Source organism: Pinus tabuliformis, chromosome 3_1, assembly GCF_031772625.1.
Source record: "Pinus tabuliformis cultivar Carrire ecotype Pingquan chromosome 3_1, CPIR1, whole genome shotgun sequence".
Classification (NCBI taxonomy): Eukaryota; Viridiplantae; Streptophyta; class Pinopsida; order Pinales; family Pinaceae; genus Pinus; species Pinus tabuliformis.
In genome coordinates, this window is record NC_142301.1 from 460,682,883 (window position 1) to 460,754,971 (window position 72,089).

Here is a 72,089-nt window from a genome sequence, read left to right on the forward strand (position 1 = left end):
CTCTATACTCTCAATCAACTTAGAAAAGTGAGTAAATGTTAAATAGATTGACATTAATTCTTATTGATAATACTCTTTATACTCTTGAACAATGGAGGAAAGTGAGTAAATATCAAATATGTTGACATGAATTCTTCTTGATAATATTTTCTATACTCTTTACTAAATGAGGAAAGTGAGTAAATTTTAAATGATTAGATTAACTTTAGAAATATACATATACACTACATTGATCATCTACAAATTGTGTCACTCTAATAGAAATTAAAGAAGATAGATTGACATTGATCCTTCTTCATAATACTCTCTTTACTTTCAATCAATTAAGGAAAGTGAGTAACTTTCAAATTATTAGATTAATATTAGACATATACATATAGATAATGTTGATCTTCTTTTCATGATCTCTGAATCTGGCTGTAGCTTTTGCAAAAGCGATTTTTTTTGACTTTCTAGGGAGCTTTAATGCCTTTTCAGGGTGGGATAATTATGTAGTGTGAGCTATAATTCATATTTGGAGAGCTGGTAGAATCTTAGTATGGCAGATGGCCTTCTACGTCCAACTCCACAGGTTTATTTATTTGAAAATCTCTTTGTAAATCTTGTCAAATATTAATAGAATATATGGATTTTTCTTCTTGTAAAAAAATGTTGATCATTTGTTTTGGAAAAAAAAGATAATGTTGATAATTTAGAAATTGTGTCACTATTACAAAAATTGAAGAATATAGATTGACATTGATCCTTCTCAATAATACTTTCTATACTTTCAACCAATTGAGGAAAGTGAGGAGATTTAATCACACACACACACCCACACACACATTTTGTATGACCATCCATAACCAAAACTAGCCTAGATCCATCTTAAATCTAGATCCATTAAGCACTGATATGAATCAAATCCCTCGAGGTACAAACCTTTTCTCAAATTTTGTAATCAAATAGAAGTTTGTTCTTTGAGAGATTTGATCCCTCTTGGTGCTTAACAGATCCAATGCTAAGATGGATCTAGGTTGGTTATGTATAGTTGTGAAGTCTAGGATTGTAATATCTTAAACAAGACTCAAAGAAAATCAAGCAAATATAGAAGCATTTTATAATAAACAATCTTAGAATTACAAGCAATAGGGTAATATACCCTACAATATCCCCCCTTTTAGAAGTTACTCTCTTAGTAGTGGAGAATGAGATTATGATAAAGATACTTATCATACATATATAAGTCGGTTCACATGAAGAAAGAAAAAAAACTTCTTATCACATCTACGAGCATTAATAAAATTACTCAAGGCTAAAGAGAGACTAGGTAATAGAACACATGCCCTTTAAAATATTAATACCATTAATAACATTTTTGTAAAAACGTATTAATTTTAAATAAATTTTATGATGTTATAATGAAATTAAGAATAAGAAAAAAGTCTAAATAAACTTTATGATGTTATAATGAAATTGAGAATAAGAAAAAAATGTGTTGAGATTAAAAATATCATAATTCCTAAATTAAAAAATTAAAATTACTTCAATATATAAGTTAGAAAATTATCAACATAATAGTTATATATATAGTTGAGAGTATTTTTTTGGAGTAAATTGTGTGCATTGATTTGAAACACTCTACTTATTATAAGGACAAAGAAAACTAAATGTTTGAAATGAGTCAGTGGAGAAAGAAATATATAGAAAAAGAGAAAGGGATAAGGGCTTAATGATTAAAGAGTTTCAATGATTAAAGGGATTCAATGTGAATTAACCATGAATAGTTGAAGAGGGTTCATTGACTTGTTGAAAGGGTTAACCATAAACCATTGAAGGGGTTTACCATTAACTCCTTGTCCCATTCTTTTTTTCTACATGTTCCTTTTTTCCCTCACTAATTTCATACATTACAACATTTTTTGTCTTTAATGATGAATAAATAATGGATATTTTAAATTAGGGCACAAAATTTATTTCAAAAAATTCAACAATATAACTAATTGTGAAAAATTTCATTTTTAAAACTTTCTTATGTTAAAATAAAAAAATTGGCATTGTTTAACAAGGTGACAATTTTTCCTCACAACAAATTTCTCATCGAAATCTAATAATTTTTTTTCAAGAAATCCAATCATGAGAATGTTTGAATGGACACCCCAAATTCTAAAACTAACCCCCATTAAACTCGATAGCTATAGCCCAGATTTCCAAAATTTTCTGCTATGTCAAAATCATACCATATTTTCCATTCTTTTTTCAACAAAAACATCACCACCTTAAACTACACAAAAACATTTAATAACATTAATTTTATTAATTAAAATATAAATATTTATTTGAAATTAAAATTCCACACTCTTATATAATTAATAATTATTATATAATTTTTAATTAACGAAATTCATAATTGCAAACATAACCTTATACTAATTAAGAAGAATAATACTTTCCGTTTAACGATCTTATACCATGACCATCCGTTTACGTTGATTTGATTTCTTAAGCGTTCATAATGATTTTCATTTCTTACTTTAAAAGGTAAATCTTCAGGCAACAAATTAGGCGATGTGTAAATCCTGATTTTTGTGCCTAGTCTTCACATGGTCAAGATAAACAATGAATACCCACCCCTGTTTTGTGTCTAGTCTCCACATGGTCAAGATAAACAATGGAATCCCAACATCTCTCTGATCATTCAAAACAGATTAAGCACGTTAAACCGACTAAATAACAACGGACATTCCACAGGCGGCATCTCGCAGCAAAACCCAAGCACAGAAGATTTGCAGATATGTGCAATTTATATCCCAGCTGCTAAATTCAGCCTCACATTCCGTGGGTTGCTTAGGATGCACAGAATCACAGACATCAGCAATACCCAGACGGTCCAAATGCAATAAGGTATTGTAATCTGAGATGTCTTCCAGTGGTGGTGGAGGAGTAGGAGGAGGAGCTGCGGCATTTGTGAGACAGCGCTACAATGCATCTGGGTATTCGTCCAGCGGTGGAGAGGACTTGGAGGATGATGCATCGGGGCCTTCAGTGGATTATCGACCCCAATCCTCGAGGCTTAATGGGTGGTGCCAGCGACTTGAAACTCTCGTCTGGCTTGCTTCTGCTGTCTTCATCATTTACTGTGGAGATCTTCATTCCAATTTCTTCACACTGTTGCTCCGAGACGAACGAATCAAGAGGTCTGTATTCATATATATTCTGTTCTCTGGCAATGTGTCGGGGAATGTTATGTCAGTAGTCGTTTTGGGTTATGCTTTATCAGCCCTTCTTGATCTAATTGTTCATAACTATCCAGCACAGAGCATTCATATATATGTCACATATGTTGTTTTTAATGTCTCGTGTTCTGGGTAAGGCCATGGAATTGGGAAATGACTTTCCCTTAGGTGGAACTTATGTTTCATTTTTAGTTCTTTTAGACCAGACTTTCATCTTAGGTGCCAGGTCTGAGGTGTAGTTGTTCCATCCAAATTCACATGGGACTTGAATAATCTTAGGAGAATACCTGGTGCACAATCAGGAGTCAGAGCTAACCCTAGTTTATCCGGGGAATCTAGCTTAGCTAGCTAAATAAGAAAAGCATGCATTAAAACAAAGCTCGCACAGATAGAGACACAAGATGTCCTGGAACAATGCATTTCATTAACAGAATGAGTGTCCAGGGTTCTGCCTGAAAAATGTGCACATTATTTCTTTTGAAAGATGCTGATAGGAGAAGCCTCCTAGAAGGATCTAAACCTTTCTTGCCATCTTGGCACTGCTCATGTGGGAAGATTTGATCTCCGTCAGATGACGCATCGTAGAGCATGTTCTAAATGTGTTGCCACGTGCTTCGCATATTATCTGCAGATGAGAATGTGCAGGATCTTGCTGCCGGTACTGGTGCAGTTACTCCTTGGTGTGTCACACAGCGACATTTCACGTAATTGGCTCTGGGTGTGCCATGCTTCTCCTCTTGTGCCACCACAAGAATGGAATTTCCGTTGCACTACTTAGTACTCCATCACCCTTGACAGTGAACTAAAACCCCATAGGCATGCCGCTGAATTTTACCCAGAAGGATTTTTTAATTGATCTTGTTTTTGTTTTTCTTTTGGTACTGTGTGGGGGTCATCCATCTTCATTTAAGTTTCTTTATCATTCTCAAAGGTTATTTTCCAGCTTTATGTATGATTTTTTTCTTAATTTAGTGAGAAATTAGGTTCCTACATTCTTTTGGCACGGATACCTGGAGAGTTCTTCACCTAACATATGGACAAATTTTGGAATATTTAAGGGCCGTTTCTCACTTCTTATCAACTATGAATATAAGTTTAATTTGCCTTACTAGCCTTTTCACAAAGAATTCTGCTAAGCAATTGTGTTAGGATAAGATTAACATGGACCAATACCTCTGCCTTTTTCCCTATTACTAAATAATGCAATGAGGTGCTTACAAATGATCAGTCCAATTAATGTGCTAGACAGTATCCAAGGCATTTTATTTAAAGATGTATGGACTGTGTTAAACCTCCCCAAAGTGTTTTACTTTTATGAGCAGAGGAGATTTGCCATTTGAGCCTCACCACTTGTCCATCTAACAGGATTCGTGAGAATGGACATGGTTTGAGAAGGAATTAGATCAAGGGTCTGGGCATAAAGATTATATATGAGGTTTTAGAAGGGTACATACTTGGATCTGAATGAGGCACCACTTGCACGGACTTTTTAAAAAGTTCTAAACCATTGCTACTAAAGACTTTGGACTGGTTCTCTGTATACTGAACCAATGCTAATCCCCTTGATACAACTTATGCTTGATCCCTGTTCTCAATCGTTGCAGTACGAGAGCAAACTCTATTATCAACTATGAATTAGATTCGTGATACATTACTTAATGCTCAAAATCATATATTAACAAAACCATATAAAAAGTGTGAATAAAACATCAATAGCTTGGTATCCAATTCTCCATCAGCTCTACCAATAACAATAACAGGCCATTATCCAATTCTCTTTTGGCTCTACTCATAACATATTACAGGTTGCTTTATTTTAAAGGCATCTACTTGTCTAAATGCAGAACTAGAAGCACACAATGGGTGTTATATATTTCAATTTTCAAGTAGATCAAGATTCAAGACCCTGCTCCTGTCTGACCAAAATTCATAAAATAATTATATGCCACTATCCAATTCTCTCTTCACATACACTTTGTATTATTCAGCACCAAAAATATTTCTTTTCAACTTCTACTTTATAGATTGCTGGGCTGATTGAGACTTGAATCAGTATTGGAAATTACCTGTGTTTGTGTCAAGATAGGTTGTCAAAAAATGTTTCTAGAATGCATATATAGTAGATTCTCAGTCAAATATCACATATAATATGTTGGTGTAATGGTGGTTAAGCTCAACTTTGTGGTCCTTTAGTAGTCATTAAAGTCATTTACGATTCCTGATTCTTTAGTGTGCGTTATGGTGTTATGACCCCATGGGGGGCATATATTGGGTCAAACCATCTACATTTAATCCAATATATGCCCGCTTTGAGGTATGTTATGACTCCAAGGGGGGCATATATTGGGTGAAATGTATATCTTATGACCCCCCCTTTGACCCCAATGACGGGTCATAACATATACATTTAACCAAATATATCCCCCCTTTGGGGTCGTAACGTATAGCTTACATTGGTGGTTTGTAGTTGGGCTTTGTGGTCCCATATTTTTATGGGTTTTGGGCAGCTAATTTAAACCCCACTCCTATATATTTGAGGCTTTGCCTCATTTGTAATCACTATGTGATCCATTGATTTATTTGGGTATTGAGGATACCCACCATGTCTTGTGTTCTGTATTATTGATGTGTTGTTTGTCGTGTGTTCTGGATTATTCATGTGTTCTTTGTGTGGAGACTCTACTTTTCATGTGGAATTTTAATTTTAACTTCAATAAATATAAATATGAAAACTCTATATATAAATGAAATATATTGTAAAAAGGCTTAAGAAACTGAGAAACTGTAAGCACAATTTTCTTTTTAAACTGCCAGTGCTTGTATAATGTGAGAAATGTGTTAGTGAACAAGGAAATCCGTTGTTGCATCTTGCAGTTATCAACAGTACTGTACAGCATCCATGCAGTTGCTCACATTTTTTATTCATATCTAGCATGCAACATTGTGTAAATATATTACCTCTTATGATTTGTTGAACTTTTGGATGGTAAAAGGATTCGTGATCATGCCTACCCTGATCATGAACTTGGTGAACACTGTGAGCTTGATGTTTGTAAACATTGCAAGACAAAAGACAGAATACTTTAAAGACTTAGTACTCATAGACCATCTGGTGGGAATAAGTGGGAAAAGTAGGTAATTGGACAAAATTTAGTCGAAATCTGACATAGCATCAAATATAAATAGTATAAATCGAATTATCACGAAGGCAGAGTACAAAGAATGCCAGACCATAGTTTTTTTGTTTGTTTGACCATGGTGGTTTAGTAACTCATTGGTGTGATCTGGGCTAGGCCCAGGATGAAACCTTCCGGCTGCCACTATACCACCAAGAGTATATCCGATCTGCGTGTGAGATGAATATAACAGGAATATATGACTTAGCAAGAACTGAGACTACCCATATTGACCACGAAAGTTACTATCATCCATGGCCTATACCAGAGGGCAAATCAAATGTTTATTGAGTATTCCAGGTGGCTGTACTAGGTGAAGCATGCAGCAGATGGAAGCATAGATAAATACAAGGCTCTGTTCGTAATGACAGGATTTTCCTAGAGAGAGGGAGTTGACTATGGTGAGACCGTTGCTCCATTTACTAGTTATAATTCTATCGTGCCTATTACATTTTTAGTGTTAGCTTTTGATTAGCAGTCATATCAAATGGATGTAAAGACGTTGTGATTAAGGAAGAAGTATACAATAATCAACTGAAAGGGTTTGAGGTGCATGGGCAGGAGACCCATGTGTGCAAGTTGAAGAAAGCCCTTTCGAGGGTGAAGTAGGCACTGCATTCTTGGTACTTCAGGGTTGATCAGTACTTGTTAGATTTGGCTTTGCAAGTTGATAACAGAGCTAAGAGGTGAGATGTTGGAGCTACTACTGTCTATGGTGACAATTAGAGTTGTTTCACTCTTTGAGAATCGAATATTCCATGACCACTCCAAGCACTTTCTTCAAGACATGGTTTAGAAGGAACCAATAGCTCTAGAGCATGTTCAAACAAATCAACAGGCTACAGATATCTTGACTAAGCTCCTAGCAAAGGCGAAGTCCAAGATGTTTAATGAGAGACTAGGTTTGGTGGAGAACACTTTCCTTGCTAAGAGGAGTGTTAAATTACTTATGGTAGATCAGGCAGTCTTCTACACAGTACCAGGGTGCACTCAACTGATCTTCTTCAAAGTTAGCAGCTATAGCCGCTGATTTGTCAGTCAGTCTTCTACACAGTAACAGGGTGCACTCAACTGATCTTCTTCAAATTTAGCAGCTATAGCAGCTGATTTGTATAATAGATTGAGGGTACACTCATGACAGTGCATTCAATGCTTTGATAACTTGATGGCACAGCAGAGAGAGTGGAGGATTGTCATAGTTATGTAGGGATGAGTTAGGAGGGCATATGCATGTCTCCAACTTGCATGCACCGATGCTTAATTTAGTCTCTAGTTTAGGTGTAGTTTCTATGTTTAGAAAAGATTGGTTGCATAAAAGGTTTACCTATTTTGTGAGGGGCACAGACCCCAAGGATACCATATAGTAGTTGCTTTTTAGTTCTTGGGTTCCATTGCATGCATGCATAGACTTTGTCATCTTTAGTTGGGCACACTATCCTTGGTAGTAGTTTCCATGCATGAGGTTGCATAGCTCTAGAAGTTTTGGGTATGTTTTTTGATATTATGTTATAATGTGTGTCATTCATGACTAGATAATCACATCTTCTCTCTTCTTCCTATTGTATAAAGAAGATGCAAGGTGCATCACTATGCTAGTGAGCAAGTTTTTGTTTTCAGCTATTGCAGTTTATTTTCTTCTTTTCATATTCAATAGAAGATAGATGTGATTGCGAGTTGAGATCTATGTATTTGCTGTTCAAATTTTCAATGGCAGGGAATCACTCCTTATTAGATCACTGACCTATTCATCATTGTGATTCCTCTTCTACCAGGTCTCCTCCCATCGGTGAAAGTCTGTAAAGAGCAGGGAGCTTTCGCTGAGGTTATAGCGGGCTTGTGACGTACATAGGAGCTTGTACATTCGATCCCTCCTTTGGGATTTGATGGCGAGAGGTATTGAGCTGGTACTCGATGGCGCAGATTAGGCGGTTGGGTACATCCATGGCCGCGTTTCAGCAAAGGCCATGGATGGTACAAGGACCATATTGTTGCTGGGACCTAGGTGGGATTCCTCGCCACAACATGGGTTTGGTTAGTGATGGTATTAGCAGTGCGATGGATCCGGTGACTGAGCACCCACACACTTTCAGCTCTCCATCTGCACTATTGTCGGGTTGGATTGATTGTTAGTTTTTGTAGCATCAAAGGTATTCTAGTCTCGACACTTTGTGGAGAGGCTAAAATACATAAATTCTCCATAACCCATAAATTGTTTGTGGAAATTCCACCTAGAAGTGTCTCAATTAGATTATTAGCCTATTTTTGAATATTTCTTAGGTATAAACTTAGGGAAAGGGGTTAATTAATCAAAATTAATTGAGATAAGGTGTGAATCATCTAGAAACTCACACAGATCGACTGAGAAATAATCTGGGCCCTTGATTAAGTTTTAATCTTGGCCGTTGGAGGTCCAACAAAAGATTATAAGAAGAAGTTGATGGGTAGATGGAGAACACACTTGTGAGACACACATAGATCGATTTCCTTAGAGAGTTTAATTTTCCAGAGGCAGTAGCCAGAAGAGTTCGAGCTTTAGAAGGGAAGCAGAGATAAAGAGGGGCATGGACAATGATTTGGAGCAAGTTTTCCAGATCCTAAGAGGCAACACAAGAGGTCGAGTTATTCCTAGTGAGGCAGCGCAAAGGACTGCGTAGTTAGCTTCAAAGGGCAATTCGATTTAGCTATGGGAAAAATCGATTCAGCTTCCAGAGGCTTGGAAAGTCTTCTAGAAGGCCGGAGAATCATTTACCTCAGCAGATAACGACAAAACGACTTGATCAGAGCCAGTTCTGGGCTAGAGGTCCAAGGGTCTGCGCAAGCACAAAAAGAAGTCAGCGTGAGGGGTCTAGGAGGATGAGTTTCTGGAGCGAAGTTGTGTTGGGGTTGCTTGTGGAAGAAGGGGAATTCCCTTAGATAATTTTGGTTAGATTTTCATGCTATTTGGAATCTGGATAGCTAGTTTTCGGCGTCCAAATTGTACTCGGATTATTTCACTGTTGCTTAATAATATAAATCCCTCAGTTGCTGCACCGATTTCCTAAAGTTGGGTTTTTCTGGGGACTTTAGTCCAAAAATAAGTGTGTCAAATTTTATGTGTGTGTGCTAGCATATTTCTCAGTTTCCAACGCTATTGTTTTCCGTATTTTTATTTGTGAAGGTTGTAGTGTGATTTATTCGATATTTGCCGTAACAAATAAATTGTTAATTAATTAACAATTAGAAGAATTAATTCTAGTAGTTGCAATAGGATTTCAAACTTGAAAATTTTACATGGTATCAGAGCGTGATTGATTAGACGGGGAAGCTAAGAAACAGAAGTAGAAATTCCCTATTCAGAGGGAGCAACATGACAAATTTCTGGAGGCTGCAAAAGACTAAGCCAGGCAAATCAAATTGCTTGGGGAAGTTCGTTTTTTTCAGTGCAGGATTGGCAGGAAAATTTGGCTTGCCAGTTGAGTGATTCCGGTAGGCAGAGGGAGCAGCAACAACTAAGATTTTCGCTGAGCAGATTCCTTGTTTGGGTGCAGAAGGGTTTTGTAGCAGTTTGTAGTAGTAGAATTAGCGCTGAGTGGAAGAGAAATAACACACACAGAGGGAAAATTTCTCTCAGGGGATCTCAAGTTTTAGAGATCTAATTTTTCTAGTTGCAGATTGGTAGTAGCTGTGAGCATATTTCCTCACTCCAAAAGGGAGTGCATGTAGCAGATCCAGCAACCGAGTAGAGGGAAAGAGGGAGATTTTCGACCAGATCTAGAAATGGCCACAACTGGGCTTAGAGATCAGGATAGGTTGGAGGGAGCCTCCAACTATGTCATCTGGAAGGCTAGGATGTCCTTCCTTCTGGATGAATATGGCCTGAAAGTCTATGTGGAGAATGTGGTAGGAGTACCCTAGGATGTCGAACAGCTCAAGGAGTACAAAAAATAAATGGCAACAGGGTTTCAGACTTGAAATTTTCACATTGATAGGGGTGTAGGCAGACTCTGTGGGTTGTCCGGGGGTGTTGGGCATACATGGGATTGTAGGATGATCAACATACTCTGGCAAGGGCTAGCCGGAGGAGGTGGCATTAGCAGGCCATCAGACAAGGCATTTAATGGAGACAGTGCTCTCTTATTGGCATATTGTGTTGGTTTGGGGTAGCATCAGATGTGCTCTAGCCACTAAATTTGGTGGAGAGGTTGGGGCACATGAGATCTCCAATACCCAAAAAGGGTTTGGGCAGATTCTAAACAGTTTAGGAGATATTAAAATAATTAATATTTTTAATGGAGTCCCTAAGTTTAGTATTAATGTGGATTAATATAAAACTGTGTTAGAATGGTCCAATAGACATGGATCAAGCCAGATTTAATCTTAGTCGTTGATATGTCAACGAGAAAAGTATAAGAGGAGGCTTGAGGGTCACTTGGAGAGCACACCAGATGATCAATCATTCTATTATATAGAACGGGGTTTGCTAAGAGAGATAGAATCAGTGATTGGAGTTGCAACTGAGGGGCATTGAGTACAGAGAGACAGAGAGGCAGAGATAGTGCTGGGAGATCAACGCAGGAGCCAGAGAGAGTGACGTAGTAGCAGCCAGGGCTCACGCAGGGCCATGCAGAGGTAGCCAGGAGCTGCATAGTGCTTCAAAGAGGCCAGCGTTGCTGACGCAGAGGGCCAGAAGGCTGACGCAGGGCCTCTTGAGGTTGACGTAGACCGATTCAGGGTGACGCAGGGCTAGCGCTGGGCAGAGAGAGGCTGACACAGTCCAGAAAGGCAGATGCTGGGGTTTCTGGGGAAGATTGGCGCTGAGGAGTTGCGGGAAGGTTTATCCGGGGTTTCAGCTGGGAGATTTGTCTCAGATTGAGAGGTAAGTCGGATTTGGCACCCAGATTGTACTCTGAAATTGCTTAATAAGAAAACCCTCAGATAGCTGCACTGGTTTTCCCGCATTGGGTTTTTTGGGGGACATTGGTCCAAAAATAATGATGTCATGTGTGCTTGTTTCTGTTTCCTTCAGTTGATGATCTGTAATATGTTGAGCATGTACTAGTGTTTATTTTCAGTATCTACATTGTAAATAACTTGTTAAGTAACGGAACAAGTAGGTTGGAATAAATTAGTAAAGTGCATGGAGGGTTTCTAACTGGTAGACTTAGAAACTTCAATATGGTATCAGAGCGTGGTTTCGGATCATAGGAGAATTGAGGACATCAGCCGAGCGGAGCAATAGTAGTAGAAAACAACTGTCCCGAGTGACAAAAGTTGTTCCTAGCAGAGCAACAACAAGGGAAGGGTGACGAAGTGTTTGCGTCATCAACGGTGAGCCAGGAAGAGGCAGTGCAGAGGCCAAGGGAGGCAAAGGGAGGCTCACGCAGAGCCACGTAGAGGGCTAGAGGGCTGTGACACAGTTGGCTGAGGAGGCCGAGTTGCTGGTGCTGGGATTGCGCAGAGCCTAGGAGCTCTCACCTTCAAGTTGCTGGGGTTTAGGAGGCTGTGGGAAAGTTGCAAAGTGGCGCTGGGGGGGTATTGTAGTCAGAATAGTACCTGACAGGGCAAGGCCAAGGAGGAGGGAGTTGCTGCCAAGGCGGATTTCTAGCCAAGGAATTCGGATCAGTGTTGTTGTTACACAGACGATCGGAGAGGGGCAACTTGATGCTGGCAGAAGGATTTCCAGGAGGAAATTGAGACTCAGAGGGAGTCTAGAAGAGAACTTCTGAATGGGAAGTAGAGAGACTCAGCAGGAGTCGAACCGAGAACTTCCAAACGGGAAGTAGAGAGACTCAGCAAGAGTCGAACTGAGAACTTCCAGACGGGAAGTAGAGAGGCTCTGCAGGAGTCGAACCGAGAACTTCCAGACGGGAAGTAGAGAGACTCAACAAGAGTTGAACCGAGAACTTCCAGACGGGAAGTAGAGAGACTCAGTCGGAGTCAAACAGAGAACTTCCAGACGGGAAGTAGACTCAGCCGGAGTCAAATAGAGAACTTCCAGACGGGAAGTAGACTCAGCAGGAGTTGAACAGAGAACTTCTAGGTGGGAAGTAGACTCAGCAGGAGTCGAACAAAGAACTTCCAGGCGGGAAGTAGAGAGACTTGGAGGAGTCGATAAGAAGAGCAGAGAGATGGCTATGAATGGGCTGAGGGATCAGGATAGGTTGGATGAGGCATCCAACTTTGTCATCTAGAAGGCGAAGATCTTGTCTGTTCTATGTGCCATGAGTGCACACGCACCACTTGAGTGGAAGTGGGCAAACATCGAGCTGTAGTCAGGCGGACTACAGGCGATTGGGGCAGGATCCTCGAGGTACCCAGCCTCTTGGATTAGACCTTGCTACGGGAGCCCCAAAAAGGAGTAGCAGGACTGGTTGATGTGGGTAGAGTTGGATGCGGATGGAGCAGTAGAGAGAGCTACAATGTAGGAATCCTAGGACAATGCGAGGCTAGCAGGCTGCAACAGTGTCAGAGGCACGAGAGTGTTGCACTATGCAGGATGGCACAGAGAGGTGTGCAACGATGCGAGATGCAGGGAGTTGTTGCAGCAACGTAGAGGTCAGAGAGGGAGCACTTGTCACTGGCAAAGGGAGCTTCAACATCAGGAGGGTTTCTAGCCCAATAGAGAGGTCAGAGTTGGGAGATCAATTACTTACTTCTCAGTAACTGAGTTGCAGTGCAGCAGTGGGCAGCACGATGCAACATGATGAAAGGAGTTGCAGTGTGGATGCAATGTTGGGAGAAAGGACCAGCAACAGCACAAATGCAGAGGGAGTTGCAGTACGGATGTAACAGCGGTAGTGGCAGGGCCATGGGTAGTAGTACAAGATGTGGCAGTGCAAAGGATGTTGGGTAGCAGGCCTAGCATCAGCACAGGGATTGATGCTGGATGATCAGGGTGATACTTAGTGAGGAGTATTACTAGAGCACACTCCTCGCTAAGAGGGATTGTTGATTTGGGGTAACATCAAATGTGCTATAGCCACGAAATTTGGTGGAGAGGTTGGGGCACATGAGATCTCCAATACCCAGAAAGGGTTTGGGCAGATTCTAAACAGTTCAGGAGATATTAAAATAATTAATATTTTTAATGGAGTCCCTAAGTCTAAACTTAGGGAAATTAAAATATTAATGTGGATTAATATAAAACTGTGTTAGAATGGTCCAAAAGACATGGATCAAGCCAGATCTAATCTTAGCTGTTGATTAGGGACTTAATCTTGGCCGTTGATATGTCAACGAGAAAAGTATAAGAGGAGGCTTGAGGGTCACTTGGAGAGCACACCAGATGATTAGTCATTATATTCTCTAGAGCAGGGTTTGCTAAGAGAGATAGAATCAATGATTGGAGTTGCAGCTGAGGGGCATTGAGTACAAAGAGACAGAGAGGTAGAGCTAGTACCGGGAGATCAGCGCAGGAGCCAGAGAGAGTGACGCAGTAGCACCTCCTGAGGCTGACACGGACCCATTCAGGGTGAAGCAGGGCCAGCGCTGGGCAGAGAGAGGCAGACGCAGTCCAGAAAGGCAGACGCTGGGGTTTTTGGGGCAGATTGGAGTTGAGGAGCTGCCGGAAGGTTTATTCGGGGTTTCAGCCGGGACATTTGTCTCAGACTGAGAGGTACTACTGCCAAGGAAATTCTCTGTTGGGTAAGCCGGATTTGGCACCTAGATTGTACTTTGAAATTGCTTAATAAGAAAACCCTCAGATAGCTGCACCGGTTTTCTCGCATTGGGTTTTTCCAGGGACATTGGTCCAAAAATAACGGTGTCATGTGTGCTTATTTCTGTTTCCTTCAGTTGATGATCTGTAATATGTTGAGCATGCACTAGTGTTTATTTTCAATATTTACATTGTAAATAACTTGTTAAGTAACAGAACAAGTAGGTAGGAATAAATTAGTAAAGTGCATGGAGGGTTTCTAACTGGTAGACTTAGAAACTTCAACATATTGGACGCAAGAGCTACTAAGGCTAGGTGCAATAGTTCTGTTAGCATGTAGTGGATTCACTAGCAGAGTAGTGGATGCATGGACGCATGTGGGATGGCCGAGGATGCAGGGTGGTGCGACAGTTGGCGTAGGTGTTCAATGGTGCATAGAGTTGTGCCACAGAGTTCAGTGTTTTGCAGAGGAGCACAAAGGTGCATGGAGGAGTGCCGTGTTGTGCGGGCTTGCACTGTGGAGTAGGAGCAATTCACACCACCTCGAGGTTTTGCATGGAGTGACAACTACTTCGTCATAGGAGGGATACTAGATGATTCAGGTTGGTATGACGATTGGTAGTTGTGTCCAACAGTGCACAGAGGTGTGCAACTCGGTGCATTCATGTGCCAAGGGGCACACAAATACATGTTCTTATGCAGGGGAGCGTAGGGATGCTTGGCCATATGTAGTGATGTGTGATGGTTTCAATTGGGATTTTGGAGCATTACCACTAAGGAGGCCGCCTGATAGAGACAACAGGCATGCCGTTGGGTATTCTTCACCCAGGATTGATGAGAATGCAGATGAGCATCATTTGATGATTCCACGGGGACTCGTGTGCCACTCTCACTTCTACGTTGTTTGCAGGCGTAGAGGAGTTGGGTGTTGTCCCTTGATACCTTCATCATGAGCAACAAGACACAAGAGGTCTAGTTGAGACAGTTAGTTGGGACACAGAGTATCCAGGGAGAGGCTTCTCACTGGTGGCATTTGGTCAGGGCACAAGCTGATGAGTGCAAGCTTAGGGAGGTGACTGTGGGTGAGCTGCAGCGCGCACTATCGGAAAAACAACCCGAGTTGTTATGTGAGCACAAGGTACAGGGGATGGTAGTCCTCATTAGCAAGAGGATGCCTAGGCTCCAGGTAGTATCCAGGTTCATCATCAGGAGCTGGGAGAGTAGATTTCGCTGTGTGTTCTGGCAGGAGCAGAGCAATTGGTCATATGCAGGACAAATCCTTGATGTTAGGTGCCCATCCATTGGATACATACAAGGGTCAGGGATGAGGCACAGAGGGGTCCCAACAACCAACAACATGTCACAACAACAGGCAATGAGGATGGGGAGTTATGGAGCTCCAGTATGGGTATGGGATCCAGGGATCCAGTTGATCGGTGGGACACTCCATCATTTAGTGAGTACGGTTAAGATAGTAGGTGATCCAGTTCATTATCAGGTTGACATATGGGGGATCACCGAGGTCTTCATTATATGGCGAGGTAGGTGGTTATTCAGGATTGGGGCCAACCATGGAGTGACAGGCACGGGCATTGTTGGGTCACCTTGGTAGGTTGGGCATAGCCTTGATCATCACATATATTATGGCTAAGAGTTACAGGAGAGGAGGTTTTGGTATGAGCATATTAGGTGGTCAGTCATGACCAGAGTGTTGCGGGGTCGACAAGTCAGTTTCCTTCTGAGACTAGCATGGGTCTTGTTACCCACCACATGTGGGTAGTGTATATAGGAGAAATTTGTTACCCACCAGTAGCCAACAACCCTTTGCAGCCACTAGATAGCTCGATCATCTCTGCCACTTGAGCCAACCATGTCGTCCCTCGCCCACTTGTTATGATTGTATGTTTGAAGGTGGGCCTCTCGACCCCGAAGGTATGGCTTTTCATTGGTATAGTTGAGTAATTTTCCTTATTTGTCATGGGCACTTTTGGGCATGGATTGGTGGGGGGATTCGGTAGAAAGAGTGGGCTAGGTATGTACTCTTGTCTCCACTCCCCTATTTCATGGTTAACCTTGTACCTTAGTCCTGTGGGATCTCCTTCACTGAGCATTAGCTTTAGGGTTGGCACTACATGGGAAATCTTGATTTTGGTTGCATGGTCCCGCTTCTTGACGCCATATACATCACTCCCTTACGCTCATTCTAACCCCATTCATCTTTTTTCCCATTCGGGTCCACATGTGTCCACTGGGTCCACATAAGGTTAGCCTCCCCCTCCCGTTCTCCACACCTTGGTTCGGGCCTATAACAATGCCCTAGAGGTTGATGCAACTAAAAAGGAAAGAAAAAGCATAATTTGGCTACTCTCAACAGGAAATGTACCATAAAATGCAAAAGATGGCCAGGACATACAAATTTAGCACGTGGGCAAAAGCCAAACGTGAGCTCTACCCCTATTCATGGGCATCACCCTGGTTCCTATGGGCCCTTGATGAGCCCCCTCCACATTAAGGAACCCATGATTGTCCAACTCCTGTTGGGCAATGAAATGCCCCACCTTAAAAAGGGTCACCTACTGCTACATCCTACACATCATGCTCCCATCCCCTGGAGCCTCGAGCAATTATGAAGAAAAATCAATCAAAGGAAAAAGGCATATGATGAAGGGTGGAAAAACAAAGGGTGAGGTAACTCATGTACCACGCTTTGCTCCCTCCTATACACATACCCAAGTGTGGGCTTCCCTTATTATAGCTACCCTTTTGTCCCATGATCTGTGGCCTGGATCCTTCCCTTGATCCCACTTCGCTCCATTATTATATCATTTTCCACCTACCACTTGATGAATGGACCATGGATATGTCACCCCCTTTAAAGGTTGAAACCACCTAACAGGGTCCTTGATTAACCCCCTATTGAGTTTGGAGACACTTGTACATGCCACAATCCACCATGGAAGGACATGCCACCATGAGGTGCCACATTGATTCCTTGATTTGTAAGCTCTTTTACTTGACTATTTGAATGATTTGTTGTATTGGAGGGCAAGGGGACGTATTGGATCTTATGCAGGATTGTAGGTGGGTCTCCATTTGGGGCTTGGTCTCCCTATACGGGGTCCTAGCCCTCCAGAGGGCCACATTGGCACTTGTAGGGTGAGCGTTGAGAGCCATGGGCCTCCACCATAGCAGAGAGTACTTTATGGATCCCCAACACAACTCATTGATTGCTCGTGTTCCACCTTTTGGATGAGGATGATGCACCTGGTTCACCGTACCTAATCGACTCCACACTTGCACCATACACTTGGCAGATGTTCCAAGGTCCAGATGAGGACGTGTCTCACTGTAGGAGACAAAGGGAGGGATTATGTCATCATCCTAGCCCTTACAAGTGGTCTACAAGCATTTTTGATCCACTTGGAAACCCATGGGGATGTCCTTGTGCCCCCACACCCACTTGGGGGCACCACACGGATTTTCTTGGGCCAACCCCTTGTCCACTATCATGGCACACTCTGGACTTCATTAGGTCTCCTCAAAGGCCAAACGACTCATTTTGTTGATCATTCTATCCTCTTGAGAGGCTTATTCTTATGTTATTGAGCTATCTTGGTGGGCTTGTCACCAAGGGATGTTATTATTCCACATTATTTTATTATTTAGCTATCTAGGTGGGCTTGTCAACTAGGGATGTTATTATTGCACATTATTTTATTATTTAGCTATCTTGGTGGGCTTGTCACCAAGGGATTTTATTATTGCACATTATTTTATTATTGGGGACTCGATTAGGCCAAATTAGGCAAATCAAACTCATTAGAGATTGTATAAATAGATGAGAGGTGGTTCATTCTCTCATCATCACTTGGATTGGGTTTAGTAGCTCCTTGAGAATTTCTCATTCCTTTTGGAGGGCGAGTTTGGATTACATGGATGAATTTTGTTGTGTGGATTTTATCTTTTTAATCTTGGAGCTTCATTATTGGCATAATTTTATGAGTTGATGTACTCATTTGTACATGTAAGTAATCTTTTTCATGCTTATTCTTGTTATTTACTTTGTCACATGAAATGTTGCTGGGATTTTCGCTATACAAGTCTGAAATTTACTGCTTTGCTATACGAAATTGTGGAAATTTTGATATTTTGTAGCGTTGCATCATTGAATGGGCCATGTATGAATGGGTGAATGTTCCTAGAGATTATTGTTGTTAAATACATCTTGATAAGTCATCAATTATTGCATATCGAAGTATAAAGACCTTAAGTAGCTGCTCTCATGCCCTAATGCCATGCGAAGTTGCTTGAAGGCCTCCTTGATTGGGTAAATCCTTTCCAAAAATAAATTCTCTTTGACTCCATCTCTCCCAAAGGATAAGGCACTAATCCTTCCATAGGTGGTCACTTTTAAAGGATATTTTTCTCACCTCTCCTTCTCTTTATAGGCCTAGCCTGTATACGTTACCTAGGGCATCATTTTTCTCCCATTGTAGCCATAAAAAAAGTTTGATCTCTTGTCCATAATTGCACTAGGATTTTCTCTAGAGGCCCTCCAAATTTCAAGAAATTCTGACAGTGGGATCTTGAGATAAAGCAAGCCCTAGCTCAAGGATTGTTTCTTGCCCTAGGTTTCCCTTGGCTAGTGTCCTCATTTGGATCATTGCATTCAATTCTCCAAAGAAAATTTGTCCTTTGATCCTCTTCTCTTCCATAATTAGGTCAAGCCCCTCCTTGGTTGATCAACTCCAAATCCTTGACCTAATTCTAGGTCCACTTGGTCCCGTGTGGTCCCACAACCTTACAACTCTAATTCCACAAAGATCACATAAAGACCAATTCTCCATAAGGATCCTTAAGTCTAGGAAGCCCCTTGTCAAGGCATATCCTCTAAACCTAGGCTCAAGTGTCCTCTTAGCCCTTCCTAGAGAGCCTATCACCTTGCTTCTCAAGCAAGTAAGCTATTTAATTAAGTCTCTCTTGTGAATAGGCTTTAGGAATCACTCCTTATCCGATCATTGATCTATTCATCATTGTGATTCCTCTTCTATCGGGTCTCCTCCCATCGGTGAAAGTTCGTAAAGAGCAGGGAGCCTTAGCTGAGGTGACAGTGGGCTATCGCTCCATTGTTGCCCCTTTACCTAGTAGTTTCTCTATAGGATCCCCTCATATGACCCATGTTAGTTTGAGCAGTAACATTTTGGCACTGTTGCTGGTGAGGGAGCAGGTCTACCTCCCTAGTGAATTGTTGAGGAATTGCTTCATAGACGACATTTCAAATATTCCTCTGGTGACTCCATTCATTGTCCAAATCCCTAGATTGGTTGAAGGTGACAACATTCCTCCTATAACTAGGGTTGTTGCAAGAAGGGGATAACGAACTCCATCATTTGTTAGAACTACCCTTCTCCTTGAATTTGAAAAGGTTAAGAACACTACCCCGAAAATGGCATCGAATTCCAACATTGACCAACCTAAAATGACTAGAAGTGAGAGGCGTTTGGTTAGCATCTTTGCCCCTCTAAACTTGAGTGATGACTGTAAACCTTTACTCGAGAAATACAATAATTGGCTTCCCAAGTTCAAGGGTGATGCTACCATAAGTGCCCATGATCATGCGGATGAACTCTATTGGAACATTTCTCCTAGGATGATATTTGATGAAGATAGGATCATGATGCTTTTTGCTTTGTCTCTGGAAGGGCAAGCAAGGGAGTGGTACCTTAGTCTTCCCCCAGGGTGCATTGACAACTTTGACCAATTTGAGGACAAGTTCTTGAGAAGATGGTCATGTGATGCGCAAGGAACTTTCAACATTGTGAAATTTTATCAAATAACTAGGGGAAGGGAAGACATCAAAGAATTTATCCAAAAATTCGATAAGGTAGTTAGGGAAATTCTCGATCATTTGAAACCCCCTGATGCTAATATACTTGAAAAAGATTCATCAAAGTTGTGGGGGGTCATCTAACATATGCTCTAAGGGATAGGAAACCTAAGACTTTGGTATAGGCTAAAGAAATTGCCATGGAACTTGAACAAAACCTATGAATTTCCAAAATGGATGTAGATGAACACACTAAGGCTGAGGTTGAATTCAAGAAGGGAAAATCCAAAGGTCAACATGAAGAAACCCTTCTAGTGTTTCTTAAGAAGATAAAAAAACTCAATGAAGAAATGAATTCATGAGATAGGCTCTACATGAACAAGCTCATCTCCTTGGAAAGGGCCCAAAAGTCAAGTTATATCCCAAAAGGAAAACCTTTCCTTAGGATGCCTCTTATTCTTTTTCTTGTATATGGACTCTAGGAAAAGTTACGAGTTTTTTGAATTGTGCAAAGCCGCACATGATAGACGATGGTCATGGTTGTCCAAACTTCTGAATAAAGATAAGGATCTTCTATATAACACCCGTGTTATTACTCAGGAGTTTGATCCCCAACCAAACTGGACACTTCCAGATATTGATGTAGATAAGATTTATAATATGCCTGTGTTTAAGTTCAAAGCTGCCAATCTTTTCCATTTTACTTCTGTTAACATTCCAATCTCTCTATCGCAACAAGTCTACCAGGTTCCTTTAATCAATAGAGAAGATGTAGAATGGGGTCTTGAGAACGGTTTTCGGTATATCCATATCAACCTTATACAATTTGGTATTAATCCTTTGGTGCAACTAGGATTAAATACTTCCTGTTTGACTTGCGTCCTCGACTCCAGAGCCAATGAGTTTAATGATGCCTTGCTTGGTGGATTTCAAAGTCCTTTGAACAATGGTCCTGTTTGGTCCTTTGTAATCCCTAGGTATCAAGTATCATTGACAGACCCTTACATCAATGAGTTTTTGCAAGCCTTTATTCAATTCCATGGATTCAATTTTGCTCCTCAAACATAGATAGCCCAGCTACACTCTACAATGTGTATTCGTTTTGTTACATCTACTATGCCACCCATAAACCCAAAACTGCACAAGCGAGCACTCAAAGAAGGTGTTGTAATTGGCCCCGGTAACGCCACCCCACTCCAGATTGGGTTCAGTGAATTAACTCTTCCTGATGAATGGTCAAGTGCATATCAACTTTTGTCGCAAAAATATCCCCAATTGGCTAGCACCTCCCATCAATTGAGAGTTGTTCCCACAAATGATGGTAGAACTAGTCTGAAATTTCAATCTATGAATCCGTTGAGTCGTAGTCTATCGACCAGACTTGATAAAAGTCCTATTGCTCCCAAGTTGTCAGTTTCCTCTATTCCTACTACCAGTTTCCGTAGTCATGTACAGACACATAAGTTCTGTTCTTTGCACTCCTGTGTATATTGTCAGGATAATACAAAAAATCCAAAAAAGAAGTACCAGTATATTGATGTTCCATCCAGTTCTCAGTCACACCATGGCCAACACTCTGATTGTCCAGATTGTATTATGATTCCTGCTCCAGATATTAAGATGTATAGTCTGCCCTGCGAAAAATCCAACAATAAGCCTATACTCCCAGAAAGAACTCTAGAGCCTGGGAATAGTACTCCCGAGTTCCAAAATGGAACCATGCAGAGTGACCTACAATTTCTACACTATCGTACTACTGCTGATCCTGAACCAAGTGAGCAAACAAAAATGCTTAATTATGTCAATTATCAGTCTGTTTGCCTTGCACAAAACTTAGATGACTTGGCCTGAGATGTGATGGAGGTCAAGGAACATGTTAAGAAATTGCATCAGACATTTGACACTCTTTATGCTCACCAAGATGGTTAAACCGAAAAACTGCAGGTCATTACAGACCAACTAGGTGTGATTAGTAAAGCAGTTTCCAATTTTCAAAGTTCAATGCCAAGGCCACCATCCTCACCTCATTATGAAGATGTTGAACAAGAAGGAACAAAGTTTAGCTATCATAAAGCCACCAAAAGCTCCTCAAGTCTTGTTCTGAAGAATATCTCTGATTTAGATATTTTGGATAAACTTAATCAGGGAAGAAAATTGGCTTGTGAAAAGCTAAATCTTGTCAAACAGAAATTACAAGAATTTTCTATTTCTGAAATCAAAATGACAGGTTCAGAAGAAGTTGGAGAATCTTCTAATAAGCACAAACATACTGGAAATTTTAATTTCTCCAATAAAACTCCCAAGACTTCCAGATTAGACCTGGGATCTCAGCCACATAGTAGTCCTTTCTCCAAATGGACTAAACAAATGAGTGATATTGATGCCAAGGAAGAAAAACCGTCTGACTTTAGTAATCAGGGTAACGCATTATTTATTAATTTTTAGAACAAAGATCAGACATTGATTTGTTGCAAAAGATAAATGCACGGGGATTCCAAAAGAAAGCTGATTCTAAAGCATCGTCGAAGGATGTGGTCATCCAAAATTCAAATCACTTGGGCACTAAAGGTAATGCTAGATTATGGTGGGATAAGCTTTACCAGAGCAGAACAATTAGAAATCCTTGACCCTGATGACCCTCTACAAGCTATACTTGAAGCCCTCTCTCATGAATTTCTTGGGATCCCGATCATCCCAACTGATGCAGACCATTATGCTCAGTTATTCATGAGCCAAAGATTATGTAGTCTTGAATTGCTTGCAGACTACTACTGCACCATGACAGGAAAAATTCTTGAGTTAGTTCATCAGTTTCTCTTTGCTGAAGGAATTTCTATGGAAACACTTTCATTGGCTGCATTGCATCAACATATACTCACCACACTCAGAAATGAATGTGCTGCATATAAAACAAAGAAGAATGTGAAGAAGCAGTTGCATTTTAACCCCAATATTTGTGACTCCTTTATAGAGACTTATAGGTTTGGATTGCTAAACTCCAAGAAGGGTTCTCAGAAAAACCAGAACCATAAGTGTTATTGTTCTTCGAAAGGGTCTAGACAAAAGAAAGAATATTTCAAGAAAGATTCCCAGAAGTTTAAAACGTCTCCTAGATCCAGATATGTCTTCAGAAGAAGAGAAAAACTAACAAAAGGATCTACGTGTTTTATCTGTGGGAAAAGTGGACACTGGGCTAACAAGTGTCCTGATAAAAAGAAAGGAGTTCAAAACAAAATATGTGAGTTATTCACCACCACATATAATCCTGCTGATTGGGATCTGGTTTCACAATCAAATTCTGACTATGAATACTTTTCTGTATATAGTGACTGATTTTGATATAGAAAATAATTTCCAGAAAATGTCTATATCATGTTCTTCTAGCAGTGATGACTCTACATATATTTCAAATTGCCCTATGTTTTCTGTACAAAGTTCAAGAGAAATGCTTCAGTCTCTCCAAAAACAAAAAGATGCTCTTGCTCCAGGATTGGTAATTCCTCGACGAATACTCCAAGCAAGGATAAATAAATTAAAAGACTCTTTGGAGTTACAAAATAATGAAACAAAATTAGATCCTGAGGAGTGGTATAAACCCTCCTATGCTTCTGTCTTAGAACCACTCCCTTGCTCATGTTCCAAGGAAGAAAAGATTTTGGATGAAATCCGAAAGACAGAAGAAGATATAAAAAATAAACAAAAGAAGATGATGGAATTAGCAGATCAGATTCAACATCAAGTTTAGAGACTTGATGAAATGAATTCAAAGTTTACAGCTTTGGTCCTGGCTCGTGCAGATATACCAGCAGTTAAGGTAGAAGAAACATCTCCTAAACCTGTTCTTGATATCAGTTCCATAGGAGATCGGATGGTCATCCCCATTGGGATTAAAACTGATGGTTATAAACAGTATGAATTGGATGCACAGATCGACATAGGGGCTATGTGTAGCTGTTGCAAGTATAAAGTCATTCCCTCATACTTTTGGCTGCCTACCTAGTTGCATTCCAAAGCTGTTAACAAACAACTCATGAAGATTTGATATTTTGCCCCTGATTTTCCTATATTGCTTGCATCTACTCTTGTTTATGTCACCCTGTATAACTATGATACTGGTTGTGATATGCTATTGGGACAAGATTTTGTGAAAAAATATATGCCTATCATAGTTGACAAAGATGCTATTACATTCACTGTGCAGCAAGCCAAGATAGCAGTCCCAGTTAAAAGCAAATATGCAATCCAAATTAAGACAGATACTCTAGAGACTATTGAAGAATCTGTTCAGGACTTGGCAAAAATTCAAAAGATAATCAAGCATGCTAACCTACATGGCCAAGACTTGTTAAAAGATATTGTCTCCAAACTCCAGAAGGATTGCACTTCAGAACATCCTGATGCCTTTTGGTTTAGGGAAAAATATTTTGTAAATTTGCCTTTTAAAGATGCTCAGACCCATCGAGCACAAAAAGCATCTGCCAATCACATGAGTCCCTTTGAACAAGAACTTTGCAGGAATGAAATAAAACAGTTGCTTGAGAGAAAGCTCATTGAGCCCTGCAAAAGCCCATGGGCCTGTCCTGCATTCTATGTGAACAAACATTCAGAGCAAAAAAGGGGTAAGAAAAGGTTGGTAATCAATTATAAAGTTCTAAATGATGCATTACTCCCAATTAGATATCCCTTGCCAAACAAGGAGATCCTTCTCTCTAAGATTGCTAAAGCCAATATCTTCAGTAAGTTTGATCTAAAAAGTGGATTTTGGCAGATTGACATTGCTCCAGAAGACAGGTTTAAAACAACCTTTGTGGTACCAGGAGGGCAATATCAGTGGACAATGATGCCTTTTGGGTTGAAGAATGCCCCATCCAAATTCCAGAAAAGGATGGAAGATATTTTTCGGGATTTACCATTTGTCATTGTGTACATAGATGATTTGTTGATTTTTAGTAGAGATATTCAGCAACACAGACAACATTTAGAAATATTCTACCAGTTTGTATATAAGCATGGTTTAGTTTTGTCTCTCCTGATAAGTTCATTATTGGACAAACAAAGATTGATTATCTTGGTCTGGTAATCTCACAAGGTAAGATTGAACTCCAGCCTCACATATTGCTTGCTCTCTTAAATTTTCTTGACCAACTACCAGATGTCCAGACAGTGCAAAGATTCTTAGGCGCACTAAATTACATCAGATAGTTTTATGCCGAACAAGCTCGCGACACCAGAGTTCTACAACAATGTCTCAAATCAGGAGCTTCATGGACCTCTGCAATGACTACAATTGTCCAAATAATTAAGCAAAAAATACAGCAGTTGCCACCATTGTCTCTACCCCAACCAGATCTTCCATTTATCCTTGAGATAGATGCTTCTGACACATGTTGGGCTGCAATACTTCTACAAAAACATCCCAGAAAAGAGGAAGTTTGTGCTTATGCATCAGGTACATTTTCAGACCCTCAACTCAAATACCCTTCCTCACATAAAGAAATTCTTGCAGTAAAAAAGGGCATTAAACGTTTTAGACTCTTCCTTAAGAGTGTTCATTTCACTGTTAAGACTGATCTAAAACACATGAAAGGGATGTTGAGTAATAAAAGATTACTTGAACAAGGCAACTCTAGAATTCTCAGATGGGCATTATGGTTGGAAGGATTTGATTTTGACATTGTCTACAAGGCCGAAAAAGAAAATTATTTAGCAGACTTGCTCACCAGAGAAGGAGCAGCCTCCAGCAAGTATTTTGAGTTGAAGAAATTTGAGATTGGTGAAAGTTCTTCCTCTAGGAAAAAAGCTTCTATTGACTTGTGTCCCTGCTGTACATACACCTTTTGTTGGGATTGTTTTACTTCAAGGATAAAGGCCTTACCAGTTGAAATTCAAAGGATGATTTTGGAAAGATGGTTTAATTCATCAGAAGGCCGACACAGTTATGATATTAACTAGTGTCTTATACAAAATGATCATGTTTACTTTGGTTAGGCAAGAGCTCCATATTCCAGGATAATCTATATATTTGACCCAAATCTCAGTTGGATTGAATATTATGGTATTCACTAGTATGCCAGAGCCTTTGAAAGAATCTCTGTCATTATGTATTGTGAGGATATTATGTCTCCATTCTGACACTGGAGTAAATGGATGGATATACTAATGGTTTCATATGTCCCAAGAAAAGAAGATTTTGATTGCAGAAGTCCATATAGAACATTATCAACCTTACAGAAAGAAATGGAAGAAGGAGCTCTCAGATATGATATTTTTGAGTTCGATCTTCTGTATAGAGGCACAACAGTTGAAATCAACCATGATAACAGTTCTCCATTTGGCCATAACTTTACAATTAGTATTGAGTATTTTGGAGAAGTTGGAATCCCTCCAGATAAGTTGGATCCTCACATGTCATTTTCACCTTTCTTTGCCTGTTTTGGTCATGAACCTCCATGGTTAAATCAAATCATACCTGGCATCAATTTGGACTGGCAAGCCCCATATCATGATGAAAGTTTTAATGATTCAAATTATGATTCTGACAAGAGTCCTAAAGGATCTTATTGATTAAATCCTCAGGACAATAATTCAGAACTTTTCTCGGCTTTCGAGGGTTCTTCGTAAATGAACATCCTCTTTGTACAAAACTTTAAGTACAATTATGCATGCTTTTGTGGGTTCCTCTGGGTGGAATCTCCACTGTGTATTTACTTTTACTTTACTTTCATGAATAGTCTTTTACTTTAAGGACAAGAACATGTCGGTTTTGTGGGTTTCCCATGAAAACATCCACTGTGCAAAATATTCCTAGTACAAAATTTAGATATCAGATCTAGCTTTTGAGATCTGGTATTGATAGATGGAATCCAAAGTCTTTGGAACTTCTCTATATAAGGGAGAGGGGACTCTTCCTAAATCACTTGTAATTTTCTGAGAGTTTCTATAATAGAAAACTTGTCTTTGTGTGTTTATGATCTGAAAATTGAGTTCTTGTGATCATTGTAATCTATCTATTCTTGTGTACTCTGAAAATTCTGGTTACTTGGCATCTAATTGGTAATAAGCAAGAAGTTGACTCCATAAGGCACTGGTCTCACATTCAAAATCTGATCTAATCTTTAAGTCTTGCTAAAATCAACCAAGTAGCTAGGCCATTTAGTTATGTCTCCCAGACTTGTTGGTTGCCAATATGTCTTGCATTTTTATCTTCCATAGGGACTACCTCCCATAGCCTGTTGTTGGGAGACAACTAGAACAGAGAGGTCAAGGATCAGAGTCACAACCCTTGACCTGAGTCGTTGTCGCACTGTCCCTGTACAATCTGAGTGAAAACAGGTCCATTTCAAAGATGCAACTCACAAGGAGTGCAAAACAACCAAGTAATAACATGCAACCATGAACATGAAAGGGACATCCATGGCATCTCAATATGCCGAATCAACAATAGCAATATTTATAAATTAAACAATGATTACTGTAGGTTTTAATCCCATACAGAAATTACCTGCATACGAATTCAAAAAATAGAAAATAAACAATGGTGAGAGCATAAAACATAAAACAGATATACACAGAGACTTTCCCCTAGATCCCAAAACTGGGACTACCAGATTGATTTTTCATTATTTTCCTTTCAATGTTACAATACATATATATATATGCTGAAGCATCCATAAACCTCAATCCATTAAACCTGGATTAGAACATAACCGTAGCTCCCTTGACCGGATGTACAAAATACCATGGGCAGAAAACCATCATGCCCAAAACCACGCACAAAAGCATAGGTAGGTCCGCCCACTTAATATAGGGTCCAATTTTTTTTTCCCCGGGGCACTCCCTTGAACCCTGTAGAGGGGGGCTACCGCCCCCCGCCCCCCTCAAACCCCCCCTGTGACCCCCTTGCTGTGCCCCACGCAACGAACGAGGAGCACTCTTGCCCCCCCCCTGTGACCCCGCCGCACATGGGGCTAGTTGTGGAAAGAATATAACACACACACAACAATTACAACAAGAGATAGGGACGGTGAAACTGTTGAAATTTGGGGCAGCTTTGGGATAAATTACCCCAAGGGAAATCCAATTACCCCAAGGAAAAATCCATCTTGTCCCAAAAGAGAATTTGAATTTGACAAAAAGAAATTTCTATTTTGGCACTCCTCTCATTATTATGTGACGTGATAAATTTTTTCAGGCAAAGGCATTTATTAGCAATTTGAATTTATGTTTTTCCCTCTAAATGCACATGTTGGCCTCATAATGTTTCAAGTCTGCTTGCCCCAAAGGTCGTGATCTTTTGCATGTGGAAACAACTATAAATTGGCACCTATCCTTCATTTTGGGCATTCAATTCAGATTTCTGTGGCATATCTTCTGCGACCTATTGGAGGTATCATCTGTGCCCTATTGGAGGCTACATCTCCGCCCTATTGGTGGCTACATCTGCGGTCAATCTCTGAGATTAAATGTGGCCTATCTCTGTAACCAATGCGGCCTTCTCTGTGGAAGAAATGGACGAATGTTATGACACATATTTTCTGTTTGATTGGCCTAGCTTGTGCAATGTATAGGGCCAAGTTTGGAGACAGTCCTGGGCGTTTTTTTGAGCATGGATTGGTGGCTAATTCTCTGTGACAAGGGCCACTATATTTCTGTGTAATTGCAGGGAGGGCCGAGCCCTTGTTTCTGTGTAAACAATGGTCATATGATCTATTAAAAGGGACTGAGATACTTTGAAGCACAGTGCAGAGCTTCAAGACTTGAGAAACAAGGATAGTGTGGGTGTCACAAGAAGCCCTAATCAGAGGGCCGAAAATCTGAGGGCTTGAGCTGAAGTCAACTAGGTAAGTATTATGGTTAGTTTTCAGCGTGTGTGATTGATCGGTAATGTATGGTGGCTGGGCTATTGCGTGAGTATTGAATAGTAGTAAACGCGTGCCCTAGTAACTGTTTTGGAGAAATAAAATCACTGTGTTTGGGCTGCCATGTGTGCCCTAGGTAATGCGACTTCTGTGAGACAAAGCTCATTCAAGTGGGCTGCCTTGAAATCCCTGGATCTGTCTTCTTTGGAGGAGCCAAAGAGGGCTAGTTATCAAGCCGTTACTCATTAAGTTGCGGAAAGGTCATCATCTATGATTTGACAGTGATATATGGTTTGAATGACAGTAATATATATGTTAGTAATGTGATGTGTGACAATGATATATGGCCATGGTACAACAGTGTAGTATGGCAGTGATGTATGTCTAGTGTGACAGTGATATATGACAGAGATACTTATTCCTATATGGCATGATACTTGTAACTTGTTCCTTTATGACAGTAATGTATGCCGTGTCCTTATGAAAGGGATGTATGGCAGTATGGCAGTAAGGACAGCGATATGATCATGACAGAGATGTATCCTACCTACAGTGATTTGGAGAGAGCCCTATCAGAGATCTTGAGAATGCCTCTGTGACTGACATATGAGGATCATGTATGATCCCAGGTTGGTCCTATGAGGCCTAATGTGATTGATGATGAAAGACGTGTCTCATTATATTTGTACATTGTATCTCAGCTGAACATTTGATGAATATCTAAAGAAGAAGAAGAATTGATTTTTGGGTTTTCCCCCTTGTAGGGTTTTGCCCTGGTTTCCGACCAAAATCCTGGTGTCTCTATTGTGTATGCTTTTCTTTTGTTGATCCTTATTGTTGATGTTATTATTCTCTCTATATAATTGATTATGATGATATGGGGTGAATGTAACGTGTACATTGTTGAAGAAGTTTAAAAATGCGATTATCTACAACAGAGAACAATATAGCCCTAAAATTAACAGAAGCCTCTACCCAATGTCTTTTATTGGAGCAAAATTGCCCTTTTTTAAAGATTACATTGACAATTTGGAAGATTAATTTCCAGCTATCAAATCAACCCACGAAAAGTAGAAAAAAGATGAAAACTTCAATTTGAACTCATCCTTCCCCCAATCCTCCCAAATATTTTCAACTAAGTGCTTGGAGGAGAATTTCCTATATTCCAGTCATGCCTCTAGCAAATGAATCCTAATTTTATATCTTTCAAATAAAACCCTGATCCATAAAATAACATTGAAAAAGACCTAGAAACCCTAGAGTTAGGGAGATCTTAGAGTAGATTTTAGGTTTTTTTTTGATCATAAATTGACATGTGTCTACTTCACCTTGACATAGCTCTTCCAAACATGTGAACAACATGCCTCAAATAATGTGTAATGCCCTACAAAGACCCTTAGTATGCTTTATATGCCTTGTTGGAGGGGACATCCTCTTTGAGAGGGTAGATTCATGATCAAGCAACCAAAATATAATTTTTTTCGCCCTTGGAGTGGAACACTTCTCATCAAATGACACTTCTTTGACCATACAAATACTTTTAGCATTGCCTGACATCATTCCTAGCAAGATATTTCTCCTTTAGCTTCTTTCTTTGCCTGATTTCATGCTCTGGACCTCCTACAAGTTAGGGAGTTTTCTCCCTTGGGGCCTTGTTTGACCCTTACCTCACCATGAGTCATGCCTTCGACATTTGTGTGGTAGGGCATTCATCTTCTAAAGTTCTCTGCTTGCTCATATCCTTCATCCATGTGGTCCTGGGCCCTGGTTTCAACCTAGGAACAAAACTTTGCATTAATGACAACAAAATGTAATGTAAGCCATGCAACCATTCTTCAAAATACGTATTCATATGCCCAAATGGAGACATGATGAAATATGCCTCCAGAATAGTCTCCATCTAACCAACAACACCCTTCTATGCCTTTGTTCTTCCACTAGATGATGAGTGGTGCTGAGGCAAACTAAATGTGGCATACCCCCATGCACAGTGACCTTCGAAAATTTGTTTTTTGGCGAAATTCAAACTTTTGGTACAATTCTTATTATGTAAGAAATTCAAGAAAACATGCATCGGATACATAGGCTCATGCAAATGATTGAGAAACATTAAATACATGTAATGCAAATGGTCACAAGTATATTCAACATTAAAAGATAAATAACCCTTAAAATAAACACAACAAAAACATAATACAGAGAACATAGAAAGCGTTTATCTTTATTAACATTCATCAATTGACTGCAGACGTGGGATGTTCCAACTTCCACCCAATTATATGCTCTATTGCACATTCACTCTTTATAATAAGCCACCCTCGAGTTGAGGCTATGATTCCACAAGGATGGGTGCCTAGGCCAACTCTATCCTCACAGATAGTTAGCTCACAACCTTTCTCTGTTCACACAGTCACACAACATTCACGACTATTACAATTACTCAACCAGTCCTATGGCAATCTCAGTTTCCAACTCTCTTTTCCCTTCAGCCTGTACAACTAAAGCAAATGAATCCCTTTCTCTGCAATGCAGTCCCTTGGGCTATTCCATTGCTCTCTGGGGCTCCAATGCTATTGGTCAGGAAATCTCAATGTTAGAAGATCTAGAGACTCTTAGCCATGGGTAGATTCACCAGTAATGCTACTGCATACATGCACTCAAGCATCTTATTAGCTGGAACATAACAAGGATTCTCACACAACCACTAACAATGGCATTCCACATTAGAATTCTTCTTCTCTCCCAGAAGCAAGAACACCAACAATGGATGAGGAACCCTCAAACCACCAAAGGGGTAAGGTTTAATATTCATGCTTTCATAAAGCCACATGGCTTCCCCAAGAAGCTCAGATATCCACCTTTTCTCAACTAATTCAAATATGGTTATAATGAAATATGAATAAAAAGATTTAGCCTCTCTAGCCACCCTCCTCTCGCAGTATCAATGTCATAGTCTCCTATACTCTTGTCCTTGTTTTTATGCAGTCAATGATGATTTTATTATTAATATTCAAAACCATTGCATAGCTACGCTCTCCATTCTTTCATAATGTACAAATATACATTTTTAAACCAGGGTCAAAACTGGGGTATTATGCTAGAACAAGGAGCATGGTCTCCAGATTTCTCCCAGCAACATGTAACTGCCACTGAAATCCAAATATCTTTTGCTCCAAGTCACAGGGTTTTTCAAACCTGAACTTTCAGGTTTGGAATTTGACGAACCTAGGAAAAAATAATTTGAGGTCCTTTTATGTTCAATAGCAGGTTCGAGTTACGGTTGACTTTGATTAAAAGAATTATCTGCAGGTAGCCATCTCTTATTTTTGAGCTCGATCCTCTGTGGCGTGCATTATCTCTCTATCCTTTGTGTCTTGAACATCTCCTGTGGTTGCTTGGGCCTCTTTGTAGACTATTTGCAGACCCTTTGCTAGTGCTTGGGACTCACTGCCTCCCTCCTTGCTGGTTGTAACGTTCTGCTTAGGCCTTGCCACCTCATGCTCGAATCCCCACTGCCTATAAACAGTAAACTTCTTTGAGCTCACCAAGACATGGCTGCCTATAAACCTTCACTCAGGCCTTGCCACCTCCCTTGCCGAGTGACCATCTGCTGCACTTAAACATTTGCTTGGGCATCCCCTGCGAGCTGATGTCAACTGTTGCCTGTAGCTGAGCCCAGACCTATCATGAAGCCTGAGTCGTTACTTGTAAGCCTGAGCCATTGCTTGTAAGGCATATGCTAGCTCGACTAAGGTGAAAAGTTCAAACTTGTCATTTGGAGTTGAAGACCTCACTGACTGCTGATTTGAAGGTCCTGCATTGTTGATATTTCATTCTAATGTTTATATATATATATATATAGTCAAACCTAAAGCCAAACCTCATTATATATGTATATATATATATAGTCAAACCTAAAGCTGAATGTCATTCAAACCCGAACTGTGTGACTTAGCTTCTGCTATGCTTGGCGAGAGAGGGGTTGATATGCATTTTCAGGGGGTAACAAGACCTCTAGAATGTCTAATCAACAAATTCCCAATTTGAAATCTCGTAATGTGTTTGTGATCATGCATTTGGACTTGATGTTTGGGAACTGTAGTAAAAGTGAATCACAAGATATGTACTGAAATCTGAAATGCTATTGGGATTCTGTTGATTATGGAGTTTCTCATAAGATCCATATGGATTCCAAATAGAAGACTTGCAAGTACTCTCTGATTAATAAAATTTATACATGCAGATTCCATATGGCTGAAATACAAGCCTGTCTTTTTGAAGTGGTATTTAAAAAATTTCTTGTCTTTTTTGGTGCAGAACAGCATTGAATCTTGGGTTATTATGTGTAGCCTGCAACATTGGGATATTCTTATATCTATCCTTTTGGGTGAAGGATATGGCCAAAGTCGATGACAGATGGGACATATTGGCTCCTGCTGCCATTCCCACAGCAACTGTAATTGGCCTCCTAGCATTTTTTCTGTAAGTACTGTTTATCGTGTTTCTTTGTCTAGCATTTTATTTATGGTATATGTTTGCACTGTGCTTCCTAGTATATAATTTGGTTATTTGCATGGCCTGTTGAAATTCAACTGAATAATTATAGTATCTAAGATTTAAAGTCATGCATATGTAGAAATTGATTGGTAAGGTGCTATATTCTGCAGATTCTGCTTGGCATTGTGGCCAATATGGAGTTTTTTGACATTGCCTCTATTGGTAACATTTCTCTCTAACGTTTGAGCTTGATTTAGGAATAAAGAGGAACTATTTAGGTGATTTTATGAAAAGGTCATCCCAGACATTTCAGCTTTACTGCTTTGACATTACTTCTTGGAATATTTGTCAGGATTTCTTGCATCTTACTTTGATTATTTTATTTTGTGACAGTTCACATTGTTTATGGCTTTTGTGGTTATATCTCCATATATTCCGACATATGTAAAAATGAAACCAGATGCATACTCACTCCGCTTAGATTGATGGAAACTTTAAAGAGTATGGAAAGGAAAATCAGCTTGAGGATTATTTTGGCTGATGAGCACTTGAAGGGAATGATAAGATCAATCATGTCTGATGGATGACCCAAGGATTAATGTTGTCCGCTTTGACTTCGAACCTTTATTAATAGAGATTATAAACATGTGATCTTAGCTGCTAGTTGCAGTGGTTCATCTTTGTATCCGAGCAACAAGTTTTCTTCAGTAGATCTGATCCCAGTGTGCATGAGAAAGGATCATATTCTACAAAAGAAACTGGGAATATGTTGGCTTGATTTTCTGCAGTGTTTATCTTACATGTTTTTTTATCTAATTTGATGACCTGTTCTCAGTGAGAGACTTTTTTCTAGTAAGCATGAGTTCCCTATATTACCATTTACTTTGTTACACTTTTGTACCCTTCTCATATTATGTGATCCAGATTTACTTGGAAGACCGAAGGACTACTATATACATTATTTGGCATTGTATATACCTTTCCTTTCTTGAACTGTACATTGACGGATGTTTTGGTTCCATGGCCACCTTTTCAGTTGATTTTGGTTTTGCATGAAACAGTCAGCAATTGTTAGTGAGCATATGAAACATTAATGTGTGTTTGGTGCTTATTATTAAATGGAATATTTATTTCCTTTTGGATATGAAAATACAATTACAAATCGAATAACTTTCCTTAGTACCAGGGTTTGATATCCTCGTGTAGATCTGTAATAGACTTCAAAGGTCATTGCACCTTTGATAAAATTTGCCATCCATGTTCACAACGTGGCCCTTTACTGTGGCATTAGAAATCGTGCATAATACTTTCATTCTGGCCATGTGTAGGGCATATGGGGGCCTTAATTGCACCATGTGTGGATAATCTAGGCCTTAGAGCAAGGCCGTGTTGCAATAGAGACCATACAAAGAATGCCTTTTAAGACTCATATTATTTTTCTTTGAAACTAAGGAAATATATTCAACTTCCTAGAGTTTATTCAAAATTTCCTCAATGTATAGCACACGAAGGAATTGGAAGCATTCCATTTTCCAGTGCCAATGATTAGCTTGGTGGATGAACGGTTAAGCACTTCCTTAATGACTTTTTGAATAACACTCCTCTCTTTCATTATTATTATGATTTAGTTGGGCTTTAATACTTATTCTTCAAAACCACTTCTGCGTGGCTTGTTTCTGGAAATATGTTATACTGCAGGATAAACTCTGGGGGCTTGCCATTTTGGGCTAGCTTGGGTGATTCCCAAAGGGAGCTTAATAAAGTAGATACCCTTGGTTCTTAGCAATCCTAGATTTAAAAAAGTTTTAGATGCTGTTGATGTCCCCTGTATATGCTAGAAGATGTAGATTAGATTTGAATCCCTAGCTCTCTCTGGCCATTTTTATCTTGAGCTGCACTAGAAAGGATATTTCTCTTGATAAGGGACCGTCTAGATTTTTTCCCCTTGGGATACCCCAAGCGTCCGTTTAGCACATAAAGCTATGCAATATAATGCTTTTCTTTGTGTGAAAAATTGTAATTCACTTGACCTATGAAAGCTTTTTCTCATTCCCACACTACTTTTTGAGGAAGCTTGTATGGCTGCAATAACATTTTTGTACATAAAATTTGCATCGAAGCCAACATGAAGAGCAATAGATATTACAGGCGGTATGTATCCTTGTGAAAACTTGGTATTGTGTTGTGAGAGATATCGGCTAAGGACGAATAATTGTACATAAATTTGTAGGGAAGCCAACATGAAGAGCGATAAGATATGGCGGGTGGTGAGTATCTTTGTGAAAACTTGGTATTGTGTTGGGAGAGAGATCGGCTTAGGGACCCAATAATTTTGGTATTTTTTTCTTTCTATTCCATCTAGAGCATAGTGTTCACTGTTGGCTAAATGTTTTCCCTAAAAATTGAAGACCTTGATTTGCTTGATCCATGACCAACCATGACATTTGGAATTAGTTAAGTGCTTGAACATTGTTGTGTTCTTCCACTGTATATGGTATACAAAGGTTTTATTGAATGTCTATTTGTTGTATTACTTGTTTGATACATTCCTCATTTTAAAAATAGTAAACAGCGATATCAACAATGTTTACATCCATGAACTACCTTCCATGCTGAAAGGTGATAAATACGCCACTGACTTGATCTTGTGAAATGTCAAATTGTGTTTTCAGCATACTATAAGATAGCTTATTTAAAAACAAAATGAATATTTTTGAAGTCAGAAAATTAACATACATAAACTGTAGGTTGCTCTCTTAAATTAAATATAATAAACTAGTCTCCAAATTACTCATAGGCGAAGGCCGCTACCATTTTCATCATTGCAGCACATTTTATCACAAATACTTTACGTTTTCGTCATGAATATGATGGCCTTTTACTGCACCATTAGTCTTCGAAAACATTTCGTCTCCATGTGTAAAGAGCTAATTCAACGCAAGGAGACAAATACATTGTGTATACGAAAAATTCTAGGATGAAAATCTGAATTTTTCTTATAACCTAAATCTTATCCAAAACTATATGGATGTGCATCATCATGAGCTATGGTTTTGAGCTTACAAGTGGTGATAAAAAGTTTAATTTTGGTTTATCTCCATAATAAGCATGGTTTTCGGCTTACAATTGGTCATCACAAATTAATGTTAGCTTTATCTCCATGATAAAGCAGCGACAAAGATTGTTTTTTGGATTTATGGTTGACATGTATATTTTTTGAATCAAAGGCCTTACCCTTTTCTTGTTTTCTGCCTAGATGTGGAAGAGGTTTGTGGATGACACTTGTGTCATCTGGTCCCATGGTAAAGAAAAGTTGGAACTGTTTTTCCTCCATCTTAACAATCAATCTAGTTCTATAAAGTTCACCATGGAATTTGAATGTAATGGTAGTCTTCCCTTCCTTCACGTCCTCCTCTCAAGGAATGATGATGACTCTTTCTCTCATCAGGTATATCGTAAGAAAACTCATACGGAACAATATCTTCATGCTAATTCTCGTCATTTCCTAGCTCAAAAGCTTGGTGTTTTCAACACCTTAGCGTCTAGAGCTTCAAGAGTTTCTGATGAGAACCATCTCAAGTAAGAGAAAGCACATCTCCTAAGTGTTTTCTTTAATAATGGGTATAGTAGACACCAATGTACTAAGGCTTTCCTCAGAGCTGAAAAAGGTCCTAGTGCTAAGAAAGATACCAAGGATCGATTTTCTGGTGTTCATTTTCCTTTTATCTAAGGGACCACTGACAAGATTGCAAGGATCCTAAGGAAGCATAAGGTGGCTTCAACCTTTCGGCCTTTAAATACCATCCGGAGCTCTCTTAGATCTGTAAAAGACCTAGTGGACCCCAAGAATATGAAGGGTGTTTACGTTATCCCATGCTCTTGTGAGACTTCCTACATTGGTGAGATTGGTCGCTCGATTAATCAAAAGAATTCGTGAGTATGTCGCTGACAGCAAGCATGGCACGACCCGCTCTTTTGCTTTGGCGGAGCATGCAGATAAATCTAAGCATCACATCTGCATTGAGGAGGCCCAAGTCGTTGCTAAGGTTAGTCATTTCCATCATCGTAAATTGAGGGAGGCCCTAGAAATTGGAAAAAGACCCAATAATTTGAATAGAGATGATGGTTGGAATATTAGTGGAAGTTGGGTCCATGTCTTGTCTTCCTAGTTTTTTAGGCTTCTTTTTGAGATTTATTTTGTTTGTTTGTTTATCTATGTAGGTATTGGCATCCTTTTTATAGTATTTGTTGTTGATTTATTTTTCATGGGAGTTTATTTTCTTCATCCTTCGTGTTTTTTTATGTATTTTATCATCCTATTCGTTCTTAACTCCTTTTAGTATTTTTGTTATTTGTTTAATGGGTTTAAGTCCCATATTTTATTGTTGACCGTGTTTTATTTATTGATTATTTTTTCTTTGGATATATATGTGTGTGTGTGTGTGTGTTTCTGTTTTTATTTATTTATTTATATGTATATGTTTATTTGACTTGTGTATATTTTTGTTTTATTTTATTTATTTTTCCATTATTTATTTTTAATTTATTTTATTTTATTTCCATTAGTCATTTATTTATCAAATGATCTTGTCTCAATTAGGGTCTTAACCCGTTTTTATAATTTTTGACTCCCCTCCTTTAAAGTTTAACTTTGATTATTTATTTATTTATTTTAAATATTATTTCTCAAAAACTAGCTGTTTAATATGGCGGTTACTTATTAATATTCGTTTTTAATAAATTAATAAACTAATATCACAGTTTAAATATTATTTTAAAAAATAGTAATATTTGGTTTTAATAAATTAATTTAAATATTATTTTTCAAAAACTAACCGTTTAATATCGCTGTTACATATTAATATTTTAATAAATTAATAAACTAATATCATCTTTCTTTTTTTTGTTTGTTTATTGTTTATTGTTTTGTTTTGTTTCTGTAAGCTTAGGTAGGTCCTCCTTTTCTATTTATATAAAAACAAACTGAATCCACATATTGTCAATAGGTGGCCTCAACTTGCCCAATGGGAAACCAAGTCTGTTGGCCACCTATGCATATTATAAGCCATCCAAAATTGGAAAGTTAGCAGTCTATCTACCCACGCAAGATATACAGAACCATTCAAAAACCAGTGTTTAATCTTAGGTCCCATACGCATGCATTTAAAAGCAAACTAGCCGCTAAAAAAAAACAGTAACCTGAGATCCATGAACTCAGTGTATTCCTTGGGTTCTTCCTGTTCTGACTCGACGTTCGCTGGGTCTTTTGCTGAATCTCCATTCGTTGGGGTCATTTCGACGATGCATGGAATGTGTCTCTGAATTCTATCTAATCTTATATCTTGCTTGCATAGTTGGAATTGTATGGTTTGCAGGTCTCGTTTATAATCTGGCATGTCTCTAATTATCAAAGCCATCCCCATGGACACTTGTTCCATCGGTTTTCCAACCAGCGTCTTCATGAGCCAGTACAAATGTAATGTCTGTTTAAATTGAGAAAGTCTGCCTCTAGTATTTCCAGGATCGGGAATGAGGTCTTTCCATTCTTCCATTTCTTCCTCTGAGTCCTCTTCCATAATCCTTTCCTCCATTTCCTCAATAATTTTCCTTACCCCTTCATCTGTGCCTTTCTTGTAAGCCTTGGCTACTTCCTTTACTGTCTCATCCATGGGTTGTCTTCCCATCCTGTTTCCTGAGGTTCCCATATCCTAAGATCAAGGTCCGTTATTTCCCCGTCCTCTGTGACCTCGTCCTTTGGTTGCTCGCGCCATGTCTCCAGTCTCTGCGACCTGTTCACAATGGACACAGTTCAGAGTCAGGATAAAACGACCATTACCCGTCCAAATTCCAATTGTTTCATAGGGTTTCTGTCTGCCTGCGCTAGCTTCCCTATGTCTACATTCCTCTGCTCCCAGGTACTCCAAAGAGCCAGGGATGGTCTTCACCTTCTCCCTGCTCCCTCTGTCTTGCTTCTCTTTCAGACCCCTGGTTACTGTCTCTCCTCCTTTTTCACGTCCTCCCTCCTTGGGTTCCCTCGGCCTGACCCCCTCTCTAAGCATCCCCGGGATAGTGAACATGGGGAGCTTCCCACTAAGCTTCTCCTCTCCCTTCCTGCCTTGCTGACTGACACCACTCCCTCTCTTCGCAACATTACCCCCTTTGCAGGTCACCCCATTCTTTTTTAGCTTCTTGCCCGGCTTCCCCTCACAAGCTTGTTCCTCTCTGCTATCTGAGCTTACCTTACCTACCCATAATTTCTGCCTGAAGAAATTTTCAGGACTCTCAGACCTCCCTGCCACCCAGATACCATCCTTTCTAGCCTTTCTTACCTTAGCCCTGAGCACAATGCGCCCCTCCCTATTATCTTCCAAGCCCTCCATCCTTTCCAGCCTCGAAGCATAGCTACCGGGCCACTCCCTCTCGCTACTATTGCTCTGTTTACACAACATAACCTCTACGCGAGGTCTCTCCTTCCCTCCCTGACCCCAGTTCCTTTCCCCTCCCATCATACTGAATTTTCCTTTGCGAATTACAGAGAAAAGACAGTAAACATACATGAGGTTACTCTTCCTGCTTGTTGGATGCGTGTTTGGCTTGCTCGTTGCTCTCCTCTGTCTTCTCCCTCGCAATCTATCCATCCTTCTTTCCTTACCCCCACTTTCATACTCTGTCGCACCTGCCTGCCGTCCCATCCTCCTTATGTCGTTGTCCTTACCACCTCTCCTCTTCCCAACATTCCTCATGCCACTTCTCCCATTTGACATCCCTCTTGATCCACAATACCTCTCCACGTTCTGCACTATAATCATGTGAGCTGCGGTAAGCAGTGCTCGCGTCTCCTAGCCTTTGACATAGCCATTACTTTTGTTCACCCACTCCGTCACCCCGATTAGGGGAGCTTAAATATTATTTTTCAAAAACTAGTAATATTTGGTTTTAATAAATTAATTTAAATATTATTTTTCATAAACTAGTCGTTTAATATAGTCGTTACCTATTAATATTTTTAATAAATTAATGAAATAATATCATTATTTAAATATTTTTTTTCAAAAACTAGCTGTTTAATATAGCCATTACTTAATAATATTTGTTTTAATTGATTAATAAATTAATATTATAATTTAAACATTATTGTTCAAATATAGCCGTTACTTGAAATTATGTCTCTACATTGCTCTCTATTTAAGCCGTTGCCATGGTCCGCCTCTTCATCTGGTCCTGATGATGACCCACACTTGTTGGTTTGAAACGCGTCGGCCAAAAAGTTCTCTCATGTGATTTCTAGCGCGAGACTTTGTTTAATGTGTATTTTAATAAGCCATGATTTATGATTTTTTTTGAGTGGCATCAAATACTAGATTGTACATCTCAGGGTATGTTCGATAAGATGAGATAATTGATTATGCCCTAATCTTTATTTTTAGTGACAAAAACCAGTGATGATGAAAATAGAGTTTCACTTTCAGTTTTAGTTATAATTATAAAAACAAGTGATGATCGAAATAGATTTGGAGGAAACAAAGGTTAATAACTTAGGTCCATGTGTGTTTGTCACATGAGAATTGATGAATAACATAAATTATTCTATGTTTCAACCTTGTGGGAAATAAATGAATGTTATAAAGTAAGGGAGGATGTTATTAAATCAACCTAAAAACTTACACTCCAAGGTTAGAGTGACTTAAAATTTTTGGACTAACAAAGTGTTTTTTTTGGGTGCATATAGTATTTCATAATCACTTGTGTCTCGATGTGGTTTCCAATGGAACATTATCACGTACACACATATAAAAACACACAAACTCTCTATGCATTTTACTTTATTTTTTATGCGAAGTGGTCATATTATTGTTGAATGAAATCCTAATAAAGATTATGTTATTGTGATTTCAAAAGCTTGCATCTAAAAAGGCATTTCAAAGACAATCATAAGCAAAGGGAACAACAATGCATGTAGGGATGTCTAGAGAATGTTAGTAACAGGTGCAAAGTGAACTAACAATTTGGAAAAGTTTTTTCTACCCCCATGACTCATAATTGTTCCCCTTGCATTTAACCCATCAAAAAGATGGAAATCATAAACAAGTGGCTTCATAAAGGACATAAGAATCATAATTGAAAAATTAAGCCATTTGCATAATTATTTTTAGGTTTTGTCATATAGACATGAATTCCAAAAATACTTGGTATTACATTGTGATTTTTTGATGTGTAGGGTAGGACGTTATTAGAATGCCATGTTTCAACCTTGATAGTAACTACTAAGCAATATTAGGTTTAAATGATGCTTGAACTAGAGTTAACTACAATCAAGTTAGGTTAATAGGTCTAAATGTTAACCATGTGTCTCACAATTGTTGCTATTTGGGACATGTAAAACGAAACATTTAGGAACTTGATGTTTCGTGCCGTATTGGTACTCGAAATGTTGAAACACGAGTGTCGTACCATCATCTATGAGAGTTAATATAGACATGGTTTTCCTTCTAAATTGTCATATATGGGTCTAATTCCTTTTTTTCTTGTGTTATTCACTATATATATATATATATATATATATATATATATATATATATATATATATATATATATATATAAGACATTTTAGTCGATGTTTCCATTTTTGGGAGGTGATATTTCTAAATGGACCCGTTTCGAAATCTCCGAAACGTTTCGGCATGTCATGCAACATAGATTTAGGATAATCACACATACACACTCACCATTTTGTTTTCAAATTTTACTTTGATTTGCACAAGTAGTCATATTGGCATGGAACGATAGCCTTGACAAGGGATATACCATTGTCAGCTTAGTGGCTGCACCCCTGAGCCATCTTTGGCATTGAAAAGCTTTTGGTATATTCAATGCTTCTTTTATTGGCGTCTCATAATTGTTATCAATGTGGGATTACGACACACATGCAATTGCACTATTTTAATTTTCACATCATTTTTTCACAAGTAGTCATTATAACATAAAACAAAATCTTTATAAGATATAAGCCATTGTACTTTAGTAAAATTGTATTTAGCTAGGTGAAAGGTAGAGACCATAAGTGAGGATGCATCACAAACACAACAACTATAGGCAAAGTGACTAAGCATAAGGCATTTCTTAATGATGCTAATACAAGGCATGCTACATTCCTTCACTCAAGGCTCTTAGTATAAAGAATGATCAACGATTACTTCCAAATGTTGAATAGGCCCGTTATATGAACTTGTTTATTGCATGTTCGTATTTGGGTGTATGCCTTTGTCATTCTTTGTCTGCTCACTAGAGGGTACTTGTATAAAACATAATCGATAAGCACCCTTAAATTTTGATTAGGTTCCCATATATGCTTGCTTATTATATGTGTGTTTGTGTGTATGCCAATGAAGTTGTGGTTGTAAAGGTGAAAGTGTATCATAGTAAGATTGAAGTTTCTAGTCCACCCATATATTTAAAATTGGTAGAAAGTAACCATTTTATTGTCTATTGGTTTTGAAGAGCCATATGAATCATAAATATGAACAGTAAGCTAGATCAATTATTCAAAACAATAGAAATATAATCATATGTAGCATCTCAAGAGAGTTTATCTACTAAAAGATAAATTTTAAATTTTAAAACTAAACTCATGGATAAAACTCAAAACTACGCATAAATTTAGGGAAGTGAAAACACTACTATCAATGATAAACTTGGACCTAAGCATTAAAGGTACAAAGGTGCAACTTTCCTTAGATTGATATTAAAAGAGTGTATCTCCTTTATAATGTTGACTAAAATATATCCTTCTCTATTTCTAGTTATGTGCAACCCCTTGAGATAATAAAGTAGCTATAATAGTCCAACATCTTAAAGCCATGTTGTTGAGGTGTTGACTTCTATGAAGTCACTAGTTCTATGTGGACATCTCTAGTTACGCTAATAGGGATGTATATGGAATTGGAAGGGAGCTTCCAGATTAAATGGCGGGGATGCATTTAATCGTTGTATTCCCTTTTAATATCCACCATCCAACTTTAAAATTGCGCAAAAATTGACCATCATTTAAAATACGCAGCAATGACTTTGTTGCCAAAAGGCCAAATTGAATATAAACCAATAAGAGCGAAGCCATCACTATTGCACATAGGAAATAGAGAACAAAGACATTTCTTGAATTTGCAACGCTTCAAGCACAAAAAGACACTAAGCTCTCGAACACATGACCAAAAAATAAGAAGGTTTACTGCAATTGGTCATGATGTAGGCAACCTAGTAAAACCAAATCTCAAATGAAAGAGAAAGGGTTTCGAGATTTTAATTATTTAAAATATTTCTAATTAAATTCACAAAATGATATTTGTAAGGGTATGGTTTTTAATATTTTAGAAACCATTTTATTTATAATCAAAATTGATTTTAAAAGCGATTATTTATATTTTCAAAAATATTTTATTTATAATCAAAATTTTAATTATTTAAATTTTTTCTAATTTAAATATTAAAATGATGTGGCTCATTGTATGTTTTATAATATTTAAAAACTATTATATAGTCTTTAAGATTGTAGTTTTGCAAAAAATATTTTTTATTTATATTTTAAAAATGTTTTATAGTTTGACTTTCATTGTTTATACTTTGGCATTATGTTTAGTATTGCAACAACTAAAACAAAAAGATTAAGGTTTATTAGCTATTTTGAGCATTAGTGTAAATAAGTTAGTATATTGTGATTTTATTTTGGTTGAAAGTTTACAACATTCGTTAGCCATTTAACTTATATAGTTGTATTAGTAAGATTTCTTAAACCATGTCAACTAAAATTTACTATAACTATTCAATAACTTATGCATTTCTAAATATGTAAACTATATATATATATATTATCCATTTCTAAATATGTGAATTATCTATATATATAAGATTAATACACTATTAAATCCTCTCATGTCCATCACCTATAATATAATATACTCTTGGCATCATTTTTTCTTTCTCAAAGTGATGTATGAATATGTTTGATTAATTGTTTTATTAATATGCCGAAAGGTTATATTGGTTTCATTACTAGTTGTAACTAGATATGAATTGACATTATGGATATTTAACTAGATGAATAATATAATAAACAAAGTGTGTTTGAAAAGGAAATTCAAGAATTGTGGAATTGAAAATTTGATGATGACCTCACACATTGTTCAAATATAAATACTTGTCATTGGCACCAACCATATTTAAATCCTTTTTACCATCCGTTTTGAGAAATATTTATAGTTAGTAATCATTAACAAACAACAAATGAAAATTATAATTATATTGATAAGTTGTATTAGTCTTCCTAAATTTCCAATTTTTGGTAAAACAAGTTTGGGTAGTCAATAACTGTCTTCTAATGAGATGTTTGTTTCATAAAGTCAAAGAAGATTTTATATAGTGACCTATGTTACCAGTTCTTCGTTATAGTGTAATGTTTGGTTTACTTGTGGCTAATGGATAACATTGCAATCATGTTGTCGCTCAATTGCAGTAGGGAAACTTGGTGAGGGGAAGAGGCCAATCGAATAAGCAGTAAAATATTAAGAGAGGTCAAGTTGAGAAAGTATTTAGGAATAAAGAAACAATGGTAGAAATATAAGGTGAGAAAAAATCAAAATTTGACAAGAAGTAAATAGTTAGAAGAGCAATAGGAAGAGGTCCATTGAGTCAAAGGAAGAAAGACAATTCAAGTTTAATAAATGAAGCATAGTTACACTCAAAGAGTAGTTGTTTACACATACAAATAGTTAAACAAAAAGTTCTAGAGGTAAGGATAGAAAGGAGTTCATGAAGGATGTTGAAACAAAATAGATTTCACCTTCATTCGACAATCATAAGCATGGGATGCCATATGATATGTAGCAAAGGAGATGAAAATTTTCAAAGTAATTTTGTTGGATACATAGGGGTTGGAAATTATTTTAGTTACACTTTTACTTCATTATAAGAAATAATTTGTACAATGTTGAAACAATTTAGATGCAATAATATTTGTGCTCTTTCTTAATTGAAACTCCAATATTATTGATGGGCCTCCTAAATAGGTATAAATCAAGGCCCATCTTGCCATTCTTCAACATACATTTACCTCTCTCTTTGAATTTGATGACGCCTTTTTGGACTATAACGTGTTCATTAGGGAGACTAAGGAATACTTGTCATATCCTATAGCCTAACATGTTGAATGTGCAAGAAAAAGAGTGTTTATGGTGCAGAAGTACGTTGGAGACTGCTAAAGGAGATGTAGGAGACTCGTTGCCTGCATTAAATCGCCAACAAATTGGCTAGCTATTGGGTGGTTACTACACTCAGTGGGTACGAGGATCTCAGGAGATTAGATCCACTTTTATAGGGATTTTGGAGGGAAGTAGTTGAAGCAACCCTCTCTATACTATACATATTTATTCATTTTTTTCTTTTTTTTTTGTGTGAAAAAATACAGTGCAGATAATTGGAATACAACCATAAACAAACAAACATTGGGAACTCATAAATATTAAGCATTTACATCAAACATCTATGAATTACTATACATTCCACATATCCTCTGATTTACATTCTATTATGATTGGCTCAAAAAAATCATATAACATAACATCCTTAAACCGATACCATTCACCTGGAGAGGAAATTCGATCTCAATCGTGCCACCACTACACTCCCTTGCTACCATCCGCCTCCAAGTGTGAATGTTGATGTGCTCTAACCGAATGTAAGGACCCACTGGTTGACCTTGCAGCCTACTCCTTGGGTACTCTCATTCCCTGCTGACCCCCAAGATGAAATGGGGTTGTGCAAAGGAGGAAGTGTGCTAGCTGATAGAGGTGAGCACTCCTGGGCTCAAGAGTCCCCTCTATAAAGTCCTCTACCTCACCAAACTCAGCTATAGCTCGTAGCCACTCACAATGACATAATCTCATCCATCCAACAATAGGGTGAGAAAAAGTCCCTTCTCTCATGGTTTTCCCCTTCTTTTATAGGAGACTTATAGGTGGCACTTGGCACTTCATTCATAATTAATTATTGTTATTAATCCAAAAGTGTGATTATTTACCCACCCATGTCTCATCCTCTCATCAAGGTTCTCCAAAATTATTTTCTTAAAATTTAATTCAAAAATAATATTTTTCCTCACCCTAACAAGACTCCCTATTTCTTTTCCTAGATGAATTTTGATCCCCCTTTTCTACTCCTTAATTTGTGTTCATTACTGAATTCAAATGATAATTCTTAGATTTGGTCCCCTAACTACCTCCTAATTTAACTCAATTTTCCTCTTAGATGGATATTATTATGTTGACCGTTGCCACAAGAAGGTTCTCTAAATTTCTCAAAATTTTAATTTATTAATATTTATTTTAATTCACCACCCTCTTCTCTTAACGATGTTTAAATATTTTAGGATTAAATTTTTATAATTAACTCTATGTCCCTCACCCCCTCTTTTACCTAATTAAAATACTTATGACATTATCTACCTAATATTTTCCAACATGGGAAGGGTAAAGTTCTCAAGGTACAATATTTTTATTTCTTCCTATTCTCCCTTTACCCCAAGTTTTATTTTTGATTAATTTCCTTGGTTCTAACCTATTTACCACCTGAGGTGAATTAGTAGGATTTTCATATATTGATTATATTTAGTAGTTTCTTTTTTATGCTGTTATCACTCAGGGAAAACCCTAGCTGTGGGAAAAACCCTAAGGTAACCTCAGAACCTCTTTTTGGTTGAAAGTCGACCCTTCAACCTAAAGAGGGATCTCTCCGTAAAACTCAACTACTCTATGGTCACTGTAGTAGAAGGTTTCACAATTGAGTTCAGTGGCCAAATTTAGATCATAGGATGAAATTGGTTGGGCAGTTTACAAAACATACCATTGGGCATGGAGTCCAGTTCTAAACAAGTAAGGTTACAAATCTAATGAGAAAGCTATAAAAAGCATGATAGTAACAAATCCTTTGACTATTTGAGAAATTGGAAGAAAGAAAAACTGGAATGAAACAAAGTTTATAACTGACTGAGGCAACAAATACTAATGGCTGATAAATACAAGAAAGGAGCATAAATGAAATCCAATCTTAGATACTAACATTTTCAGACATGAAAGAAAATTTGTATAACAAAGAGGAAACTAACAGGGAACTACAACACATGATTTTCATACAAAATACTCATTAAAAACTGTAAATATATTCACGATTTCTCAAATATACCATGATGCAAATATGTTTTTCAATACAATTCCAACCCTTCTTCAATATTCATAAACTGTTTTATAGAACTTACATAAAATGTTTGCAAAATAATATTCTCCATATTAATTACAATAATGATTATGAGATATCTAAAATATCTTCAAGTTCATGCATGTGAAATATAAAACTTAGATACATTTACGTTTTCCTAAAATAGCTACATGAAAATATGTTGATATATAGGTGGAGTAAAATATCTCTCAAACTGTCTTCTTTGGAAAAAGAAACATGTCCCTAACTGATAGCTTAACATCCTAGCTGGAAAAACACGCCCCTCTGCAAAATAGGTCCAAAATTCCTCCAAAACTTCTTTTCTATTCATCATTATTTCCTTCGAATCTCCCGGAAAAAACACTAATATTGCTGCTGTCAGCTTCACTGGTTTTCTGCTTTACAGCTTTCGCTAACATGATGACTGTCAACATTTTATTTTTCGTCTGATTTCAAAATCACTGACAATAGGAAGGTCAACATTTTCGCCTATCTGAATATCATTGAAAACAGAGATGTCAACGCTCCCTGTTAGCTCCAAAATCGATGATATACTGACTATCAGTTTTCATCCCTGTATCTTTTTCTATCCACCAGCACATAGTTTCGCCCCAAAATAGCTGACAGTGGATCTATCAACTTTATAAAAAACGTTGACGATGGGAATGTCAACTCTCTCGATTGTTCCGTTGCATATAAAAACTATAAGGCCGACTGTCAGCGATAAAAATGAAAACCCTGTTTCATGAAATAGATAGGAAAAATTCTAAGTTTAATCCCCCAAGCCTCTTAGCTGAGGGTACTAGCAGCCTTGAGCAATACATCCACCTTCTCCAATCTTTGTTTTTTGCTTTGCCTTGTCTCCATGGATCCCTTTTTCACAGTTTCTCTGCCTTTTCTCTTCTTAGAGCCTGTAGCCTTCTTCCTGTTGATAATGAGGTCCTTCAGTGGCATGTTGTCAACATCAATCACCTCCTTGGCCAACTCTGGGTTATTTCTAAGTTTGATTTTGTATCTTAACTTGTTAGTTGGCCTTGTATGGGGTCTATTGCCACCCTTGAAAACTTTAAACAATGTCTCCTCTTCGCTTTCAACCTTTGCTTCTTTGCCTTTAGGAACCTTTGTTTTAGCTGTGTTTGCAGGGAAGTTTTGGAAGGTGGAGTCACAACATGGGAAGAGTCGATATCAATAGGTGGGTTCACAGGGGATACAAGGTCTGGTTTATGAAGCCTAACACTTTTCCTCTAGTAGAATTTAGGAATCTTTGGACTAGATGATGTAGATGGAACTCCTAGGTTTTCTTGGCTGGGAGGTGGCTCAATAGGAGCTTGATTTTAGATGATGTATATGGAACTCCTAGGTTTTCTTGGTTGGGAGGTGGCTCCATAGGAGCTTGATTTTTAGATTTCTTCTCTTTTTTGGTAGTCTTTGGTCTGCCTCTTCTTCTCTTAAGGGGTTGAGGTTGAAAACCTCCCCAAAAAAGGAAATGGCTCCAAGTCCTTTCTGCCTTGGCTAGCTAGTTTTCTATTAACAATTTTATTAGGGATTTGTGGTATATAAAATGAGAGGAGGGGTTTGTGCAGGCCCTGAACCTAGCTTCCATATATTTAAGTCTTTCTAGAAAATAAAAATATGGATTAATTATGATTTGACCAACAAGATGTGCGAGGAAATAAAAATGGTAGAGATTTACCTAATTAAATTGTCCTTCACAAGTAAAATATTTCTAACAGAGGCGTAAAGGGACATGTCATTTTTCCTGCAACCACTCTTTTCGAGCTCTAGCCCTCCAATTTTTCCCTCTAAATTATTCTTTGAAGAAGAAAGGGACATTGATCCCTGCCAAAACATGACTATGGAAAATGATCTCTCCGTCTGCTGGTGAGGCTATGGCCTCAGCATTGGTTTGATCTATAATTGAAAATGATAATCCTCCCACCTCCACACAATTCCTGTCGAACCCCTGAGAAAAAGATCGAGCAACTGCATCGTGGTAGTCGGTACAACGGTGGAAGAATTCTCTCCAACCGGCTTGCTGAAACAACTGATGAATTACGGGGTATATGTCCAACAAATCCAATGCTTTGGGATTAGATTGGTTTTCTTTACCTCCTTTCACCATCGCATTGTATGGCCTTCTCGGGATTCGATCTTGAATCCCTATGAGAAAAACGGTTTTCAATTCCAAGTGTGAAAGACTCTGAACTAACAACAAACAAACTGTTGATGGGTCAAGGTAAAACAACTCGAGATGTAGATGAGATAATACAGTTGGCGAGTGAATAATCACGAGGTTTTGGGTTATGATTATGAATAAAGTTTGTATCACATGGTAAGATCATATTAAATGACATTCACTCATTGCAGTGGAAGAAAAATGATTAACAGATACTTTTACCCTTTCAAAACAGATAGAGACGCATTTCAATGAAAATTATGACACTGATGTGGTCAATATAATCATCATTTCTAAATTTAAAAACTAGTTTTGGCGCTGACAGTTGGCCTGTCAGCCAAAATGAAAATTGTTGATACACCTGTTGTTGGCAAATTTCTTTGCAAGACCATATCGGATCACTAAAACGCTGATAGCCCCGCTATCAATAATTTTCCTTGTTCATTACAATTAAGATGTTGACATTGAGATTGTCAGCATTTTCTGATTTTTTTATAAAAACGAAGTTCATTGTGATAGCAACTGGCTCCATGGGGATGCTGTCGATCAATGATGGCAGCAAGAACTCCCCATATTCCAGTTGCCTCATCAGTTTTTTTTTCCCCTGGGAAAAAGTCGTAATTTTCATTAAAGATTAAGAAAATTACATTTTGCAGATGCCGAAGCATATTCAAAAGCAGGCTTATGCCTGTCGAGTTCACTAGCAGCTATATAAGTCTCCACGCAGGGAGCATGTAAATAAGTCAGTTCAAAGTTCAAAATTTGTGCTTTGCTCTTCGCAGAGAGCAATATATACTGTAATATAAACAAAAAGATGTGCTGTTATGTCTGTATCTACATACTGAAAAAGAACAAAAATATCTGCATATGTATGGGCCTATAGCCCATCATTCCAATTGTTCTTCAAATGGTCGATGATAGTACTGATAATAAGTACCATCAATGTCCTCCTGTATCCACCAGTCCTCTCCTATTCTGTGCGCTGCCTCTTTAGAGAGCTGATCTGCAATGGTGTTCTGTTCCCTGTAGATATGGTGACAGACAAAAGATTCAAATGACATAGTCAATCTCTTAGCTTCGTCCAGAATATGTCTTAAAGCAAATGCATGACAATGAGATGCATTATTGAGCCAATTGCAAACAACTTTGGAATCGCCAAAAATCTGTAAGTGTCTGCATTGTTTTAGGATAGCAAAATGAATAATGTGTTTGGCTGTGATAAGTTCTGCATAGTTATTTGTGCCTCTACCAAGGTTTATTTGAATCTTATAGCAGTGTCTGTCATTTAGGTGAAGAATGGCACCCCCCCCACATCCATCATCTTGGGCCGAGCCATCAAAAAAAGCCCAGGGCTTTGTGTGATCAATGGGGATAGGAGAGAGAGTTCTCGGTGCAGTGACAGTGTCCTCTTAGTTGCCTCATCAGTTACAAACACTAGCTCAAAATAAAACTTTTACTGACTAAAAAATAAAGACTTCATCTTTTAAAAGATCATCTTTTATAGACTCTGAACTTGAAAAAATATAATTGTTTCTAAAAAACTTTTATTTTTCGATATATATTAGCAGAACCTTAGGGCCTTCGCTTTGGGCTTCAAGTCCCTTAGAATATTCACCCACACCTGCAAAATACTTTTAAAAAATATATGGATATGTACAATGAAACTTGAAAATGATTCTGTGTTTAGGAGATATAATGCTTCAGGAAACGTTCATTCACTGGACCTCCAAGCATGAATTCTCCTTGCGGACCTTCTAAGATGAAACTGTTCTTACCATGGAAATCTACAATTCTGTATGGCCCTTTCCAAATGTTCTCAAACTTCCCGTGCTTACCCTTATCCTCAATGCGGGCATCCCATTTTAAAACCAAGTCTTGGCATTTGAAGTCATCCTCTTTAGTTTTTCTATCAAAAAATTTCTTAATTTGATCTTGTACTTCTTGAGATTTTTCACACTCTCTCTATGGTTTCTTGCACTTTGATTAGTTGATTTATCCTTCTCTATAGTTGATTTGGTTCTTCTCCTAATTCTTGCAAATATTTCATAATAGGCATTCCAATTGAAACAAGAAACAATGCGTCAACACCATACACTAACTGGAAAGGAGAAGTGTTGATTGACCTCTTAGTACTAACTCTATCTGCCCATAAGGAAAACTTGAGTTTTGTGTGCCAAGCCTTTTTGTTATCTTCTAACAACTTTTTAATAATTCTGATCAAACTCTTATTGGAGGATTCTGCTAGTCCATTACCTTGAGGGTAATAGGTTGTGGAATGGCTAAGCTTGATATGGTAGTCTTCGCAGAATTTTACTAATCTCTTAGACTTAAAACACTGTGCATTATCAGTAATAATCCTCTTCGGGCAACCAAATCTAGAAATAATATTTTCTAAGAATTGAATAACCACAAGATCAATAGCTTTCCTGCTCGGAAGTGCCTCAATCCACTTTGTGAAGTAATATGTCCCTGTCAAAATCCATCTATGTTGTGCTGACGATGCCGGATGAATTTCACCTATAAATTCAAGGCCCCACTGTTGGAAAGGTGCCTCCACAAAGATAGGTTTCAAAGGAAAAGACATTAGTTTTGACTTACCCTCAAACAACTGACATTTGTGACAAGCTGCTACTTCCTTTCTAATATTACAAAATAGAGTAGGTTAGTAAATTTCCAGCTCTCAAGATTTTATCTGTTGTGGCCTTCCAGTAATGATGTCCCCCACATGCTCCTTCATGAAAGTTACTCATTTTCTTAGCTTCGTCTTCTAGTAGGTAGTTCAATAAAATACCTCGAGGATCCTTCCAATACAAATAACCATTTAAAAGAAAATACTTAACAGATTTCAATCTAAAAAATCTAGCCCGTGTCTTATCTATTCTTGGTGGTACTTGTAAATTCTGCAGAATGTAAACAACTTCAACATACCACAGACATTGTTTAAAACAATCTTCAGCTTTAACAACTGATTCTTCACCTGACAGATATGATAATTCAAAAATAGAATTTATACCAACAACATCAAGATTTGTTTTAGTCATTAGTCTAGCCAGACCCTGTCCTTTAATTAACTTGGTAGGTTTGATTTCCAAGTCAAACTCCAAGATTTTAGAAATCCACGTCCCTCTTCTGCCATCACTATTTGGCTATACTAAAATACTCTTTATTGCAGGATTTGACACATACAGGGTCACATGAGAATGCAGAGTAAAAAATTTAAAATCTTTTAGCGCTTTGATTAGAGCATACGCTTGATTATCTAGAATGTTGTACTTTAGTTCAACATCCCTCAACACCCTGCTGAAAAATGAAATGGGCTGTTCTTGACCTGCCTCATTCTTTTGAAGCAACACATTGGAGATAGTTTGTTCAGAGGCGAAAGAGAAAATCATGAAATCCTTTGAAAAATATGGACTAATAAGTAAAGGTGCTTGGCCTAAATCTCTCTTGATATCATTAAAAGAATTATTTGCTTTCCCAGTTCACTTAAGTTCGCTCCCTTTCTTAAGCATACTTGTTATTACTTTTAAAATTTCTACAAAATTTGGAATAAAACGCCGAAGAAATTTACTTTACCTAAGTGTTGTGCTATTCAAACACCCCCCATTTATTAATATAATAGCTAATATTCTATTAATAAATGGGGACCCTTGATAAAATCCTTCAAAAAGAAATTTAGCACTTAGACACTTTCTTTTAAGCCTTTTTAAGAATAAAGCAAGATATCAAGTCAAAACCCTTTGAAAACTAGCAATTCTCGCCTTTTCGCATACTGCTAGACCAAGTGTGTCAAAAGCCTTGATAACAAGAAAAACCTACGAATTGCGATCAAAAGGATCACCACGCTTAACTTAAATATCATTGGGCTTTTCATTTAAAGCTAAGACCTATGACATTTCCTATTTAATAAATCCCATATCACGATCGCACATTGACACTCATAAAGGACGCAAACCCTTACCGCGAAATGCGATATTGTGATTGGACAAGTCAACCTTACTGCATCGCGTCAAGATACTTAAAAAGGACTAAATCTTATGAACCACACGATCTTGTGAAATGCGATAGAATCCTAGACCTAATAGAAGTCAATTTCATAAACGGTACTTAAATCCACCACGTAGTGAAAAGCACTTTATAAGGTAATTACTCTTTCCAACAAACTATGCTCTAAGTAAAAAGAATATACTGCTTATCCTGCATCTCACATCCCGCTGAATCCTAAAGAAATTTGAGAAAGCACACAGACAAATATGCGATAATGCGATTTGCGATATTGCATCGCAATCACAAAATCAACATTCTCGCAACTTAAGTCCACCACCTTAAAATATTTCCTTCCCATTTTGCGATGCGGTACATTAATGAGCAATAAAGGCAGCGATAAGGGACCATTAGTGGCTATTTAATATAGGTTAATGGCATTTATGTTAAAAAGTGGCTCGATGTGATATGATATATTTTCATCTGCGTTTGATTAAAACTCCTTTCTTGTCACCTTTTCAAGTTATCTGTATCATTCATTCTCATTATCATTCTTACTTGTGTTTATTCGATAACTTCCGCTTTGATCCATTTCAAGAAAAATCGGTAGGGAGCATTGTTAGAAACAATGGGAAAGAAGGGAAAGGCAACTGTGTTTGAGAAATAAGAAATGGTTCCTCTTTTCTCCAATACTACGTGTAGCAGACACGGAGGAACTACAACCTGGGAGGCCATGTACAACTTGTTAGAAGAGGAGCACCCCAGGCCACTGGAAACAAAGTCCACGACAGATTTCGAGGAGTCATCTCATGCCTCCTATTTCAATACGACATGCTCTTTCTTGCACCACATAGTTGCATGGCCAAAGATAATCCCATATACAGACATGGTCAAATGGGTAATTGACGAGGCAAACATTGCAGACTGAACATTTAGGAATCACAGGCAAGAGGTCATGGGGTCTTTTTCAGCAGACAACCTACAACTCATGTACTAGTTACCAGAGCCACAAAAGCTCTACAATAAACAGTTCCTTGAGCAATTTGCCAAAGAAAATGAAGACGCAGTAAACGTCACACAAACCTGGACAACAAACGAACGCAAGCTCAAACAGGATAAAACAAGTATGTACTCTACGACATCTATTTCTCCCCCTCCTAGTTTTGCAACAACAATGCTATGTAGATTGTTCGGTAAACCCGATAGCACTAAGTTTTCCCTAGAATGGATCCCATTGATAGATGCAACAATGAATGCAACAATAATGAACTGGGCTCAAATTCTATCAGACAATTTGGCTAAGGCTATTATAGAATATAGAAGGAAGATAAATTATTCTCTAAGAGTGTTTCCCCCCTTTTTCATGAGTTCTTTTATAATGGATGCAATCTGTTTTAGTTCTAACTTTCCCAATATGGGATGGAAGTGGATTATACAAGACCCTCTTCCCATCCATATATACCATAAGATTTTATGGGAATCTCAATTTCACCCCGATTTTTATAAAATATATCAAGGAGTTATGCTACCCATCCATAAAGAAGTGTACAATAGAACCGCCTGTAGGTTTTATAAAGAGTCTGAGATAGATATTTTGCCAGTAGACATATGGTTTGTGGAAGAAACCTTTACCTACATCAGAGTATTTGGGAGTATCACTTCACCGCATGTTCTCCCATATTACGTCGCCAACAAATTAATGTCCAGAGAAATAACATACCAAACAACAGGGGAAGGTGGATTAAGTAGAGGACTGAAAGAGAAGAAGAAGGGAATTTGGCCTACATTCCCATTACAATGTGGTGCATTTTCCGTACATGATTTTGGACATGCATACAAAGAAGCAAAGATTATTAAATGTTTGAAATTAGCTACACTTCCGGGAAGGAAGTATGACCCAAACGACATTGTTAAGAATTTTACTACTATGGTAAAAGTAAATCTGTTCACCCACGAAGGGGACGCATTTGATGACCTCTTCTTACAGGCAGAAACATATTCACAAGCGTTGCATTTGGAATCAAAACGTTTAACCCTAGATGATCTTAGGGCTTTCCATGTATATAGGGAAAAAAATTATTGAGGGCCCTATTGGAGCTATTGTAGATAGAATCAATAAGGGAGCCAACTCCTAGTGTAAGCCTGGAGGACAACTCCAAAGAAAACTCTAAAGAAGATACCCAAGAGAGATCTACACATGAGTCAGAGCACTCAGAGAAGCAGTGTCAAAATGGAGGAGGAAACACAAATAAAGAGTCTGAGAAGGACACAACTGGACTACAGAAGAGACGACCAAGAAAATCTCAGCAAAGAAACAAGCATAAGTTGTCTCTACATCAACTCAGTCAGGTAAAAGCCCAATTATTGACTGGGAATAGGAATGGGAATAGTTCAACAAAATTTTCAGAAAGATTCAAACCCTGAGCAAACATTTGAGATGCAGACTCCTAAGCAAACCAAGCACAAGTCAAATATGGAAACGATAGAGGGAGGAGTTAATGGAACTTAGGACATTGAAATCATTCCTGTTACTCCTACTTCATAAATTGATCTGAGAGTTGAAGAAATACCTCCACTAGATGTATTTTATAGTCCTACCCACAAAGCTATAGTCAAGAGACAGAGAAAGAAAAGAAAGCTGGATGCTCTAACTATTACAACTTCCGAAAATGAACCAATGGACATCGTTTGGAAGGACTTGCCCATGGACCCATCTAAAAATCTCACAAAATGGTCGTAATACGCATGGGCCTATGCCACAACAACTATTCAGAAAGCGAAAAAGGTGCAAATGCTGCTTATGGAAAAAGAACAAAGAATTCTGTTGTTATAACAACAATTAGCTTAGGAAAAATCCAATCAACAAGCAGAATTACAAGTAGCCCAACTCCAGCAGGAATTTGAACAGATGAGAATACAACATCAGGCCAGCTTAACAGAAAGAGATGCGCGGATACAAGCCATGACAGATAAGTTTAAGGATAATCCACAAATCAATGAGTTCATAAAGGAAGCACTCAGTCTTAATTCCCAACTAATGCAGCAGAAGGAAGTACTTTGCCAGAAGATCTCGCAAATAAGTCCTTACTGCGAAACCAGTGATAAGCTAACAAACTAAGTTGTTGACATGAGACTTGAGTATGACGAAATCTATAAAAGGGTTTCTGACTTTATCACATGGAAAGAATTAGAGGATGGGAGAAACGCTGACCTACTGAAGCTAAAAGAATCTCATAAAGACATCTTGTTCACAGATTGGGATTCTCGGTTGAAACAGGCGGAAAGGGAAACAATGATAACAATGACAACATCAAACAACATAATTGAAGCCATCAGTGAAAATATTCATGGTGCCAATATGGTTAAGGAATGTAGACCAAGATTTCTTCCAAATGTCAAACAATTAGAACAACAATGGAGACAAGCAGCATAGCAAAAGGAGGAGGCAATCAGACAGCTAAGCAGGCTGAATTAGGAAGCATACTGGCAGTTTTTAGTGAAACCATACAGTCAGTGGATGACTCTGAGTTCCTTAACAACCTCAACACAAAAGATGGTGCCAACACAAACAAATGCTATATTTTCGGGGTAGTTAAAATCCGCGATTCGACAACCGACCCAGTTCAAGCCAATGACTGATTTTTGCGATCTTAGAGATCTAGTCCAAAGGAGTTAGTCATTTAATTTATTTTTCTTTTAGTTTTATTTTTTGCATATTCTGAGGAAGATCGTTTAAAACTCCTGAACTATTTTTTGTAATAATCTATTTTAGGACTTATAGTTTAGTATTTAAACCCCTCTCATGCATTTAGAGAAGGGTCCAGAAATTTTATCAGAAATATTCTTCGAAATATTGCACTTCTGTACTTTTGAGGAGGTTCTGATGGAATGAATGGAACAAGATCTATTTTCTTTCAAATATCTAACATGCTCTACTGAAATGCACTTTTGTACTCTTAAAATGTGTTGGATCGATTGAGATTGGGTTAATATTGCTGAAGCACATGAGCAGGACTCGTCATATATGGTACTTTTATCTCTTGATCTTGTTTTATTTATGTATCAGGCAATACTTCTTCTTTAAATTTTTTTATGTGTGAAAGTCTGAATTACAGTTTAGCATTATTGAACTTTTATATGATGTTAGCTTTGACTTTATTCTGAATACATGAATGATTTTGTATGCGATATATCTTTCACAATCGAGTATATTTATAGCTAAATAGTGTTAGATTAGGATATATGCATGTGTTTATTAGTTATATTAGATTACACTTAGCTCAATCATTTTCCCATTACATCATATATCACCCCCACCAACACTATCAGAATCTTTTCTAGGAAACTGATCCCATTATCCCCAGTCGGAGCCACTACACCAAACGGAAAAGGAGCTACTAACCAAGGTTCAGACCGGGCGGTTTTCCCCCATCTTGTCGCAATGATTTTCAATGCTTCAACATTTTGGCACTAGAAGGAGGGCCTAACTATGAATGTCAAGTAAAGTCAAATCAATAGGCCATTCTAAGAGTAAAACCCCCTCACCATCTCCTCCAACTTCTCGATCCCATTCTAAATCTCCAAATCCTAAGTGAGAAGTTGTAAAGAAACCCTTAGAATCCACTACTGTGATCTCAAAGAAGTCAGATCAATATTCTTCTATAGAAACCCTTGAAGTTCAGTCTTTGATCCATAAGCTACAAGGGATTTCAATATCTCAAGAAGAATCCAAGTTATCCCAAGCTAGTGTTTCTTCTCAGTTTCCCTCCTCTCAAAGGTTAACTAGATCACAGAGCGAAAAGTTTGGGATCCCCCCATTTAAATTCCTTCTACCAATTCGAAAGAGAGCTAAGAAGACACAATCTAAATCCCATAGTGAGGCTCTCTCATCATCACCTCAAACACCCTCATTCATTCCATTCACTTCACCACAAAATCAACCATCCGCCTCACAACTCCAGATCGTGGTTTACACAGGTACTGGAGCACAAGCTTGCTCTACCCAATCACCTTCAACTACTAGAACATATTCTTCTACACAGATACCTACGATGGCTCAAAGACCATGGACAAATCCAACAGTTGTTTGGATGGCGGGACCCTTACATCCATTGCCCACCCATCCAGAAAAGTGGTTACCAAAGTTCATTCCTGATGATGGCCTACCAGTTGAAGAACACATAAACAACTTTATGTTGTCCATAAATCTCAACGAAGTAGTAGAAGAAGATGTTGTTGTAAGATTATTCCCGTATAACTTACAAGGATCAGTAGGATCATGGTATTTTTCATTACCATCTGGTTCCATTAATAGTTGGGATGCCTTTCAAGAGCAAGTCTTAACCAAGTTTGGAGATGATTGATCAAAAACTACTTGAAAGCTGAACCAAGAGAACCCATTAAGGACTTCAATTCACGTTTTAATAAGTTATTGAATAAAATCCCAATGACATCCAAGCCCAATGATGAAGTCCAAAATGAATGGTACATTTCTTCTCTTCCCTCAAACACAACTATTTTTGTCGATAGAGCTGCCAAACCAACTTTGGAAGAAAACATGAAAGAATCCATAGCTATATAAAAACACATTTTAGCCTTATATAAGAAGAATGCATTAGAAGAATGAAAATCCAAGAAAATAACTTTAGGGACGAATCCAAGAAAAAACCTCGTAAAGATCCTTTTGATCTTGAAGGTCTACAAAAGGTCCTTAAAACCATGTCCAATGAAATGGTTGATATCAAGAAACAGGTAGCAGAGACTTCTTCAAGGAAACCTTTCAGACCATACAAAAGAAACCCTACCTTTGATCCTAAGCCTCCAAGTACCATATCAAACACGGAGTTAGATGTGGAGGAAGAAGAAATCTCAATGGCTGAAGAACAAACAGATGATGAAGAAGTAGTTGAGTTACAAGGAATGTGGGATTTTATTCTCCCTAATGAAGAAGCACAAGAAGCATTACCTGTCGCAACCAGGAGTAGAAGCCTTGTTGATTTTCCACAAACAAATCCAAAGCAAAAGGCATCAACCCCGACTCCCAAAGACAAAGCAATAGGTAAGAAATCTTCGTCCAAATCCACTCAAACCATTCCTCCTAAAAAAAATTCTTCACCTTCAGATAAAACCCTGGGATGTCTCATCGGTAGGTTCATTTTTTAGGGAGCTTGCCCCATGCGCAACTTTGCTCCTGAGCCTTTCATTATGCAAGCTAGGAACGACCAACCTACGAGTTTAAAGGGTTAAGAGTCTACAAACTACGAAAATAAATGGTCTCCTTTCACTCGCATGAAAAAAGGTTTGCATGCCCCCAAGTATAAAGTAGAGTTTCGACGTCACCATATGGAAGTTCTTGCATCAGCAAGATTGTTCCATCCGCGCCGCAGACAAAACACTTCCTTGGCGATGTCCATCGAAATGGACAAAGGTGACTGTTGTCAATCCCAATCACATAAATATTAAAGAAAACAAAAATGAATTCAAATAATTAAAAAGTAGGTTTAATAATTTGTATTTTTAAATTAAAAAATAAAATAAAAAATTGTTTAAAATAAAAATTTATAATTTTTTTTAATAAAAAAAAGATTGTTTAAAAAAAAATATTTTTTTTAAATAAAATATGTATGTTTAATAAAAAATAATTACAATTTTTTTAATAAAAAATACACATTTTTTTTTAATCAAATTTGAATTTATTTATTTTTTTCCAAATTTTTTTATGGTTTGTGAGATAATTTTTTTAATATATATATTTGTCTTTTATATATATTTTTATATTTGTTTTTTAAGTAATCAACATTTTAATCTTAATTTGAGTAGTTTTTAATTTTTTTTTGTTAATTTTTTATTTTTTTTAAGATCTAGTTTGTTTTTAATTTTAATTTTTAATTTTTTTTTCTTTTCAGATATATATATATATATATATATATATATATTTTTTTTTTTTGCCAAATTTTTTTATGGTTTACAAGATAACTTTCTTTCCTTTTTTCCCCATTTAATTTTTTTTTTTTACTATTTATTTGTTTATATATATATTTTAGTTTTTTAATTCTTATCATTAATTTTTTTTTTTTTTTTACATTTTTATGATTGATTTTTTTTTTTTATGATTTTTTTTTTTTTTAGCATATATTTTAATTTATGTTTTGTTAATTTTTTTTAAACCTTTTTTTGTTTTGTGTTTTTTCATTGTTTTAATTTTTTTTTTAATTTTAATTTTATTTTATGTTTTCATTATTTTTTAAATTTAATGTTTTTTGGGGTCATGATAAAATTTTTACACCATTATTTCGGAATGTTGAAATTTTACTTTTGAAAAAAAAAGTGTTCTCCCAGCATTAACACTTTTTGTTTTGAGGGTGTTTTTTGGATAATTTTTGCACAAAAAATTGGTTTTCACCACCATTTTTAAAACATGTTGCAAAATTTACCCAAGAGAAAAAAAGGTGTTATTCCAGCGTCAACACTTTGTGTTTTTAGCACTGTTTTTGATGTTTTTTCGGGGTTTTTTGGCCAGAGTTCTCGTTTTGAGTTTATAGTTCCCGTTTCAAAGTTTACATTGTTACTATCGAAAAGTCATCCCTTTCGTATTATTTTACACTTTTTCGGACTTAAGGGATTACATTACGAAAAAGGACCACTGGAGTTGCCTTTATGTCTCTTTTTAGACTCTCTAAAATTGAAAAAGACCGAGTTATCTTTGTCATTAAACTCGTTAAAACAATAACAACAAACTTGTCCATGTAGACAAGAGCGAGTTTCACTGTCACTAGGCTCGTTAAAACATAGTGACAGGTTTGCCCGAAGGGCAAATTATAGAACAAGCACATGTTATCCTCCTCAAGCTTGACAAAAATAAAGAGGTACTGGTTAACAATGACTGGGAAAAAAAGGGAAGAAAACTTGAATAGTTTCATTGGTAGCAGGTCACTCTTGAACATGACACTTTCACTCTGTCACCATGATTGAGTCGGGTTGGGTTATTCCGTTCACCGGTCATATCACCATTGGTCCACTGTACCATCCATTTTTGGGGTTAACTCTACCAATCCATTTCAGTGTTGCTGATATGTTCAAGAGAAGTCGCTCAGAGAATTCACCAGCCTAGCTAACATCTCATCCACTGCAATACCTTCACTCTCCATTTTTCATGACCGCCACCGTGAACCTTGTATCATTAGATCGTTTTCACCTCCGCAAAATCATTTGCTCTGTTCCATGTCGTAGATGTGGGATTCATTAAGGCCCTCCTATGACGGGTCACTTCTTGTCGACATCAGCTCATTATCCAAGAAGTTGACTTAGGGACAACCCTTTTAGTACTTTGAAGCTTGCATGCCTCAATGGAAATTTTCTCACTTCCGGCGACAGGTTTACATCAATGGCCTTCGACCGAAAGATTTTACGTGGTGTTCAACATCAACTCATGTATTCAGACCACGTGAATTGTACTGCAGTACCTTGAGGGTCATCATCATTATCAGTGATTCCTCTCACGCCTGTTAACAGCTTACATCATTGGCTGGTAATCAGGCGATGTCTTTCCATGTTCGACATCAAAACATCTTTTCACATGGATCGACTTGTACTTCGGGCGAAGATTGAACGAGTTTGAAGACCCTGGATCTAGTTTCATCCATCCGGGTTGTGATATATTCAGGAAAATAAAGACATCAAATGTACATCACAGCTGCACAGATAATCATCCAAACTAGAGGATGATGGCTCTACCAGAATCATCGATCTGCCACACAGACGATTGTCTGTCTTATGTACATGAATATGAATTTATAAAGCTGAGAATGGGAATGCCCGCCTCAGCTAGATCATGAAAATATTGTGAAGATAACGTATTGTATTGTATCTTATTACAGGTCACCTTTCAGTTCGAAAAACCTCGGATCCTCATTATAAAGCATTTCACCCTACATCAAAAGATTTACGACCTCATGCTTTAGGGGGCAACTGTTATAGACATATTTGGGCACTGCAACCCTAATCACATATGTCCATAAACCAAGGGCTTCTAAACCCCTAAAATTGTTCTTTCATACCCTAAAGGAACAAGGTTAGCTAATTACATCATCTCCCAGAAGTTCTCCATGAAAAACTACTCAGAACTGGTCAAAACTGGACCATACAGACTGCTCCATGCATAGGGTGTGATGCATATCACCTATTACACACGGGGGGTGCAATGCATACTGGAAAGCCCTTTTGTAGGGTGCGATGAGAGCAGACAAATGGCAGAAGTAGTTTTCTAGGTGGAAACCCATAGAATCTTCTAGAAACTACTCATATGACACTTGCCTCTCTGAATTCGCCCAGGGATGAGTAAGAGATCTAAAATCTCCAAGTGGAACCAAGAAATATCAGTGAAATGACACTAATCAAAATCCCAGAATCTGACTCACTCTCCTTTAAACATCTATATATGGATCCCTCATCCAAGAGATCCAGAGGCTGGAATTTTGTAATTTGCAAGGAAGTGTTGTTGGTTTCTCTTTGAAGACATTGTTGGGTGATCTTGCTTTGTATGAGGTGAATAGGGCTTTCATGCTGGGAGGATGATGCTGGATCATACAACTTGGTTATAATCCTCTCTTCTACTACTTCTATTAATAAAGCTATTTGAGTTTTTCCTCCATATGCTTGTATATTTCTGAATCTTGTATCAGTGGCCCAGTCAATTCCTAGGAGCACGGGGTAGGGATTTCTATCATCAACAATCTCTATTACTTTGAAATATGCCAGCGCGCTCGCTCCCTCAATATCCATGGTTATTCCCTACAATTTCCCCATTGGTATTATTTTCTACTGATTCTTCATTCTCAGCTGAATCAAAGACCATTGCAGTGCAGGTCTTCCCATTCGCTCCCATGTATGCTTCAGTAGAACATTCACATCTGATCCCAAATCCAGAATGACTTGATCCATCTCATATTCTTTGATCTGCGTGGTGAGTCTCATTTCACGACATTTTCTTGTCTTATGCTTTCCGATCTTCCAGACTACGCGTGGTTCTCCTGGCGTGGTCCCAACACATATGTTGATGAGTTATTGTAACCCTTTCACAACCTTATTGTTGTGTAGTAACTTCATACATGTTTCCAGGAAAGTTGTCAGCATGGATGGGTCCATTTCTGGCTCTGGTTTATCATTGCTTCTCGAAGTGGAGGCATCAACGAAGCTCTTCTTGGCTTCCATAAGGGTTTCCCGAGCATGCTCCAAATCAAACTTTGCTTCCTTCGCCGAAGCTTTGTGAACCCAAGTACTATCTTTTGGCTATATGCCTTTGTCATCTCCCGTCGCAATTCCACTTCGGGGCACAATGTTTACATTTGGGTCTTCCTCGCTCGGCTCAAACCTCATCATCTACAGTTTCTGAGTTGGGGGAGGCAGTAGCACTCCTTTGTCGCGTATCCTAGCTATCAGTGTAGGACAATCTTCTGTCTCATGATCGAACATTATGCAATAATTGTATGACGGACGCGTTGGATTGGTGCAATCGTGGGCATAGTGTCTTGGCCCTCTGCAATCGTAGCAAATCAACTGTATGTGACCTCTACCAGGTCCTCCTCCACCTCGGCCTCGTCCATGCCCCTGAAATCATATTCACGCCATTCTTGCATTCTGTTCAAGGGGCCGCATTTCAGCGTGAACCCTATAGGTGGGGGTTCTATCCATTATCAACTCATAACTTCTGCAAGTACGCTCGTCATGTCCCGCCGACCTGCAAAAGTTGCAGAACAATTGTTGTGAATTTTGTGTATACTTCTGTAACAAGTGACAATTGTCCGTGGCATGTTTTCCAGCTATTTGATAGATCGCACACCACAAAGCAGGCATCACACTAGGTGCTGCTTGATTTTTTAGCCTTAAAGGCATCGGTCCTCCTCCTACAAGGTAATTTGTAAAAACTGGGTAGTGATCTTTGTCATGACCCTAGCTCTTGCATTTTACGCACCACATTTCTTCGCGCACTTCTCGTCGAACCGTCCTATCTTGTTTCAAACTCTACATCTCAAGGCACAGATTCTTCAGCTACGTGTGGATCTATTGAACTCGCAAATTAGGATCCTGCATAGAGGTCTCATGTAGCCTCATAGCGATCTCTAAGGCCTCTGCCTGAGTTGTTATCTTCTGCTGCGATAGCACACTTCTTAAATGTGGTAGTAGCGAAGCTACAAACCACTCGTGATGTTTTCCATTTGTCAGATTCATATTTTCTTCGTGAATCGTACATTTTAGCCTTTGATCCAGCTCCCAAGGAGTCTCACTTGGTAGCATCGTAATCTCTTTAAATCCAATGATCGAGTGCACTTCAGATTTAGGCCTGCTAAATTCTCTATTTAGTGTTGCTTGGATATCGCGACTCTCGCATTCAGGTTATCGTTGGAGTACTTAATATACCAGGTCAACGTGCAATCTTGCAGGGGGCTAACCAGCATCGCCTTCTTTATATGGTCATCTGTAACACCTTGCACTTCCCATACAACCCTTACAACGAACTAGAATTGGTCCAGATCCTCATTTCCCAAACCTTTGAACACAGGCAACTTCACTGTGCTTGCCATATTGAATCACGATGGTGGTGGAGTTGGTATGGGTGAAGATGGAGGTGATGGCAATGAAGCCGGTGGTGGTGTGGGTGGAGGTGGTATTCGCAAGATTCTTTGTCTTATCAGATGAATAACACTTCGTGGAGAGACCTTCCTGATCTCTTCCTCGTCTCCTCGTGGAAGTGAAATCAAGGGGCTATTTTTTGGATCCTTATTTCCTTCATTCCTATAAACCTTTTTTCTTTGTGTAGCCTCGAATATCAAGGTAACTGCATAACCCGCTTTTTGCACAACAACATTTTAATCCAAGTATTCAAAGACTTGACGTACTTACCTTGCAGTCCTTTGAGAAAGTGTCGCTCTACCTCGCTGTAGCTGACTGAGGTGTCAACCGCGAACTCAGTAACGAAGCCTCCTATAATACAATTGAGCCAATGATTGACAGCGGGTGTGATCTTATCCTTCGATGCTTCCAATCTCCGCACCAGCTCTGGGGTCCACACAATAGGACCGTCAAGTTTCCACCTTCCTTGGCTATCTACTAGCTTCGTGATCCACTTGTATAGCTCAGTAAGGAAGGTCACGAAAAATATTTCATCGATCTCTGTATACATGTAGTTGTCTAGCCACTCTTCTTTGGATAGTCGCAGGTTTTTGTTCTCTTGTGCCGCGAACTCATGAATTATTCTCTCCAACCAGCCTTCAATTTATTTCTTAGTTGGATTCCAATGATACGACATCACACATCTCTCATGCAGATTCCGGTCTCGGAAACGGAACCATTTGTTGGCTTATGGAGGCCTGACCTAGGTTCAGAGTTATTTAGCCAAACAAATCCCTAGACTACTGGCCCTTTCGACATCAGCCCATGGAGCGCAGACTGAAGTCTCACCCGAAGCAGTATGGGGGGATGCTGGAACTAAGTTTCTGCACCCTTGAGATGGATGTGATGTCGGTTTAGTCCAAATAAACCTGCCTTCATGCAGGTTGCTTCGCGCACTGTTCTACCCTTTAGTACCTTCGCGATTTGTTATAATCGAATTTCGCACAGCCCTCACCAGGGGTTGAAGTCCTTTCACGCTGCTAAGGCAGTGAACTGCGATATCTCCTAAACTATGCCAAGTATCTTACTTATCTTATTAACAGGTCTTGATTATCTTCACGTAAACATATATTCTATCTTGCATTCACTTAGCTAATACAATAATACACATTTGCGCATCATATAAGCATTAAAAATGAAGTTCATACCCAATATAACAGACACATAAAATAGGAAATAAAGACGCAGAATTGATAGAAACTTCTCTTTATTAATACTTCCACTGTTTACAAACTAGACTCGCCCTACGCACTTAGCTGCAGGGGTCTGTGCACTCAGCTACGGACTACTAGGCCTCTATGCACTCAGCTGCAGAGCCTCTTCCTATGCTACGACCCAAAACTAGACTTTACACTTCAGAACTATCTCGCATACATCATATCTTTTCCATATTGTGATCTGCTTATTTGCCTTAACTACTTAGAGCTTCGCTCTATTTATACAATTGACATTACATTATCAAAATTAAGGGTAGACAACCCTATGACTCTTTAACAAACTACGCGCTCCGCGCCCACAAAATGCAGAGTCTTTACATTGGAATTACAAAACTAGCCAAAATCTAGGCTCTAAGCCCCAAAACTTCCCTTGGGGGATCCTATGCCCAACAAAATTGAAGGAAAATAATGGAAATGAAGAAAATAGAGGCCTCATTAATAAAAAGGCTTCTGAGGATCAGTGGGCAGGCTTGGTCAGTATAACCTTTTATCAGTTTAGTTTTGGAGCTCTCTCATTATTATCTCTCTCTCACTCTTGGATATTAAAGTTTTATTGGAGCACTTTGGAATTGGAGCAAGAAAGGAAAATAAGGCAAGAGGAAGCAAAGATCAATTAGGTAAAGGCATGATCAAGAAGCTATAACATGATTCTTTGCAGGTATCGATTTGCATGTGTATTTTCCTTGCTATATTTGACATGCATGGTGTTGCATGTGGTTTCTTTATGTCATGGCATGGGTTTTACCAGTTGTGGCAATTTTCTTCAGCTTAGTATTGCCATTTCCTGATAGCCTTGATGAGATGGGTTCTCATACTTCGGCTAAGCTAGATTTCTAGATGGATTCGAAGTTGAGTGGTGTGGATCTCAAAAATGAAAAACACATGGCCTAGTGGTCCCTGAACCAGACTATGGATCATGGTAAAGCGACTGGCCTAGTAACCCTTGAATTAGACTGTGGGTTGCAGTAAAGCCAAGATTGTGTGCCTTGGTGGGCCTAGGAATCATTGCCATTGAATTACGGGATATATGGTAAATACAAGAGATGAATTTCTCTCCATTGTGCCTAGTAGTCCGGGGATGGGATGTACAGTAAAGCTTAGAGAGTGGGTTTCCGTGTAGGGCCTAGTGATCCCTGGATCAAATTGTGGATTATGGTAAATCTTGAGAGACTGGGAGGCACTCAAATTCCTCACGATGTAGGTGGAGAACTTCGGTAGCATCCATGCTTGTTTGGTTCTTTTCGGTTGGTTATGAGTCCCACATTCATGCTTGGAATATGGCACATGAGTGATTGGCTGAAGAGAGACTTGACTCAGCCAATCCATGGTCGGGTGGAATGTGGTAGTCCCATCTTCAGTTGGTTTTTGCATGCATTAATAAGAAATTCATTCCCTTGGTTTTCATATGTAAATGTACTAGTTTATATGTGGATTTTATGGTTGATATATTTATGGTACTTATGTTGTTACTATGTTGGTTATATGTATGTTTTATGACAACAACTATGTATGGCTCTTAGTATATTTTTACTTGTAAATGAATGGACAATGTATCTATGACCTATTAGATGATAATGCATCAAAAGACATGAAGGAACAATGGTTTGTGATTCTTAGGTAAGTATGAGATCCCTATGCTTAATTATGTTGCTTACACCTGTAGATTACATGTTTGTGATATGTTTGATGAAATTCTTGCCATGGCTAGTAGGGGTCTGGTTAAGGGCTTGTTTAATTAATTGCTTCTACTTCATTGTTTCCATGTTATTTTACTATTCTTAATATATCATTCCATTATGCGCAGTGACCTGGGCTCTGGGCTGGAAAAGGTGGCTCAAACCCTGAGGATGCTGGCACATAACTGAAAAATTGGTCCTTGGACACTGACATGCAGGGGCCCTGTGAGAGCGTCCAAAGTTCCTTAGACTTTGACATGCCCATAGCATGAGAGTGTCTAAAGGGAAAATGATCACAAGTTTCAGTGGGACCAAGGGGAAAGCTTTCTAAAGTGTTTGCATGGTTCTCAAGGGTCCTGTAGTTGATGTGGAAGGTCTGTTTGTTGTGTTTCTATCGATTCCATTTCCTTAAGGTCACATTGGAGGTCGAATCCAACCATAGTAGCCTCTCATCACATGTTTACCCTAGTTGGTTGGTTACTTGGGTAGATGTGGGAGGACGGTGTTATAGAGTGGTATTAGAGCATGGTTCACCCTTCGAACTGGATGGGTTGTGTGTTGGTCATGCGTGCATGTCAGTTGCATGTGTGTCTCTTACACTTGCATTCCATGTGCTTGTTGCATTGCATAATGTTGATCATGGTTGTAGTGATGTCACCATGTGAAGGTTGATGATATTATTGTGGGATGTGTCATCATTAGTGTATGGTTGTATATGCATTTGTTATGCATGTTGGTGTCTATATGTTGTTATGCATGCATTGTCATGGTTATGGTTAAGCATGGATGGTAGGTTAGACATGCACTGTGAGGTCATTGTATGATATTAGGTTATCATGATGATATTGGTATGTTATGATGCTAATATGTTGGTTGAGATAGAGAAGACGATGCAAATAATTAAAGTGAAGTTGAAACAATGGACTTTGGGGTAAGAGCAGATCACCATATAGGTATTGTATGTTTGGCATGCAGACATGTTAGTTAATGGATTGTTATATGCATTAGGGTTATATACATTAGGTTTATGTACATGTCTATTGATGTTATGGTTACATACATGATAGATGCTAGTTGATTAGTGTAGTCATATGCACATGTGTCGGATAATCATGAATGGTAGTAACCTATGGTTATATGCATTTCTATTGTTGTTTTATGTTAGATAACTTGATGATTTTTTTTTGATGAGTATGTATAGGTTAACTTGTTATTGTTTGATAGCTAACTTGATGATTAGGTTATATGTTGTTGATGAGCATGATATATAACTTCTTGTTGTTATATGCTAGTAACTTGATGATTAAGGTTATTACATTAAGATGTTGATGTTATATGTATCATACTAAGTTGGATTGGTTTATGAGAATGGTTAGGGTTATGAAATTCATGTATGAGTTAATATGTTGTGATATTATGTCATACTAATATAGATTAACTATGTGGATGCGATTATTATGTATGAATGATAAATGTTTATGAGCTTATGATGTGGACATGCTAGCTAGTGACTATTATGGATATCATGACCTTATTTGTGGTTGAGTTGACATGTTGTGAAGCTATATCATGCTAATCTGGATTGATTTTGTAGACAATATTGCCTCCCCTGAGATACATTAAGGTATGAACTTTCTTATGTCATCTACTTTGTGCTTGATTGTTTGATTATGATGTCTATTTGGTGTTTGAGTGTTTGGTGTCTATTATGTCATCTAGTTGATTTATTTAACATGGCATGTTTGCAAGTTGGTTGAATGTTTTATGAATTGCATAATCCGAGTATGTGTTCCAATGATCTTATTTTAAGATGATTGTACTAATACATGGGTGTTGGTTTAAGGGGGCTTGACCCAGGTTCAAAGTCTACTGCGCACCAAAAAAACCCTCAACCACTGGCCCTTTCAACAATGACCTACAAGCATATTGCAGTCTCACCCAAAGTGGTTATGGGAGATTACAGAACTAGGTTTTTGCAGCCAAAGGGATATCTGCGTTGTGGCACCTGTGTGTTCACTTATGTCTTATATCTCTCTACAACTTCACATACATGGATAGCTTCACGTTGATGATTAACTTCATAGATTGGTACTTAATGCATAAACATAACAGAGAACAGTATAACATATTTTCTTTTGCATAATTCAGTAAAAAACATGCATGATGATATATATAAAACAGATAATGAACACAGAAATATACTCAATACTTTGAAAAAACTTCTTCTTTATTAATAAACATCTTCAATACATACATTTCTCTGACCTTCACACCCAACTGTACGTGGTTTACGCACTCAACTGCAAACTCTTCCAACACCTCCATGCACTCAGTTGCGGAGCCTTCCCAAAATTATAGACCCAAGACAAAAATATGATCAATCTATGCATTCTCTCTATCTTAGCTATCCTCGAAAAATTATTACATCTTATTTATATAACTTTCCTTACTACAAGACCATGGTCCACATACCATGGATCCGACAAAAAAATGGACTAATACCCGAAACCCATTAGAAAATAAGGGGCTTTGACCCACCCCAAAGCCCCTAAACACCGTGCGATGAATAGAACTTCACCAGCTCTACATGCTCCACTTCTCAAAATGCGGAGTCTTTGACCAAAAAATGGACTATGTTGGTCTACACCCAATAGGCCCCCAACACTCACCCATGACTTGTCCTGAGTCACTCAGCCATGGTTCCCTTGATTTCCGCTGCAATTCCATTGTAAACTGCATTATACTGTTGGACTGTCTCTGTCATTTATTTCTCCTCTTCGTGCACCTCTTCCAACAATGCCTATGTTGTTGGCCAACAACCTTCTGCAGTATTTTCATCTCCCTTTTCTTCAACTCTTTGAGCCTTTCATCCACTACCTGAGAAAGTGTGAGGGCATCATCCTTCCACGGTTGAGTCCTCGCTTACAAAATTTTCTCCTTCCTCTGAATATCTAATGGAAAAATAACTCTCATATTGTTGCTCTCAAATATCATTTTCCTTTTCTTTAAGTTAATTATAGCCATGTTAGCAAACGTCCAATCCAATCCAAGCAATGCAGGGTAGGGATTACTGTCATCCACAATCTCAATCACTTTAAAGTTAGTGATAGTGCTCACTCCATCAATGTCTACTGTGACACTTGACAATATTCATAGAGGGAAAATCTTATGTTGATTTTCCATCTTCAGCTAGATAGTTGACCATTGCAGCTTCGGCTTAAACATAAATTCCCAAATTTTCTTCAACAAGACATTGGCATCATATCCTAGATCCAAGATACCCTGATCCATGTTACATTCTCCAATCTGCGTTGTAAGCCTTATTTCCCTTCCAGTCCACTTCTTGTGTCTATGTAGATTATTCACTACGCGCATCTCACTCTGTGGTACCTCTTTAGAAGCACAAGAGTCTATCAATTCCTGCAATCCCTCTATGACCTTCTGATTTATCAACAAATTCATGCAAGTTTCCAGAAAAAAACTTCAAGATGTTCAGAGCTCATAGTTATCCTTCTGAGTCAGTTGCGTGATAGAGGTCGAGGCCTTGTCATTCATAAAGCTTAGCCTCACCTCCATGAACACTTGTTTTTCCTTCAGGATATCAAATGAAAGAGACTTTTTAGTAGTTTTTCTTACCCATGTAGCTTCAACTTCCTTTTTCCCATTGGATTTATCATCTCCAGTCGCAGCTCCACTTCTTGTTACAATATTGATGCATGGTTCATCCTCCCTTGGATCAGTGGTCATCATTTGAATTTTTTTGGTTTCATTTCTCCTGCATCTTCGCAATAAGGATGGGGCATTCTTCTATAACATGATCAAAAGACTTACAATAGATGTAGGTTGTCATAGGGTTATGACAGTCTCTTGTGAAGTGTCGTGGTTATCCACTATTATA

General features: G+C 38.2%; 1 protein-coding gene across 2 annotated transcripts; it reads left to right on the plus strand.

Annotated features, from left to right (window-relative positions):
- The first annotated feature begins 2,545 nt into the window (after positions 1–2,545).
- On the plus strand, positions 2,546–34,207 carry LOC149187734 (testis- and ovary-specific PAZ domain protein). 2 transcript variants are annotated; one of them, XM_089411455.1, is made up of 4 exons: positions 2,546–3,176; positions 33,035–33,194; positions 33,380–33,431; positions 33,603–34,207. In XM_089411455.1, the coding sequence occupies exons 1-4, from the start codon at positions 2,963–2,965 to the stop codon at positions 33,693–33,695; spliced, it is 519 nt and encodes a 172-aa protein (XP_089267581.1). In that variant the 5' UTR covers positions 2,546–2,962; the 3' UTR covers positions 33,696–34,207. The 2 variants fall into 2 exon arrangements, with proteins under 2 accessions (XP_089267581.1, XP_089267580.1); XM_089411454.1 differs by having other exon boundaries at positions 2,550–3,176; positions 33,030–33,194.
- Positions 34,208–72,089: the final 37,882 nt, after the last annotated feature.

Coding starts and splice junctions, on each gene's coding strand:
- LOC149187734 (XM_089411454.1), top strand. CDS start 2,899: ATGTCTTCCAGTGGTGGTGGAGGAGTAGGAGGAGGAGCTGCGGCATTT. Junction 3,177..33,029: donor CGAGACGAACGAATCAAGAG/GTCTGTATTCAT, acceptor TTTTTGGTGCAG/AACAGCATTGAATCTTGGGT. Junction 33,195..33,379: donor GGCCTCCTAGCATTTTTTCT/GTAAGTACTGTT, acceptor TATATTCTGCAG/ATTCTGCTTGGCATTGTGGC.